The sequence below is a fragment of the Chenopodium album genome, chromosome 11 (assembly GCF_948465745.1).
Source record: "Chenopodium album chromosome 11, dcCheAlbu1.1, whole genome shotgun sequence".
NCBI lineage: Eukaryota > Viridiplantae > Streptophyta > Magnoliopsida > Caryophyllales > Amaranthaceae > Chenopodium > Chenopodium album.
This window is the reverse complement of record NC_137844.1, coordinates 47,407,501-47,479,589: the sequence shown is the minus strand read 5'-3', so window position 1 is coordinate 47,479,589 and position 72,089 is coordinate 47,407,501. Positions and strand designations below refer to the sequence as shown.

Sequence of the window (72,089 nt, the reverse complement as noted above, 5' to 3'; positions counted from 1 at the left end):
AAATGAAATGAGGCTTTATATTAAAGGACGGAGAGAGTATTAAACTAGGTTAGTTATGCCAATGGGTCAGTTTTGAGTCGGGTTCGTGATTACTTGTTGGCTTATCTTTGTTAATGCAATTATGTGGTTCAATATGGGCTACCAAATTGAACCTATTATTATACTTGTGGATAGAATGTTAGAAATGAATCAAAAATTGCAACAAGCAACACAAAAATGCCTAGAAATTTTGGTTGAAGTGCAAGAGTGTGAAAGAACAAAAGCACATAAAATGGAGGTGGTTGACTCTAATTCTATGAACAAGGTTGATAATATTTCAAATCTGGTTGTGCAAGATGAAGAAGAAATCAAGGTTCTAGGTGATGAATTAGATTTAGCTTTGTCTTATCCATTAATTGATGCAACCTAGGCAATAAATTAAGATGAAAAGAAGATTTGAGCTATACAACATATTCTTGTGAGAAAATTAGACTTGGTTGTTCATTATATATCTTTTCCTAATTATTTCAATTGTTTGCATATGGAAGCAACCACATTGAAAAGAGGTGGTAAAATTAGAAGAAGTGGAAACAATGATCTTCTAGAGAATATATTTTCCTATTTTGTTCGTTTGATTTGGATGATTTCTTGGTTTGCGAATCGCGAAAATTTGGGACAAGTTTTTTTCAAGAGGGGGAAAATGATGCAGATCAAGCATCAAGAAGTCTAGATTTATTTTCTTTAGGATTTATTTTATCGTATTTATATAATTTATTTAGGATAAAGATTAGGAAAAATTATCTTTTTATAAGATATTATTATAGTTTTTAGGATTTAATTATCTTTTAGGTGTGTTTATCTTATCAAGTATGGGATTGTATGCCTATAAACATTTGTTTTCATCAATGAGAATATAAAATGTCTTTGAGTTTATGAAAACATGAAAATTGTGAGTTAGTTCGAGTAAATCGAATTGATTTCAAAACGTTGTTTTTCTTTCAAAAAGATCAAAATTTACATTGCTTTTCTTTTTATTTGAGTCAAAAAGATCAAAACTTATTGAATTAGGTTTAACCCTAATTGCTAGTATCCCATTCCGTGGTTTAATCCACATCAATTGTAACGCATTTGAGTTTATATGATGTTGCCCCAAAGTTTGGTTTCCTTGTTGTACCAGCTACAACAACTGATTTCGTCGATTTTCAAGATCAACTTCAAAATTATTAATAATTGCATCATGCACCAAATACAAAAGCAGAGAGCGTCTTTGCAATCGTATATTGAGATCGACTTCCTGTTCCATGTTTTCTGATACGAAAATCAAAATCACTCTAATTGAACAAATTTGGTAATTAGGATTCTTAAACAAATTTCAAGCACGGAATCGCGCAGTTTGATTCTTCACGCACATCGCGTGTGTTTCCTAAATTCGACAAACAAATTTTTTTGGAGAAACCCTAAAGTTTGAGGAAATTTTTTTGGAGCAGTTATTTTGGAAATTTCCCTTTGGTGGATTTTCTATCATGCGGTATAATGGTGAAGATATGTCAATATGTCTACAATTGAGTACGTATCTAATACTCGTATGACTAATATAATACTCATATAAATTACAACCTTGCCATTTTGACTACTAATTATTTATCATACTTTTGTTCTCGACAAATTAAATATTGTTACTCTGTATAAAATAAATTAATTATTATGATTATTACTCCGTATGTCTTTGTTACAATACTATATATATATATATATATATATCGGTACTTTTTTTTTATTTAGAAAACCAGCACGAAATATACTATTATTGTTCGCCATCATCACAAGACTTTGGGTAAAATGTTCCAAGCATACAAATTCATCACATGCCCTAATATCCCACCTTGCCACGTGATAGGCTTAAGTATTCCCCACCCATTTTACACGAGAACATACAAACAACATATTAAAAGACATAGAAAGAGATGGTAAATGTATATGGTTCTCCACAAAGAGAAGAAACAATCAACTTTTACATGAGAAAAAACAATCGATAATTACTTAATAATTAATTAACATACTTGAATCACATCAAGATAGTGAATGTACATGGTTCTCCATAATGAGACCACCCCCGAAAAGACAAGGAACAAAATTACTTAAAATCATAAATTTCACAAGCCAAACTAATTAGTGTATTCATAGGTTTAATGAATAGCTATCACAATTATTCACCCAAGAAAACAAAAAATTAAAAAAATAACAAAAAATGATTAGTCTATCGCTACTAGAAAAACAGGCGAATTCTGACGGAAAAATTCCGTCGGAACACCCTATTTTCCGTCGGAAACTGTCCTCGTAAAAGCATTTGTTGAAAAAACGACTTTTTTCGACGGAATTTTGGCGTCGGAATAGATATTCTGGGCCGGAAAAGTCCATCAGAATTCCGACAGAAATTTTTCCGCTGGAAAATTTCGTCGGAAAATCCAACCAAAAAATATAAAAAAATTAAATCCCCCCACCAACAGCCCCACCCCGCGCCACCAGCCCCATCCCACCTCACACCAAACAAGCACTTACCCCACCACCACCAGCCCCACCATACACCACCATTTCCCACCCCACACCAGCCACAACCACCATAAAATTCAAAAACGTCCCAAAAAATAAAACTAGTAGATCTACACTTCACAACATCATTTCCCACCCTACATTTGCCCCCACACCACCATTTCCCACCCTGTAACAGCTCCCACCAGCCTTCATCGTCCCAAAAAAAAACCCGACACTAAAAAAACAAAAATTAGCCCACTAATTCACAAAGCCACAAACTAATTTACAATTACCACAAACCAATAGATCTACATATTTATTCACAATTTCATTAAAAAAAAATATTAACCAAAGAAATTTACAATAATGATATTTATAAGCTAATATTACAATTACATAAAAAAAATTAACTATAATCATAAATATTGAAAAAAAAAAATCTACCATTTAACCTAAATTTAGACAAAAAAAACGTGGGTGGCCGAGCTTGTGTTGGTTGCGCAGTGGTGGTGGTGGTGGTGGTGGTGTTGGTCTCGCCGTTATTGTTGCGCGGCGGTGTTGATGTTCTTGACGTTTTTGGTTGATGTTGTTGACGTTGGTGGTTGTTGCTGTTGGTGTGAGATGCGGCGGTGTCAGCGGTGGCTTTTGATATTGGTGTGAGAAAGAGGGGAAAGAAGAGGAGAGAAGAAAGAGGCAAGGAGAAAAAGAAGGGGAAAGAGAAGGGGAAAGAGAAAGCATGAGAAGGTGGAAAAATAAGGGGAAAGAGGTGAAAAGAATAAGGGGAAAGGGGATCAAGTTTTAGGGTTAAAGGGGTTTAAACTTTTTTTTATTATTTATATTCTGACGGAGGTTAAATCCGTCGGAAATTTTCTTTTCCGACATTCCATCGAAATGTACATATATTCCGACGGATTAATATTACATCAGAAATTTTCGACGGATTTAAGACGGAATTTTTAAATTTTTCGAAAATATCCAACGGAATAAAAATCCGTCAAAAAATTTCCATTTTTTTACGGGTTCGTCAGAACTTGTCTGTCAGAAATCAATCTGATTCTTGTAGTGTATCCAATTATAATTGTTCAAAATAAAGATCTATGGCATCAACCGAGCTATGCATTACTTATTCTATTATTAAATAGCACGTGCATAGATTGCAAACCCTTGTTCCTTGCAGTTAAAATAGTATAGTGCACCCAAATGCATCATACATATGTTGCACTCAAAAAGAACATCAGGCATATTTTAAAGAACATTGGCGAAAAAAAGAACATATTAGTGTTTGAAAAGAACGTACTAGTGTTTGAAAAATAACATACATGTGTTTGACAAAAGAACATGTTTGTGTTTGACAAAGAATATAACATTACAAAGAACATAAAGTCTTTACAAAAAGAACATGATAATACATTTAAGAACATGTTATTTTTCATGAAACTAATGTGGTTGAATGTGATTGAAAAAGAACTCTATGTTTGACAAAAGAACATGTTTGTGTTTAATTTGACAAAGATAGAGGTGATCATTGGGCGGGCCGGGCCGAGATAAAAAAAATAGCTTGCTTCTTAGGTCGGGCCAGATTTTTTGTACCCAAACCCTCCCAAAATGGTCGGACCGTGGGGGTTTTTCAGGCCGTCCGGGTAAAAAAAATCAGCTAAAAATTGCATAAAAACAAATTCCCGAGCCTGCCTAAAAAATTTAGGCTGGGCCGGTCCCGATCCAATTTTGGGCCGAAAAATTCTGCCTAAAACCCGCCCAAAATCAAGCCAGGGCTAACTTTAATCACCTCTAGACAAAGAACATGAAGTCTTTACAAAAAGAACATGATAATACATTAACGAACATGTTCCTTTTCATGGTTACTCAGGTGGTGGTTGAATTTAACATTTTTTTTTTATGTACATACATTAATAAATATATTGTATAATGTAAGGAACATATAGTTCAAAGTTCAAACTCAAAGAACATAATAATCAAATTCAAAGAACATATTATGATCGTGTTTTTTATAAATGTCTATAATGATTTTTTTTGTAGCCCATGTTCTTTTAAATATACTTAATTGTAGGCGTCGTTTAAAGTGCACCTACGTTAAGCATGTGTGAATATGCTTGGCACTCTTAGGAAGTGGGAATTAACATATACGATTAGGGACAAGGAAAGTAGGGAGCCGCCAACAAGTTTTTAAGGAACTTGTAAACCGTTCATGGATCATAAAATATAATACCCGAATATTTTTTTTTTTTTTTGAAAGAAATCCTAAAGGACATTAAATTTCATTAATAACAGCCATACGGCATCTACAATTGACAATTAACGATAATGAAAACGAATTTAACAAAATCAAACAAGAATAAATCGGGGAAGGGCTAAGAATCCAAATACATAAATATAACAATTCGGCACATTCTCGGTTCGTTGTCTCATACAACTTTTTGAGTGGATCCGTTGCCGCTTCATAATTTTGGGAGAAAGAAAATTCTTGTGTTGATTCCGTAACCCGAATCCGAGCCATAATCAATAGTAGCCCCGCACAACTAGAGACCAAATTAAGCACAAATAAAACCTTGTCTTTCGAAGGAGTCCGAAAAACCTTGTCTTTCGAAGGAGATCGAAAATACCTTGTCTTTCGAAGGAGATAAACCCTTTCTTTCGAGGGAGACAATATTGTAACCTAAGAAACAAAATTAAAAACTTAAAAGAAAATAAAGATTGGGGCTTTCCACCGGTGAAATCCGATGGAAGCCCCTTCAAAATTGACAATAGAGGCTAAACTTTAGGAGAGAGAAGAGAGAGAGAGGAGGCTAGGGTTTTTTTTTCTACGATTAAAATTTACCCGAATATTTAATTATTTTATATAATATATTTGATAAAAAAAATTATTTATTTATTAAATAACTTTCCTAATTTAATCTCATAATTTAATTTTAAAGTATGGAAAGTTTTAAAACCCTATTTTATTTACGTAGGACTTATTCTTATTCTATATGAATTATTTGCCTATTAATTCACACGCCCATATTTCTTATTCGTCTATGCCTGAGATTTCACATGGTTGATTGAAGAATGACAATTATTTATCAATTCATTCTTCATATTTTACAAATAATAAAGATCAGTTGATTGGTCTAGTACGATCCTATTTCTTTGATTGGAAATTAAAGTGCCGCACAAGTTCATGGAAGCTACCTTGGTCGTGTTATCGTTAATACGAAGTATGTCGTTTGGTGTTGTTTATAGTTTTCTAATTAAGGTAATCACACGAACTTAATTAATTTTTTGATTTATTTGATTATAAATTTTTAGTATTAATTGTACTCCGTATTGTTATGTATAAATTTTATAATTTGTGAATTATATATGATCATGATTTTTATATATACATGATTAGTGTGTGGTATAATATGATTTTAATTGCCATATTATTTTTGTGGTATTGATTGATTGTGTTATTTTCCTAGGGTTTTAATGTTGTTGCTATAGGGAATATTGTTTTATTGAAGTTTTAGGATTACTCATATAAATTATTATATTGGGTTGAGAATTAATTATATTTGGGAACTAGTATTATTGCCCTATAAGAGTTGAGATATTTTATTAATCAAGTACGTTAAGTTATGTCATATTATTTGGGAACTTGTTGCCATTATTGAGATATTATTTACTAGTTTGTGAATGGTTATTTGATTAAAGTATGAGATCAAAAGAGTGAACATTATTATTTTGTTATTAGTTTGAGGTTCGGCATTTATAAATCTTAATCCTTGGCATGTTGGTAATGAGATAATATCATAAGTTAAGAATTAGGTACAATCTTTATTTATATTTTTCTATGGTCCCCTATAGTGGGATTTGGTCCGTATGTGGTCTGGTTCAAGGTGTTTTCTGGTTATTGAGAGTATTCAAGTTTTTATACTTGTTGGTTTGTTATTCGAATTATCCATGTCCACGGCTAGGTGTAAAACAAAGAGCATGGCACACTTATTGGTTATGAGCTAATTGAGTGAAGGATTATATTATCATTCGAGGTTGAGTCAGACAAAGGTTATTTTCAGAGTACATTGTGTAATGTAGTTTTGAACTACATTGTTTAATTGAGCTAGTAATGTTAATTATTATTTTATTCTTTATGTTCTGATATGTGGTGATTACTAAGCTTTTTGCTGACATGTGTGTGTTGTTTGTTTGTTGTGCTACTTGTGTTTGCGGTCATGTCTTTTTCTTATGGTGGCCCTACGACGATCTATTTTGGAATTTGTCCTTAATGGTGAGCAGTCAAGATTTTCTAAGCAGGTTTTACAAGTGATCGTAGCTAAAGGAGCTCAAGTGTTTCGATTAGTATGTTATAACGAGTTTGTAAAGCTGTATAAATAGCTCACCTAATTTATTGGGTTGTAATTTTTGGGTTTTGTAAGCCTTAACACTTGACAAGTTGTCGAGTGTAGCGGTAATACCTCCGATTTAGGTGTATGCTTCCGCAATTTTATAAAAAAAAAAGGTTGTTACTTTTCCTTTAATTTCTGTTTATTATCAGTTAGTAAATCGGGGGTGTTACATAAAAGGCAACCAAGATAAAGGGACAACGAAAGGCAACAACGATTGACCCGTGAAGGTTACACCCCATTCATAATCCATGAGATTACTAGATCCATATAGTTCGGAACCACGAAAGGAGGATCGGGGATGATGGTACGAAATGAGTCACAGAGTCACATTCACCCGTATTGGCCTCTACTCGATTCTTATAGTAAAAAGTGATTCCTGCGATCTCAAAGGCATGTAAACAAAGATTCAATTTGCTCCAAACTATTATTAGGCTAAATTGGTTGAATATTAATGCAACATATAATTCTAATTATTACTGATCACTTCGATTAAATAACAAGATTAAAAAGGAACCTAAGCCGGTTGTCCAAATTATCTTATTAGTCATGATTTTCAATTACATATTCTCTTTAAACATGCAATATGGTGATCATAAAATATAATAAAATTAACATTAACATTGGAAACAATTCAACAATAAATCCAACAATTAATATATGACAAACATAATAAAAATCGTTAGAAAAATAATAGAAATAAAAGGAACATGATTGCTTACTTTGATTTTGTTTGCTTGCAACTACAAAATAATAAACGCATTAGTAACTTCAAGGAAATTAATAAAACAGTAATGAAATCAAATTAAATAAAGTTGATTTGGGGCCAAACCCTCAAACAGTTCTACCTTTCACGCCTTGGTTTAAGGACGGAACCTTAGGTAAAATATGGACTCCTTGAAGTGCTTGGGGGAAGTATTGTGAGAGAATAGGTAGGCTAGTGTTTAGGCTAGAGCATAGAACAGATAATAGAGAATTATTTGATGCCCCGAACTGTAGAAATAAAGGGGGTATTTATAGAAGAAATGAGCAGGGGATCACACGAAACCCTAGAAGAGATATGCGCTGCGGAAAAACCCTAATTGGGCACCGTGACACGGTGTGTGTACCGTGACACGGTGTGTGTACCGTGACACGGTACCGGACACCGTATCACGGTATTGTCCACCGTGGCGCGATACAAGCGCCATGTCGCGGTACACAATTTTGCCCAAAATGCATATAAATTCATTCCTAACCTAATTCTTAATAATTAAGTTCGGTATTTTTAAGTGTTGTTTCATAGTTCCGGGCTTATTTAGCTTTATTATTCATTAATCGGGCTCAATTAATAAATAATACGAAATGAATTAAAAAGGTTCGGGCCAAAATATAAATTGGACTATGCATTGACTAAACATTAGGACTGATCCGTTGACTATTTTGTGAGCTGGGTTTGACTGAACAAGGATTTTAAGCACTCCCGGGATTAAATACTCGACCCGCCCAATAACGGCGGTGAAAGATTGTTCATCATCGGGTTTGGTTTCGGGGAGATATTTTTAGGTGTCTACAGTAATGTTCTTTCCGAGTGTACCATCCGCATGGTGCACTAAGGTGCACCAACCACACATTATCAGATCCTTGCACAACACTATCTTTCCAAATACAATAGAGCAAATAGCCTTAAGAGGTCGTTTGGTTATGTTAGACGATTTATGTACACACTACGGTCTACGGTTGTTCTAATTATTATAACTTTCTATCTTCTCACCATACTTTCTTAAAATTATAAACCTTACGACATACCTCAGCTTGAATGCAGATTGATTATTGATTTTTGCCAAATAACTTTGGCTTGTTTGGATTGCATGATTTTATTTCAAATTCTGAAATTGGGTCAATTATCTTGTTTGGATACTTCAAAATTTTAGAATTGTATTTGGCTCAATTCCAAGCGGCAAAGACAAGTTTATCTGCCAGATAAAAAAAAAATTGTTAATCTAGTAGCATTTCTGTAAAAAATATTGAAAAAGTGTGTTCATTTATTCAGTATTTTTGGTAAGTTATCCGATTACTGTTTATAACTTGCATTTACTGTTTGATGAGGAAATTATACATATACCCCTCAACTAATACATGAAAAAATACATGTATCCGTCCACTGATACTTAAAAAGACAATTATACCCCCAAGTAAACAAATTTTATTTATCTGGGAAATTAACTGAGCACAGCTGAATTCCAAGATACGACAGAAATCAGTTATGTTTTATGAATTTCGAATTCTAACCCAGTATATGTCATTATAAATTCTCTCTTCAAACATACACTACCCTTTTACTCCTTACTTCCTTTATCCTCTTCTGTCTAGTCTCTCTCCTCCGCTAGTTAATCATGCTCACCGCCACGATGTCATGACATATCTCCGACGGCAACCACCGGACCACCACAAATGCCGGACAGCCGGAGTGTCGAAATATTTCGCAACACTTACTTCCAAAATTAAAAGTAATAAAGCTTTAATTTCTTCTAGATTAATCTATTTTTGACAATTTATCTAAAATCATTTCGTATTCATTCACTCATTAAAAGGAGGCAAAAATTATATATATATATATATATATATATATATATATATATATATATATATATATATATATATATATATATATATATATATATATATATATATATATATATATATATATATATTGTTATGAAATATAATAATGTATGTCCATTATGTATAACATTGTAACCTCCTAGGCATTATTACTTCCCTAAGTAATATCTTGTGTAACTCCTTTCAACTTATTGTATTCCTTTTGTAACCCTTGCTTATAATGACTCTTCATTGCTCTTGGAGAGTTACTATGTCCTCATGTATATATATATATATATATATATATATATATATATATATATATATATATATATATATATATATATATATAAATAGGCATTGCCTGATAAGATATGAACAACGATTAACACTTCCATCTTCCTCTTGTATTTTACTATTTTTCTTTCTTTATTTTATAACACGTTATCAGCACCAAAGCTCTACCCGATTGAATCAAGTTATCATAGTCTAAAATCAGGTACGTCTAATATGATTATTATCTTTGCATGATAAACCATACATGCTTATCCTTAGCATTTAACATTTTGATATTGTAAAACAATTTAACGATTATCTAACATACTGTGTGTGCTTGATAGCATGTTCATGATTATATTTTCACATTACATGATTAATACTAGTATTATAATTTTTATATCTAATTAAATGGTACCCTATTTGTTTACTTTGAAAGCCTGTGTCGATGAGTCGAGGATGTATTATTTTAATAATTTGTGTTTCCATTACCACCAATAATTTGAACCAGGATGAAGATCCTACTAATACTTCTTTGGTGTTTTTTTAAGAATTCCTGCAATATCTAGTTAAATTTCAGTGTGCTACTTCTTACTTAATTTTAATTGTCATACTATGTTAATTAGATTGTTAGTATTGAAGCAGGGTTAGGCAAATATCCTAGATTACTGTTTGGTCTAATAATTATATTCTCCGTATGAATCAGTATGAACTATTAACTAATACGAATTTTTGGTTGAAATTGCATGATCTAATAACTAATACCATATAAACTTTTTAAAGAGTTTGTTGATGTATCTTTCTTTTGGTTGGATATTTTTAATAGCAAACTCTGTGTAAGATCAAATTGGCGAATGATTACTAACTAGACGCACTAGCTCATTCCCAGAAGTGAATGAGAAATTGCATGATTGAAAGAATACTAAACATGTTTGCATGACTATTATAGTTTGTGTAAAAAGTTCATAAGGAATTGCAGACATGACTACATAATATTCATTTGAGGAAGAAAATTATGAATTAAAGAAATTAAGCATAACATTATGAGATTCTTAGTTGAGAATTGTATTCATTATGCCCATACTTTAATTTTGAGAATTTTCAATACAAAGATTTATATAATTGGGCAAGAGGAAAAGAATAACTTTTCTTTGTTTGATACATGCATTGCTAAAAGAATTTATGGCTTAAAAGGAGCAAGGGATTTAAAGATTGTTGGACTATTTTTTTTACCCCCATATGCAAGAATTAAGGGGAGATAATGTTTATTCCATTGTTTTTATGTAATCCTTGCACATGAATATATAATTAAATATGTTGATGGTCAGTTTGGTACATACACTACCATAATATCAATAATTTATTTAATAGAGGTGGCCACATGATAATCAAATATTTAGAATGATACCATCCTGAAGATGGATATGAATAAATGTCATTATCTATATACTAGCTATAAATGTAAATATTAAGTTGATGTCCTATAAGGACAAGATTAGTAGCTATTGAAACTAGCACACCTGAAGTGTGGTAATCCAAGGTAATCCAAAGGGTTACAACGATAAGAATTCTTGGAAGAGGAAAGGAGCAATGATTGACAATGACAAAATTGACAAGAAAGTGACACATTTTGACAGATCTCCTGAAGAGTCATTTCTAGTACATTAAATATGTTATGATTATATAATAAAGTACTCCGGAACGAAGAGTATAAAATATTGTCCAACGAGATTAGCATGTATCAAGATTACAATCAATTGAGTATTAGTTAATTGTCTTGCCAATTGTAGAAAGAAACGCATTGGTGTACTTATATCACATCATACTCATGGTCATGCATAATGTATCTCTAATATAGTGATCACCAGTATTATAAAACTGATCATAATTGAAATACTAAAGGGGAATTCATTGGATGTGATTATTAGGATGTGATAATTAAAAATTAGGCCATCCGGGGTTTAATAAACTTCCGTTATGGAAACCTGAAGTTTAATTTGATATGATATAAATAATGTGCTGACGCTCTCTCATGTTGAATATATGAAATAAATAGAAGGGCAAGACATAACATTGAGATTGAGCTATATTTAGATTGTGATTTTTAATAGTTTGTATTAAAAGAGATGCTCAACAGATAATATAATTGGTGACCAGAAGTTCACTAGAATAATTTATATGTTGACAAAAAATTAGGGGACCAGAAGCTCACCACGTACAAGTTATATGTGAAAATTTTAAGTGACTAGTATCATATTATCAATGTTTCCAGTGATCCCTAAGATCACCACCTAGCGGAATTAAAAAAAAAAAGTTTATGTTTGTATAACAATCTCTTGATTGGGGCAATTGTATGTCAGCACATAAGAATAGAATAAGAAATTAGCAACTGCACAATTATTATTCCCTATTAATATTGATCTCTAGAAGAGAACAAAATTTCATTATTCTCCAGAAGTGATAGAACTTTGTTGAATATATATGATTATCCTACGAGATGACATTTGATGCACATGAGACTATATTCTAAGTTGGTGAAGAATTGCCCCAACATTTGAGATACTTTACCAACTTAGGGGGAAGAATTGAAGTAAGTTGGCAAAATTATAATACTATTTATAATACTATAAATAGTTGATCCTCCCTGATGATACTTTGTAAAGTTATATGCCAACTTATTATAGTGATAATGATATTATGCGCATATATTAAGAAAGATTTTGCCAAGTTTTCTTTAAATCACTACACCTGAAGTGTAGATTTTATGATCGGTTCCAATATAAATATGTGACATATGACAAGATAGTGCAGTTGATAATTTTAAAGTACAATTATATAGTATATTGACACCATGATGTGAGAAATACCCTTGATAGGTGGTATATATATCTGAATTATTATAATAGATGGCCTATTATGTAAGAAAAAATTATAATGGTACCAGTGAGAAATGTATTCAGATATCATTGTTAAAATAGCATGCAAATTAAAATTGTATCTTGAGGAATTATATGATACCGATATATGATGAAACTGATAAATAATATGCATATGTAGAAGGAATGGACTTGTGAATAAGGAGTCAGAAATATATGTCCATTTTGATGTCGACATGAAACTAAGATAATAAATCAAAAGCTTATCATGGATAAGAAGTCCAACGAAATATGAATGCTAATGATCAAAAGTTTATCATGGACTAGTAGTCCAATTAGAAAATGGATTTCTGAAATCCACACTGTACAGTGTTTGAATTTTTTAGTCTTTAATTTATTTTATGTGCATGTTCAAGTTTTAGATTTTTGCATTATTCATTGTATGTATAGGATATAGTTTGATGCATTATTCATCACATATATATTTTTATTTTATATTTTATCATGAATTCTACATTTTATATTGCATGCATTAGTTCTACACAACAATTGTGTTATATGTGAATGTTTGTGGTATGACAAATTTATAATTATGATGAAGACTTACGAGAAGAAATTTATACTTCAATGGGCTTATAATTGTGATGAAAGTTTATATGATGACGATCCAATATCATGTTATGAATCATGCATGGAAAAGTTCCCGAAGAACTTACATACAATATACTCAAATATATATAGCCCTTTAAGTTCTATATTTTGAAAAATTGTAATGTTGATATTGTTATCAAACTCATTGAGAGTATTGGTGACTAAGTTATTGAAATATCAACCTGAAGTTTAACCATGTGAGAGTTAATCGATTTTGTATTCATTTGAGAACTCTCGTATAAAATGCAAAATGTCTAAAGAAGAGTAGTAATGAGATATATTACAGCAAGAATAATCTTCTTATGGTCCAGAAGAACCATGAGTAAAGTATATAGTAATTGCTATGTTATATAATTACTAATTCATATAAGCTTAGATAATGAAGTCAAGATATCACGAGTTGCCATAAATTATAATCAATATTTGGGTTAATAGCTACTTTTACGACCTCCAGAAGCAGGCATAATTTTGATGGTAAGGCAACTTGAAACAAAAATGTCATATACAAGTAAGATAGTGGTAAACGCAACATAGGCTTGTTCTCATAAATATGGAGGAATGAAGATGCATCACAGTGGAGATTTGAAGATTCAAGTTTGATCAGGGAGGATCAACTATCAAAGAATGTTATATAGCTACAAGTGTGAAGTTACTAAAGCATTGGATTCATTACATTGGAAGATCTCAAGTTATGCTTTCATCAGGGGGAGAAAATACGCGCTGCACTCTTTTTCCCTTAACCATGGTTTTGTCCCACATTGGGTTTTCCTGGTAAGGTTTTTAACGAGGCAGCATGTCAAGGCGTATTACGAAAATGATGTACTCTTTTTCCTTCACTAGGGTTTTATCCCACAGGGTTTTTCCTAGTAAGGTTTTAACGAGGCACAATATTTGATAATGGGGGAGTGTTATGAAATATAATAATGTATGTCCATTATGTATAACATTGTAACCTCCTAGGCATTATTACTTCCCTAAGTAATATCTTGTGTAACTCCTTTCAACTTATTGTATTCCTTTTGTAACCCTTGCTTATAATGACTCTTCATTGCTCTTGGAGAGTTATATGTCCTCATGTATATATATATATATATAAATAGGCATTGCCTAATAAGATATGAACAACGATTAACACTTCCATCTTCCTCTTGTATTTTACTATTTTTCTTTCTTTATTTTATAACATATATATATATATATATATATATATATATATATATATATATATATATATATATATATATATATAATATATATATATATATATGAAAAATCAATCCAAATTTAATTTCACCCAAATTTGATTTGTAGCATCTACTTCATAATTGGCTCTTGTATGATCTGATGCTAGCTAGTGATGAAGATGATGATGGCCACTGCTGATAAAGTCTTCTAATTTGGCACCATTGATCTGATGAGTGTATATTCACGTATTCTCATTTTTTTTCCTTTCTTTTTTTCTTATTTTTAAGATTAGGTTTTTCCCCTCATTTTTATGGGTAAATTCATGGGTTATTAAGAGGCTAATACATATTATTATTTTTGTAATTTTTTTTTTTTTTTTTTTTTTTTTTGGTATCCTCCAATTTTATTAGCCACTGTTGATGAATAATATGTTGATATTTCTACCTTATAAAAAGTGTCACATAACTCTTAGAAATAGTGTGCTACCAATTACACCCTCAAAAATTGAGTATAAAAATGTGTACAAAATGTGTATTTACATTTTTACCCTCATTAATATGTTTACCCTCATTGATGTGTTTAATATTTTTTTTCGTTAAACATATCCCTACCTTATAAAAGGTGTAAGATAAGTCTTAGGAATATTGTGCTACCAACTATACCCTCAAAATTGTGTCTAAAAATGTGTACAAAAATGTATATTTACATTTTTACCCTCATTAATTTTTTTTTAAAGGGCTCATTAATATGTTTACCCTCTGATAAGTGTCATTTATGTCACTATTTTTTTGGATTTTCTAGTTAGTCTTTCATAATTTTGATATCTTTTTACTTGGTTTAAATAACGTTTTATTACATTTGTCATGTTTGCGTGTGAAATATCGTTATTGCTCAATTTTGGCTTTTCTTGCATATTTTTATTGCATTAATTAAACTTCTATTGATTTGTTCTTATGTTTAGGAACACTTGGATAAGTTCATTGTTCAAGATTAAAGAAATATAAAATATAAAAGAAAAAGTAACGAAGAAATGTGCACTTGATTTGCAAAGATCAAACTTCAAACGCCTATATCTTTTAATGTACAAAACATTTTGGAGTTATTTCAATTGGACATGAAAGCTTATCTTAAGAGCTTTCGAACGGCAGGTCATATACTCAATTCCGATGTGAATAAAACGAGGGAGTTATGTTCGTTTGAAGCTGAACTTTTTTGTCTAGCGCGTTGGAACGGGCGCGCAGTCTAAAAGGAGCGCTTGGTCCAAACTTTCTGGAATGATTATACCTCTTTTTACTGCAGCTCGGAGCGCCCGCTTCTATATGTGTTGCTCGACTTTTTGTGGAGCTTCCTTAGCAATTTAGTAAGGAGTATAAATAGATTTTTTGCTCATTTTAGAGAGAGGAATTCATTTTTTCAGTATTTATTAGGTTATGTTTAGGTTTTTAGAGAGTGAAACTCTCAATATTTGGAGAGAGAAAGTGAAAAACACAATGGTTTTCATGGATTTTGGATAATCAAAGGAGGAATTTAATGATTTGAAAATCTCCATCTTATATCAATGAGCATTCTTACTCTCTTTTCTCTTTAAGTTTTCTTTAATTGCTTTAATTTGTTAATCATGTTTGAGTAGATTTCCTTCTACTAGGTGTTGAGTGAAGCTTTGTAATGGTTAATTGAGATATTTGAGATAAATTTGATGATAATTGTGTGGTTAAATTGATTGAATTGATGATGGCATGTTATTTGGTTTAGATTGGATTGATCTCCCATGATAGCAAACTTAATTGCATATAATTGGTTCTAGTTTGACAAGTGATTGTGAATTAGAATTGATATATTTGATTATAATAATTGGGTTGATTTCTTATATGCACCTAGTAATAGAGGGATCTAGGCTAGGAATTTGAGAGATTGCTTGTGAGTGTAATTAATTCCTATTTTAATTCTTTCTTTGAATGATTGATTATCAAATGGATTCTCATTATCTTATTAATTGTTCAAAGTGAATCTTTACCTCTAGTAGACTTTATAATACCCTGTTCTTTATATGCGTGTTATTGTAGTTGTAGTGTCCTCTATCCATAAACTGACTTCGGCCTAGCTTAAGCATTAGATTAAAAATTATCTAGCATTACCGTTCTTGTGGTTCTATTCCGAACTTACCACTAGACTTGTTTAATTAGGGGTTAATTTAGGATTATAATAGATTTTTTTTTATTGTGAGGAAGTTAGTCAACGACCTAATTTCCCCGCGTTCATACAGTCATTGCATAACTCTTGTCCTAGATCTTAGTCAATGGCATGAATCTGTTGCTAAGAACCCTATTCATGTTCACCCACCAAAGATGAAAAAGGGGGGTTGGTAGACCTATCAGAAATAGGAAAAGAGGGAAGAAGGAGATGACCACCCAGGCAAGCTGTGGATGTTTTGGATACAATAAAAAAAAAACTTGCAAAGGAGGGCTGACTAGAAAAGAGTTAAGGGCTGAAGAATCACAAATGATAACCCAAGAGTGAGAGATCAGACAAATGGTGCAAAGGAAGCAAGAGCAAAAATCAAAGAGTGAAGGGTCTGGTGCAACAGAGTTCACATGCTCACAATTGTCAAGTCAGCCACAAGGATTTGTCACAATTAGGGGTGAGCACGGATCGGATATCCGATCCGAAATTATCCATATCCGAAAATCCTAATATTTGATATTTGTATCCGATCCGAATTTATTCGGATATCCGAAAATTTCGAATCGGATAGTTCGGATATCCAATACCCGACACTTTTATTAATATTTTATCAACAATTTAATTAAAATTTTATTTTAATAGCAAAATATGTTTATTTTTAAAGGGAAATTGATACTTCATACTGTATTCTAGAACAAAACTGGAAAAAATAAATTGTGAAGAAAATCAAACTCATAATTACAAGCTACAATTTATACTTTGTATTTTGAATCTAATAATCCCGCAAATTTCAGAATATAACATTCAAAGATAAACACATACCAATCGAAAATTCGGAAGAAAGAAAAAAAAAACCCAATTTACAAAAACCAAAGACTGATTTGGTATTAAATCAGAATCTAAAAAAAAACCCAGAAAACGCCTATAGTGGGGTTTGCTCTCTGAGGGAATGAAATAAGGGTTTAGAGTTTGGGCTTGGGCTTGGGCTTGGGCTTGGGCTTGAGGAATGGTTGAAACTTTGTATTACGTAGTATAATAAAATTAAGTTGTTTTTTTTTTGGGATATCGGATATCCGAAATCCAATTTTTGGATATCCGATATCCGATTTTTTTCGAATCGGATATCCGATTCAAAATTATTTTCGGATCGGTTATCCATAATTTTTGGATATCCATTTTTGGATCGGATATCCATAATTTTCGGATCGGATGCGGATCGGGTTATTGGATTTTCGGATTTTCAGATAGTTTTGCTCAGCGCAGGTCACAATCCCAAAACTGACATCTTAATGCAAATCTAAGATATCTAGATGTTTTAGCCACTTTTGAATTGTATTAAACTAAGTTCTATGAAACATTATCCATAAGGTTTAAATACTTTTGACGTAGCTCTATTAACCAGTAGCCATAAGTGAGTAATCACTTTTGATATAACACTTGCAAACAGTATGCTTGGGTTCCTTATTTTTTAGTGTAACAGTTGCTATTATACAGTTTATATATATATGGTACTGACTTTTGGATGCATTTTAATATGTGATATTGTTATTGCACTTTTAATTTCTCATACTTACATAAACAGGAAGCAGTAACATATTCATAAAGCAAAAGTATTTTATTTAGATCGATTGATATTATTACATCTCACAACTTAGTTCTCACTTCATCTCACAAACTCATTCAATTCATTTATGCATCTATTTCAAACAACAACCAATAAGACAAAATACATAACAACAGCTATTTTAACAACCATATGAACAAAATCAGCAAATTCTCCTGTCTTCTTCATGAACTCAGTGAATTCTGCCCTTAGAAGTTGAACATATGCTGCTTCTGACATGTCATCGGGTGTGCCGCCAACATCCCTTACAGGCTTACACTATGTTCATCAGTCACCCACAAGAAGAAGTCACAGAGCCTGCATTTGTAATAGGGCCTTCCAAGATTTGCTGCTGAGTTTGAGAAACTGATGTCTGCAGATCTTAGAGTATTACAGTTGTAGGTAATGCTTTTAAACTACACACCTCTTACATTTCTGTTGCTTGAAATAGATATTGTGCCAGAGGAAGTTATTGCAGATTTGAAAGTCAAAGTGAGAAAGCAAAAAAAAAAAAGGAAAAAGAAAGAAATTAGAAAAGAAAGTATATGGAGAAGAGCATGTATTTATAAGTGTTAATGTGGTGGGAATTTAATTTTTATTCAAAAATAAGGAAGGAAATGTTGGAGGGAAAGGTTGGAGGGAGATTAAATGGGAGGGCATTGAGATATTTTCTTCTTTTTTCAGTTAAAACGTTTTAGATTAACTAACTAAACGTTTGATTAACGTTTTAGTTACTGTAGTAATTAAGTGATAATTATGAGTGTGCCGCTGATAATGAAAATTTAATGAGGTGTATCAAAGATAAAAGTCAAAACCTGGAGTATACCAGTGATAATTTCCCTATAAAATAATTACAGCATCAACTACATTAATAATAATCAATTCTTATGAATGAATTAATAACTAAGACCATGGATCGCGCGTAGTCAACTCTAACTATTCATAATAAACATGATCAAAATTCTTTAAAATGCAATAATAACTTTTTCACTTTCTTTTTAGCAGATTGAAGCTAAGTAAATGGATATTGATTAAGCTATTATATATTAACTACATAATCACAATTAATTAATTAACATCATAATAAGTAGTAGACTTGAAGCAAATTAAACTTATTGTGTTCTGCAAACTTGTTCACTTCTAAATTTCTAATAACTAAACAAGATAACAAGAACACATCACCATCTAATTAACATACATGCTATGAGTTTAATTCAGTGCATGTACAAAACGGTAATAAACAAACATTATATCATACGACTATTATTTTATATTATAAAGTTGCATGTTTCTTGAGTTGAGTTGAGAAGAGGATGATGAGATTGTAGTTGCTGGTGTCCACAATTTAGCATTCTTGACTTTGGAAATGCTGGTTAAGACTCCTAATGGTGTCACATCTCCTACCACCGTTACCTTCTTTGCTGCGAAATCTATGTTGAAAGATGTCACACCTGCTCACATTAAATTTGTGGAGATTATCAATACCATCATCAAAAGGATACATTAATTATGATTATTGTACTATTTATAAGTTCATTATGCACATATGCACCATCATACCACCCTAGTAAAGAGATGGCCAATGGATTTAGTTAGTCTAAACACCTAGACTACTCGACTAGCTAGCCTGGTTAATTGTCACCCAGTGGCAAACCCGGATTTTGAAGACAGGATGTGAGTACTTCTAATGAGTATCGGTTAACACCTCATGCACCTTAGTGACTTTTCTACTGCTACCAACTAAGGCCCAAACAAGATTTGACCTAATATTGGTTGTGCCAAGTTTCCAAAATCTAATAAGGTAGGCCTTTTTAAATGAGTTTCACAAAAGAAATTAACAAAACAATAGGCTCAATCAGCCTAACTAGCCACCTTCAACTCCTGTATGTTCCTAATCCCTCGGCCATTGTCTACTACAGTACTACGTATATATCTTGTGAACTGCTGCACTCATCTACTGTCCAATTTAAAGTCATGTTCTATTCATTTTTACAAAATTAATATTTAGCATATAATATATTAACCATTAACTATTAAATATAATTCGTAGGTCTTTGTTTAAATAAATATAATATGTAAAAATGAGTAATTATATAAAATAAATACGAAGTACAACAATGATTTAGTACAAATAACTAATTAACAAAACAATCGATTTAAATACCCGGTATACTTTCTAAGCTTTAATTTAGTATTGTATTAAAATTGTGTCAACTAGTAGTAAAAAAGAACGGGAAAGTAGTATGTACGATGATATTATTTAAATCATCATGATTAGAATTTATTATATACACTCGGGTGTATTGTACACCCAACTAACTAAGGTTATTTTTTGCTATTCATTTGATAATAAAATGAAAAACAATCATCAAAATGAAAAAAAAATACTCATAAGTATACGGAACACTCGGGTGTATATAACAACCTCTGGATGCAAATAGGTTGAGAGACCAAACACAATAACTAATTTCTCATAATAGCATTTATGTGTTGGTCTTGATTGAGCTCAGAAAAACAGCAAGAGTGCTCTTAATATAGCAAGGCTATCATCAACTTTGGCCCACTGACATAGATTGCTTGACATGCATAGAAGGCCCACCTCTAGGGCCCAAACGACAAAATATGTAAAAACACCCAACTAATAGTTTAAATTTAGGCAACTAAAACATGGAGAAAAGACAATAACATCTTACTGTATATAATTGCAATTTACTTATGTAGTAATATTTATTGAGAACATTTCGTCCGCTATTAGTTGCTCGTATAAAGTTGGTTTGAACGAATGTACGATTACTAAATGAATGAGATGCATTATGATGATGAATATGGTTATTACCTGGCATTCTAGAGAGATGCTTTTTCATTTTTCTCTCACAACCTCTGCAGTGCAATGACACCCTCAGAACCACCACCTGCAAACATCAATAATCATCAATCTTTGTTTTAATGTCACCACCCACCAATTCTTATAGTACATCAAACATCATCATTACTAACCAAGTACTACTATTTTTAACCTTTTCTTTCTAATATTGGAGTTGTTACTACTCACTTACTCAGTAGTGTTCTATAACTTCCAAATTACAAAAGCTGATATACATGATTATTTTCAGTAAAACATTTGTTACTTTAATATGACTAATGTTGGTATAGTAATAAAGGTGTGTTTGTGTCTAAATCAGACTGCTTTTGACTTTAGTGGTCAAAATATGCTGAAAATTTTATTACTTCGTTCTCAAATTGGTGAAATAAATCAAAATTTACAAACTTGTAATTAATCTTTGAAAGAACACAAACCTGTTTTTGATCAATAACAAGTTGAAATATAATATATCAATCATTTTGCCTCAGAAAAAATAACAAGTTAAAATAGATCTCAAAAGTTAGATATAACGGTAGAATCACTCATACGAAGTATATATTTACTCTATCATTCTATAAATTGTTTGAACTTTTACATGCAATTTAGGCAATTTTAACTAAGGATAATATATAGACATATTTGATCATCAACATATACCTTAAGTATCACGACTCACGAGCAAAGCTACATCTACCCACTAAGTAATATTTAACCCTCTACTAATATAATATTATCAGATAATGTAAACTCCTTGCCAAAGTGATTTCTATTGATCAATATTTATAGGGTTACAATGAGAAACCTAATCATATTAGGTAACTATAAGATAGGTAAAGATATCATTATAGGATAATTTTATACAAATATATCCTAAATCTAGGAGGAGAATATTCTATATTTTCTATCAAAAATTAAAAGAATCTTGCTAACAAGCGCCGGAGGTGTTAGATAAGGAGTAATTATATTGGTTGAAATGGTATTAAGTTAGGAATGCATGACAAAATCACGCGTCGTTCGGTGTAATTAATATTAATTTTACTCTAATATTTACACTTTAATTCTCCTATCTAACGCCCCGAGAGCGCTTATTAGCTTTTGTCATATCATTAATCACATTGAGTTGGATTCCGCTATTACTATCTATCACTACTCTTTATTTAATACTGTAGTAGATAGTTTTTTCCAAATATCGGCGCTTAAACATTTAATTCAAAGATAGCTCGCATCCATATATTTGGGGCGTTAAATTAAATCTTAAGTAGAACCTTGCCTTTGAATTTAGGACCTGGAATAAAGTGGTGTTTAACTTAAAAGAGTCATTTCATTCATTCTCTTACGAGTACTATATAGACCTTGACTTTGGTACTGAAATTAATTACATAACCCCACGAGCGACAACTATAGACCAGACAAGTCAAATTGCCATCATCATCATTATATTTTCACATATTTTATATTTCTGTTTTTTTTTTAAAAAGTAATTACGTATTTATTCGTTGTGCATCAATTTTATCCTGCCATCCAAACCAATAAATTCACTATTGTAGTCTTGTACATTTTTAAACTAATGGTTGAAATTCGTGATCAATCTATATAATCTATCATTCTAAACTCAACATAATCCAATTTTTAATTTGAACAATCATGCATGTCCTAATCTTTATACAATTAAGATTATAATGTAGCACAAAGGCAAACACTAAAATTTTAGTTTAAAACCTATTTAAGTGTACAAAAGTAGTAAGAGTCAAAGTATTCAACTTATATTATACGCCACCTTTTAAAATTTTCTATACGTACTACTCCATATTAATTAACCAGTGGATCAAAAAGAAAAAAAACACATTACTAAGAAAGAAGAGTTACAAAACCTGGTCCGATGATCCGGTTGAGGAAGGTGGTTTAGGAGGCTTAGAACCGGCCTCCGGCTTAGCAACCTCAACGTCGTTGTTAGTATCATAAGGTTTAAGCTTCAAAACCGGGTCAAAATCAGATAACACTTCAAGAAAAGAAGTGTCATCCAAAAGATACCTAGATGATTCAGGAGGGCTAATGTAGTCTACACCAGGCTTAGTGTTGGCGCACGCCGCCGCCTTCATGATCAAATCAGACGGCTTAGATAAGCTCCTTCTACCACTCTTATTATGAATATCATCACCATTATCAATAATAATATTACTAGTAATGGTTGGTTTTGTAGCATTAGTAACGTTTTTTTTGCTAGTCTTTTTTTTGGTTAATGTAGGAAGTTTGTTACTACCCTTTTTTCGTGGGGTATGAGTTTGATGAGGTTTTGGGCTAATTGGTGTAGGAGGTTTTCTTTGTAGGACATGGTTTGTGCAAGGGGTTCCAATGGGAGTACTAGCACACGAACCGTTAGTACTACTTATTCCACTTCTTCTTTCGTCCGTGATGATAGGGTTGTGTCGATCAATTGCTCGGCTTCCAGGGGTGAAAGACGAGGAGGAGGAGGAGGAGGACGAGGAGGACGAGGATGGTAGTATTACTTCCATGTTGGAAGAGATTATAGCGGTTGAGTCTTGTGAAGTACAAGATGATATGTTTATGTTTAAACCCTTCATAATAATTTTGATGCTAAAAATTAAAGGTGGTATTAAAAGTGTTTAGAACAAAGGAGGTGTATTTTTTAGGGAATCAATATAATTGCATGCATGAATAACTAATAGAAGCAAAAACAAGGAAAAAGAGCTAGGGAAGAATTTTGGGTGTTGGAATTCTTGGGAAGAGGAATATAGTTGTGGGTTGTTAGAAGTTTGAGTTAAGTGTAGAGTAAGCTATGCCTTTATGTTATGGAATAATTGGGGTGGGGGTGGAAATAGATGTGGTGTATGAATTGAATTGATTGCCATCCATTATAATCACACTAATATGGACCACATAGCACCCTATCTTTCTCTCTCTTGAAGATATAGAAAATTATGGGATACTTGAATTATACTTGTATGTATCCATAATTGAAGAATATTAGAGGCTTGACACTAAAACTTACAAGTACTATTTATTTTGATAGTTATTAGTGTATAACTTAACTTTTTGTCGTTATTAAGAGTGAATAAAATGTAATTAATGTGTTACAATCTTTTCATATAGTGTTAGATATGTAGCTGAATTGAAAGATTTCTATTTTAACTCATTACTAAAATTAAAAGGAAGAAAGCTAAAAGATTATACTATCTATATTATTGTTGGAACACATGTTTTAGTTTTATGCAAAGCTAAAAGTGAGTACATGTTAGTAAAATAGCTTTACTCTAATAGAATAGAATCTACCTTCATATATGCTCTTTGATTTAGAGAGAATATATGAATTATGAAAACAATAGCTTAGAGCAATTCCAATGGTTGTAGCTAAGGAATTGCTTGCAATTTTAAATAGTCTCTAGCTACTAGCTTGACCATTGGAGCAAAAATATGTAATTAGCTTAGTCAAGCAAATTAGCTTTGCCAAGCTAATTTGCTTGAAAAAAACTTGCCAAAAAGAAAATGCTAATAGTCAATTAGTAATTAAGATAAAAATAATAAATTGATAATTTAGATAGTAAGCTAATAGCTAGCCATTGGGGATCAAACTAGCTACAAACATAATTAGTTTAAAAGCTTATGTGGCATGACAAGCTAATTTGACAATTAGCTTGTCATTGGAGTTGCTCTTAGAGACATTTAAGCCTCATCTTCATAAAGACTACTCGTAATATAATTTATAAAAGACCTTTTTTTTCAATTTTTCGACCAATCTCTTATAACTATGCCACTACTCTCATACATTGCTCCAAACCAAAATCTAATTTTCGTACTTAATAATATAACTACATGATAAGTTCGAACTATCTAACTATAGTCAAAATTGAAGAAAAGAAATGCGGAGTAACACAATAAAGATTCCTCAAGGAATTGGATGCTCTAGGCAATTAAGCCATCAAAGAACAACACAACAATAAAATTGCATTGAGAATTTTCTTCTTTATTGAGGGCCTCCACAGAATAAGACACAAAGTAACTTTGTTGTCAAAGTTTAGCAATAACACATTTATGCTCTTCTACCTATCTATTTCTCCTCAACCGCAACTTCACTAGAATCAGATGCTAACATTTTTTCCTTTGGAATTTGCCTTAGCTTTTTCCTCCCACCACTTTACATCCAACCTTTGCACCATCCAAAGCTCCTCACTACCTTAGCTTCACCACTCAATTTATTCTCTCAATTTGACCAAATTTTCTTAGACCATCGTACGTAGTTAGTGGCATCATCGAGGTGTTGTGCATAAAAATGTTACTTAAATTAAATTGGAGTTTTTCTAAGCTATACCCCTAAGGTAGTCAAGTTTCTAAGGTGTTCCCATGCTTTTTCAAGTTTCTAAGTCGTGCCCTTCAAGTGCTTATCAATACTAAAATGTACCTTTATTAGTTGTTCAAAAGTTAATTGAGAGTGTGATTTCGTGGCTTCGGTTTTCGTTATTAGGGTTGCGATGGCTAAAATTTATTTCTCCTATCATTTCCTTAGCTTTTACCATCTTTTTATTAAATTTATATTTAACTTTAGGTGACGTGGAAGTCCCAAGGACGGTACCATTCATTAATGGTAGTAAGTTGAGAGGCTCAACTTAGAAATTTGAAAAAGCATGGGTACACCTTAGAAACTCGACTACCTTAGGAGCATAGCTTAGAAAAACCCATTAAATTACCTCAACCCATCACGCAAAGTAACGCATGTTAATTAAATTACCTGAGTCATGCTTGATCATGTCAAAATGGACCAAAACTGTGTTACGTTTACGTTATACTAAATCATCTAATTAGCTCGACCATATATTGTGTTTAGTTGTGCCTAGAAGAGCAAATCTAAATTATACATACTATTGTAGCATTTTGTCATTTTGACTTTACAATGATGCAACCAATAATTAAGGTAGAGGAGCTTTCGAATTTGAGTGAAAGGTTTAGAAGCTTCGTCTTACAGTGTGTTGTGTATAAACCTAGGCTGTAAAATTGTTCTTTTTTCTTTACATTATGTAACACTTTTTTCCTTTTAAAATATATTCCTAGCTTTAAAAAATTGTTATGTTGTGTTACTTTAAATTTGGGTATTTATTCCCATTGCATGAGTTGTAACCATCACACAACCTAGATTTCTCTATCACAATCCTTTTGGTGCCCCTACTACATTTATCCACTGTACCCCTTCTTTTTCAGGCGCCCACACATTCGTCCACACTTCTATCCTACTTCCTACATCATCATTTTTCAGAAATGTGGTTATTTTTTTGGTGTATTCTCATCATTATTTTGGTAGGCTTATATACAAATCTAGGATATTAGTATAAACACTAACTCAAAGCTACTAATTCTTAACAACATACAGACAAAGTTTATGCGATAATGAATACCGTCTTCTAAAACTTTATCCATAGAACTAGTTGCATGTACAATGATGAACACCAATTATGTAAAATATGAGTATCTCGTAATAATTATAAACACAAAGAAATGAATATCAATAGTCAATTCAATTAAAAGGAAATAGAATTCATTCTCCGTCCTAGTACTCCTCGTATATGGCTGAGTATCGGCAAGATTTTTATTGTACTCTCGGGTCAATACATGCTTGTACAACAACGTGCCATTTGCATCCATATGTTATGTGTATGCCTATTGTATGTTTACTAAATATTAATAACATTGTCGCGCACTCTTGTATTATGTTGTGTATTGCATGTGTATAGAATTTTAATTTAGCCAACTAATGTCGTCACACCTTGACTATAATTATTGATAACACAATGCAATTAATCTTCAAATGTTTTTTCTTTCGAATCCAAAAAATCTACTAATTTAAAGCTCCAAACCCTGGGATAGTTTGTAGCAGTATATTGTGAAAGAGATGATCATACGCCCCTGTTTCTCATGTCATATGCAATGTCATTCCATTTTTTCCAGGATGTACAATAAAGTACTATATTCTACTCATTCTTTCAATTCTCTAGTTACTCAAAAACGAACCAGCCATCTACACTGATTACGCGCACCCTATTTTTTTTTATTATTATTTTTTTTTAAAAAAATAAGGACCCTACTGAGCCGGCACCTCTCAAAGGTTTAACCAGCCCAACTCCGCAAGTCATCGCTTGAGAGTAGAGGGGGAGGTAAGGGAATCCCCCTACTCCCAAGCATTTTGTAGTTGATGGGGCTCAAACTCGTGACCTCAAAGTCACAAGGTGAGTTCCCCACCAAGCTTTGCTCCTATATAAGTGGATGATTTTGTTCTAAACATTCTTGTTAATTCATTCTCTATACACTGACTTTACAATTCTACAGTTACTACTTCGTATATCACAATCTCTCTACATGATCATTGGTTTTTGCCGCGTTTTGCTGAATTGTACATCACCACTGAGGACCGAGCCAATGAACTTCTCAGCTTCTTCCTCATTCAGATCCCCAGTATACGCTGCGTACCTCCCTTTCCGAGGTTTGTATGCCACCAAGAAGCCATTTGACGACCTGAATCCAGATTTATCAAAAGCATCCAAGAAAGACTGCTGCTTCTTTGCATCTACCATTGCGTAGGAGATGGAATCTTTGGATTCAGATGACAGATTTCTTCTCCTTGATAATGATTTCTGTGAAACCTGAGACCACATATAAACACATTTAGCTGATTGAGTCATGCAGAGTGCAGACATTCAAATGGAACTTTTCCGGTACAGGTACAAAATGGAACAGTATAATGAAACAAGTACAAAATGGAACTTTTCTGGCCAAACCACACTAGATTCATGCAGCCAATAAAAATGAATACAGTACACATAATACACACAATCCAAATCAGGAAGGCAGATAAAATTTCAGACATCTGATTAATAAAAAAAAAAAGAACTTCCCTATTCTAAAGATAATAAGCTCAGGATCAGGTATACTCCAATTTGATTTTCAACTCAAATTTTAAACTAATTATCAGATATTAGATATCCTCCAGTTCACTGCTAACTTCAGTAATCTCTTCAAATCAAAATATGAATTGATTTAGCCATTTTGTTTTGGTCCTAAACATAAGTCATTTTACAATATAAATACAAAATTAAATACCAAAACATTTAAATAACATCATATTTCATAAATCACTGCAATATTAAAGACACATGAAAACTAAAGCGGCTTCAGCTAAGCTTAACCAAATTTTTGATATTGGTATGAATGCCTAATATGACTTGTATTTTCAATTAGAATGAATCTTTATTTGATTTACTGGGCTCATATATCGGTTAAAAAGTCCTATCATGAAAAAGATCCCACTTACCGCTGATAGAATTGATTCGAGTCTGTCTCTAGCTTTTAATGATCTAAAACCACCAATTAAGCAAACAGGACTATCTTCTCCACAAAGAGTATGAAAATTTGATGCTGTCAAGAGTGATACTTGTTTGCTAGAAGATTCACTCTCAGACTTCTTAGTCTGACTTGAAGCAATTTTGTTCTTCTTTTCAAATCCATCAAGTAAGAGACCAAGTTCCTGAACAGCAGACTCTAGATCTCTCACAGATATTCCTGCTTTCAGTATGTGTTTTTCTCCATTTGACAGCCACCCCACAATAGCTGGAAGTGCATTAACCCCTAACCTTTTGACCTCTGGATCAGAAACATCATGAACCTGTAAAATCAATCAAAAGCCAAAACTACCCTTTTAATTTGCACTCTAAATTTCTATAAAAAATTGACACCGATGATCACATATTATCAGGTTATATTACAAAAGTTCCCCAAAGCTGCACATGATGAAACCAACTTAAATCTTTTCAAACAATGGAATGAATTATTATATTAGGTCAAAACAATAAATAGGTAACAGACCTAATGTTCCACATTCTCTCACAGTTTGAAAAAACCTTTATTTGCCTGTATTATTTGTCTTCCATATATCCATTATTTTTTTATTTTTTTTCTTTTACTTAGGTTAAGAAGAGGGGGAAAGAGAGAGAGGGGGGGGGGGTAAGTGCAGGAAGTCTAGAACAAACATATGATACCTGTGCATCATAGAAGATAAATCGTTTGCGATACAAGCCGCTGAGAGTACGCCAAATCACTGGCGTATCTTTTTTGGTTGAGAGAAGTATAACTCGAGGTAATCTCTCCCCAGCACCGCTAAATGAAGGCTGAAAGTCAGCCAGGCTAACACGTCTTGAAAACCTTGGCAAGTGTTCCTGACAAAAGCTTTTCAAGCTTTTCACATCCCACTCATCATTATATTCAACAAAGGAGCCACTCTCACTAGTTATGTAGGAATAAACAAATAATCTGGGTGCTCGACGAGGATGTATTCCATGATTCTTACAGAAAGAAGATTCAGTCTCACAATTTATTTTACCAACCTGCACAAATAAATATGAGCATCAGCACTGTACTGTTATGAGAAACCAGCTAAGTTTCTAGAAGAAAGAATAGGACTGTACTTTTAAAGCTCCCTTTAATGAATTAGCAATCTCCTCCAAGATAGATTCATACTGCTGAGCTGACATCATTGAGGGCGTATAAGATAGCAGAAGCCAAGTAATACCCTTGCCATTTATTTCTTTCTCGAACACCTGTGAATTTACTGCACGAACAGTCTTGGGGGGCCTCTTAAACCCAGATTGTGATCCAGCTGAACCACCAAATGTAGATCCAGATGGTCTACCAGAACCGCCAAAGCCAGAACCGCTGCCCATGTCACCACCAAAAAAGTTTGAAAACATATCATTCAAGCCAAAACCAAAAGGACTTCCACCGCCAGATCCACCAAAGGAAAAGGAGAAAGTCCGGCCACCCCCACCCATATTTTGCCACTGCCCTCCTGATCCTCCGCTCGTGAAGTGGGTGTATCCACCATAATCTCCTGCACCCCCACTATCAAATGAAGGACCACCTTTTTCATCACCGTATAGGTCATAGTTTTTCCTCTTTTCCTCATCAGACAAAATTTCATAAGCTGCACATAATATACATGATGAAAAGATAACTCAGAAACTTTTAAAATAGGTTCTTTAGGAGACAAAGGAGCAGAATCTCAACCACACAAGAGAGCAAAAAGGCCAAAGACACACCCACTTTTATTCCCCAGGATGCCCCTCAAAAAGGGATAAGAGGGAGTTTATGATGTTGTGCAATAAAATGTCATATATGCCAGGCATATATAGCTTGTAATAAGCCAAAAAAGAACATAGAATAACATTATTTTTCACAAGTAACAAAGACTGAAGTACAGAAAAAGAGATTAAACTTCTACAAAAGATCAAATTCAACACCAACATATCAGCCCTATCACATCACTCCTTAATCGCACTTTTAATCCTATACTATAAGCATACATCAAAAGCCACCAATTCAGCAATGGCATATCCTAGTCTGATCTACATTTTTAAAACAAGAGCTCAGAAGCAGAAAAAGTTTGCGCTCCAGATTTTAGAGCCTCTGGGCCACTGATCTAAAACCTCTGCTCTCATATATGCACATTATGCAATATATTGTAGAAGCAGAAAAGATTTTAAGGGGCGGCAAGACAGGGAAATGATTTTGAGGGCAGTCTCCTCTTTCTAAATTTCCTACATCTCTCTTATATTATGATATGAGAACTGCTTAAACATGGAATCAACAGTTAAACAACTTCAAAGTAATGAATACCCTTATGAATTGAACAATCAACACCTCCAGATAAAGCAAGGCTAATTACACATTACCATTGTTGATCTCCTCGAACTTTGCTTGAGCTCCTTTATTCTTGTTTTTGTCAGGGTGATATTGTAAAGAAAGCCTAGAAACAACAAGAAAGGTAAGAGTAAGAGTAAGAAACATGCACATACCTAGAAGTCATCTTTGAGCAAGCTATAAATCCACAGTTGCACAAAGACAATTTCATTATTATTATTATCATCTCCTCAACAGATTACAAATAGCATAATACGAAGATTTTTGTTCCATCCTCCCCAGGAATGAAATGAAGTGTTAGTTTGAATACAATAGATCCCAGATAAGTCAAGAGGAAGAAAGAACCAACCTTCTATGGCTACCAGCATTGTATATCACACAAGAACATTCATAACTAAAGATAAATTTATAAAAGCAATAGGCTTGCATCAATGAAGTGTTTAAAATGATAAACTTATAAAAGCAATAAGCTTGCATCAATGAAGTGTTTATGCATATTAATTAACTCATAGCTGATTCTCAATCCTACAGAAGTTGATTGACATTTACAAAACGCAAATCCGAGTCTAATCCTCTACAGTAAAGCTAAGGCTAGCCCATTTTAACAAAGAACATCATGACAGATAAGACAAAAACATCTCATGTAATCCTCCTTCCTAAATCACAACACCAAAAGGAAAATTAACAATGCGAGAATTACAGAATTACTGAATAATCAATACAACGTTACTATTCTTCCCAATTCAAAGACAACAACCGTAGACGACATGCTTTACAAAGTGGATGAAAGAACATACTTGTGGAAAGCCTTCTTAATATCACGTTGACTGGCATTCCGATCAACACCTAGTACCTGAAGGGGGGAAAAATATATTAGGACCCCAAACATGTTAAGAGAATCTAATAGATAGATAAGGAATATTCTGATGAAAAATCATAATGCAGAGACAATGAACTGATGGAGTGGCAGAGCCACGTTAGACACAAAGGTGTCTCAAGACCGTGTACAACTGGGACTTGATAAAAATTTATAAGCTACTTTCTTTCTATGACGAAAACCTATTGCATAAAATAAGAGTATAAGCCTCACTTCTCATTCCAGAGATCTACGTTCTATAATTCCCCCTGCTAATATGATTTTGTTTCTGTAGATATACTTAAATAGTAATCCATGCCCACACCAACCCACTAATTTAGGTTAAGGCATTGTAACCTTAAGTTCAAAAGTGAGAAGAAAATAAAAAAACTAAAGTAAATTATAAACAAATGTACGAAATTTTGGTGCAACAACTGCAGAAACTACCAAATTAGCCAAAGATATTCCTGAATCAGAATATATTTTACGAAGCTTTCTATTGAAGGTGCATTATGTGCAAAAGTTCAAACAACAATACAAAATTGCAGATCATAAGATTTGTACAATATCACGGATTCCCGGCAATGTTCTAATCAACATGCATACAGAGTATACTTGCTAGAATATCTTTTTCACAATTTGATCCACGGCCATAGACTTAGGAGAGTTAAGAATAATATTTTATAGATTCCTCTCTGCCACACATTACCTCTGCAATGACTGCAAGTTCAACTCTTAGGAGTAAAGATTGTTTTGCACCCTACAGACTACTCAGATCACATCCCGCTGATCCTTTTGGTAACTTCCACCTAAGCATTACACACCACACCTCAGTTGAAAAAAGACATTCATAATGATTATATAATCAATTAGCAGAGGACAGGCTACACAAGGCTCCACCACATGGCCAAACGAAGGACAAACATCTACCCGAAGGCAGAAACTCAGCTACACCAACCTATATAATTCATGGGAAGAAGCTCTCTCTCTTTCTTTCTTACAAATTGCTGGCCCTCTAACTAAATAATAACTCCCAGACTTTTCCCACAATCCAAGCAGCATGCCTATTGTCTCAGTGATAATAAATGATATCATGAACAATGGAATAGGGATTTCGCTAATTCAATAAGACCATAACAATCCTTATCGTCATTCACAATTCAAATTCAAAATGCTAACTCGTTAAGGCCCCAGCTATTGTGCATATACAGAATACACACTCTCCCAAGCTAGCTCTTCTAGGTGCCTCCACATATTCTGTTTACTAAAATAGTCGCCAATGATCTTCAGTATCTTCTAATCTTTTGATCTTTTCAAAATTTAAAGATTTATGACTCCGAAGAGTTTGTATTTTGAGTTATACATGTACTCCCTCCGTCCCAAAAGAATGACCCTTATGGCCTAAATCTAGTCCCAAAATGATCATCCCATTTGCATTAAAATATTCTCCAATTTGCAACAATGTTTGTGCAAAGTTAGCTTCCCCGTGTAAATTTTGCTTTTCCTTGTACTTTTGTTACTTTTTCTTTCTACTTTTTTACAAACCCCATGTGAATTTCACTTTTCAATGTACTTTTACTTTCTATAATACCCGCAAAATCAGTCCAAAAGGGTTATTCTTTCGGGGACGGAGGGCATATATGATCTAATGTCATTACAACATGCTCTACCAATAAGGCCAATCAAACCACAGTAGCTATTCTAATAATTCCATTATACAACTGAGAAGACAGTCCATACACCTAAGACAACTGAGAAGACAGTCCAAAGGTGTACATTCATACACCTAGGACGTACCCAGGGTACACCCGAGTGAATAATAGATGCCTTATTCTTTAACCTCAGTTTCATAACAAACTTCAATACACCCCAAATCTTCACTCACTAATCTGCTTGAAATAATAGTCTTCCGGAACGAATAACATTATGTCAATTCCACATTTTTAAATAACGCACTCTACAATTTAACCACAATATTACAAGTAATTCAAAAAAAAAATTAAATTTTCCTTTAATCACAAAATCAAACCTATCCCCAATTTCAAAAAACCCATTAAGAATCAGCAAAACAATTCAAATTCCCAATGTTGTATCAATTCCACAATTTGTAACTTAACATCCAAAATAACTAAACAAATTAACAATTGACAAACCCAATTCAAAAGCAATACAAATTGAGCAGAAATAATATACCCAGCCAATTTCAAAAAAGAACAAAAATTAAAACAATACCCAAAATCCATCAAAAATTGAGCAGAAAATTCAAAAAAAGTTTGAAATTTTAAAAAAAAAAATCAATTAAAAAGAAGGAGTATATATACCTTATAAGGGTCTGATGCCTTCTTAGCTTCAGCAGCAAAGATGATCAAAGTTGCCAGAATTAATGGCGCAAGCTTCATACCAACACCCATTTTTAATTTTTTTTTTTTTTTCAGGAATTGTAAAGTTTTTTCGGTTTTTATATTGTTTTTGTTTTAGAGAGTGAAGAAGAAACAGAGAAAATAAAAAGGAAGAGAGAGAATATAAATAGATTACTGGTATGATTGCACAAAATCTAGAAACACCGAGATGTTTTAGAACACGTGGCCTGTTGAGGTTGGTGCACGGAAGAGGGACCAATGGCGTTGCAGTAAATTATATGTTGACGTTTCAAATTACGGAATTTGCTGACAGTTAGGATTCCACGTATTTATATTTATACTAGATGAAACCCGTGCGATACACAGTTTATTTGAATTTTTAAAAATATATTTTTTATTTATGTGCTAAAATTTGTTACATATTTAGATAAAACTAGATGAAGCCCGTGCGATGCACGGTTTGTTTGATTTTTTTTTTTTTTTTGTATTTATTAGCTAAAATTTGTTATATATATTTAGATAAAATTCCTAATATTAAAAGATAATATTTAATATTTAATTATTGTAAACTTAAAAATCTGATTCGCCAATTTTGCTTACGTGGAATTTGAATTATTTAATTCTAAAAGAAATTAATAATCTCTTATTTAATTGGCTATTACTAAGATTTATAATCCTACATGGCGCGCTAAGAAAATTAGATCCTACGTGGCTCTCTAAAAACTCGGGAAAAAACTCCCCTTTATATATATATATTAGATATTAGATTCCTAATATCAAAAGATAATATTTTATATTTAATTAATTTAAACTTAAAAATATCATTCGTCAATTTTGCTTGCGTGGCATTTGAATTAATTAATTGTAAAAGAAATTAATAATCTCTTATTTAATTGGCTACAACTAAAATTTATAATCTTACATGGCGCGCTAAGAAAATTAAATCCTACGTGGCTCTCTAAAAACATCGGGAAAAAACTCCCCTTTATATATATATATATATATATATATATATATATATATATATATATATATATATATATATATATATATATATAAAATCTCCCGCCATTGGAGAGTTTTCCGAAGAAAAACGATGAGAGAGAAAGTAGAGAGAGAAAAGGAGAGATTTCAAAGCATACAAAGAGAGCAGCTTCGAAACCCCCGAAGAAGAAGAAGGAGAGACGTGGTAGAATGACAAAAATTGAATTATAAAAGAAACAGATAAAATAAACTAAATCTCGTGCGATGCATGGTTTGTTTGAATTTTAAAAAAAAAAATTATATATATATATGTGCTAAAATTTGTTATATATTTAGATAAAATCCTAATATCAAAAGATAATATTTTATATTTAATTAATTTAAATTGAAAAATCTCATTCGTCAATTTTACTTACGTGACATTTAAATTATTTAAATCTAAAAGAAATTAATAATCTCATATTTAATTGGCTACCACTAAAATTTATTATTGTACATGGCACGCTGAAAAAATAAAATCCTACGTGGCTCTCTAAAAATTTGGGAAAAAACTCCCCTTTATATATATATGTTATGAAATATATAGAAATTAGAGGATTAAGAGAAGAAGGTAATAAGAGAAGTATTACTACTTTTATGTATTACTCTTGGTAATATTTTTGTGCCTCATACAAGTGAAATTGCATGGCTATTTATAGTAGTAAGAACCACTATTACATTGTGGGCTATAACATTAGAGGGTGGCAATTAGGGTTGGCTACTACATTAAATGCAATGAAGAAATTGGAGTGTGGACATTCACACCTTGACTAAATTAATTAACTCTTAACACTCCCCCTTGAATGTCCATACAAAATAGGGTATATGTTGTCTCGTTAAAACCTTGCTAAGTAAAACCCTTTAGGATAAAAGCCATAGCTAAGGGAAAAGAGTACAACAATATATTACTATATGCTTTAGTGTACTGCCTCATTAAAAACCTTGTCAGGAAAAATCCATTGGGATAAAAACCTGATCGAAGGGAAAAAAAGTGCAGTGCATATAATGCTCCCCCTGATTTTAACATAGTTTATGAAGACGACGCATCCCAATCTTGTGGACCAACCGCTCAACACTCTTCGAAGGTAGGGACTTTGTAAACAAGTCTGCAAGATTATCAGATGATTGGATCTGTTGGACATTTATCTTCCCTTCCTTCTGCAAATCGTGTGTAAAGAACAGTTTTGGGGATATATGTTTAGTCCTATCACCTTTAATATATCCCTCAGTTACTTGTGCGATACATGCAGTATTGTCTTCGTAAATGATGGTTGGACTTTCAGTTACTTCTTTCATCCCACATTCTTCTTGGATATTGCCGATCATTGACCTTAGCCATACACACTCACGTCCTGCTTCATAAAGGGCAATCAACTCAGCATGATTTGATGATGTCGCAGTTAAAGTTTGCTTTGTTGATTTCCCAGAAATTGCAGTTCCACCATAGCTGAACAGATATCCAGTTTGTGACTTGGCGTTTTGTGGGTCTGATAGATATCCAGCATCTGCATATCCGATGAGGGTGGCATCTTGCCTTGATTGATAAAACAAACCAAGATCTTTCGTTCCTCGTAGATATCGTAGTAAGTGTCTTACTCCTTTCCAGTGTCTCTTCGTTGGTGCGTTGCTAAACCTGGCTAACAAATTCACAGAAAAAGCTATGTCTGGTCTAGTATTGTTAGCTGGATATATTAGAGCCCCAATTGCACTTAGACTTGGTACTTCAGGACCAAGGACATCCTCGTTTTCCTCTCGAGGTCTAAATGGATCATATTTCATAGTCAAAGACCGAACAATCATCGGGGTGTTTGTTGGGGTCGCTTTGTCCATGAAAAAACGTTTTAACACTCTTTCGGTGTAGTTAGACTGATGGACAAAAATACCATTATTTAAGTGCTCAATTTGCAATCCAAGACAAAATTTAGTTTGTCCAAGGTCTTTCATCTCAAATTCTTTCATTAAGTATTTTGCAGTTCTTTCAAGTTCATTTGGGGTTCCAATGATATTCAAGTCATCAACATAAACTGCAACGATTGCAAACCCTGATTGTGATCTCTTAATGAAAACACAAGGACTGATTTGATTATTCTTGAACCCTTCTTTCATAAGGTATTCACTAAGACGATTATACCACATCCTCCCAGACTGTTTCAATCCATAAAGTGACCTTTTTAATTTTATGGAAAGTAAATGTCTAGGCTTGTGGTTTTCTGGTAATTTTAGTCCATCTGGGACTTTCATATAAATATCTGTATCGAGTGACCCATATAAATATGCGGTCACTACATCCATCAATCGCATCTTTAGTCCTTCTGAGACTGTCAAGCTTACCAGAAATCTTAACGTAGTTGCATCAACTACGGGAGAATATGTCTCCTCATAATCAATCCCTGGAATTTGAGAAAAACCTTGGGCTACAAGTCTTGCCTTGTATCTAACAATTTCATTTTTCTCATTTCGTTTTCTCACAAATACCCACTTGTATCCAACTGGCTTTACACCTTCTGGTGTAAGGGTTATTTTTCCAAACACTTCTCGTTTTTCGAGTGACTTTAACTCTGTCTGCATTGCCTCTTTCCATTTTGGCCAATCATGCCTGCAACGACATTCTTCCACTGTTCTTGGTTCACTATCATTTTCGTCAGATGCCATTTCAATTGCAATGGAATATGCAAATATTTCATCTACGATAACATCATTTCTATTCCAATAATTCCTGGTAGAAACAAAGTTTATTGAAGTTTCATTGTTATCGATGTTATGGTCATCTTGTTCATCCCCTTTCGGATTATCATCTTTTTCTCTATTCTCATCTGTACTTTGTCTTTCTTGACCTTCCGTAAGGGGAATGTTGTTGATCTCATCAGGTCTTTTTAATTTTCTTGGTTTAGAGTCTTTTGAACCAAGTGGTCTTCCACGCTTTCGGCGTGCTAGAGATTCATTTTCAATGATCTTATCACCAGATGGAATTTCAATTCGTGTAGGGGCATTTTCAGCTGGTATATGTGATTTTGTCACTTTCTTTGCATCTATAAATGCATCAGGCAGCTGATTTGCAATGCTTTGTAAATGAACAATTTTCTGAACTTCTTGTTCACACATATTTGTTCGTGGATCAAACATTGACAATTGTGTTGCATTCCAAATGATTTCTATTTCTTTCTTTCGTGGGTCCACTTTCTCTCCCCCTAAGGCTGGGAATACTGTCTCATTGAAATGACAGTCGGCAAATCTGGGCGTAAATAAATCACCGGTCATTGGTTCAAGATATTTAATTATGGAGGGTGATTCAAACCCAACATAAATTCTCAGCCTTCTTTGTGGACCCATTTTTGTTCGTTGGGGTGGAGCAATAGGAACATACACCGCACAACCAAAAATTTTTAGATGTGAGACATTAGGTTCTCGACCAAAAACTAATTGTAGTGGTGAGACCTTATGATAAGCAGTTGGTCTCAATCTAATTAGAGTTGCCGCATGTATTATGGCATGACCCCAAGCAGATGAAGGCAATTTTGATCTCATCAATAATGGCCTTGCAATCAATTGTAGTCTCTTAATTAATGACTCAGCGAGTCCATTTTGTGTATGAACATGAGCTACTGGATGTTCTACAACAATTCCAATCGACATACAATAATCATTAAATGTTTGGGATGTAAATTCCCCAGCATTGTCAAGCCTTATTCTTTTTATTGTATGGTCTGGAAATTGTGCTCTTAGTTTAATAATTTGAGCAAGGAGTTTTGCAAAAGCAACATTTCTACTGGATAAGAGACTTACATGTGACCATCGAGTTGAGGCATCAATTAATACCATAAAATATCGGAATGGTCCACATGCAGGATTAATTGGTCCACAAATGTCTCCTTGAATCCTCTCTAAAAATGTTGGAGATTCGGTAGCAATTTTGTTCATAGATGGCCTTATTATTAATTTGCCAAGTGAACATGCAGAGCATGTTAATTCATCTGATCGAGGGATTTTAACATTCCTAATTGAATGTCCTACTGAATTTGCTATAATCTTGTGCATCATTCCTGTACCAGGATGACCCAAACGATCATGCCATAAATTTAGCAGATTCTTATTATCTAACTTCTGGTTAGATATCGATTTTGTTTCAACTGGTCGTATATCTATATGATATAACCCTGAAGAATATGCTGGCAATTTCTCATACACATGTTTCTTGCCATGTTTTTCTGCCGTGAGGCATAAATATTCCTTTTGATCCACTATCATTGTTTCTAAATGAAAACCATTTTGACGCACATCTTTAAAACTTATAAGATTTCTTCGAGATTCACTCGAATATAAAGCATCATTAATGATTAATTTTGTTCCATTTGGGAGTATTATGCAAGCTTTTCCAGAACCTTCTATTAGCTTGGCTGACCCAGAAATGGTATTAACATTTGCTTGAAATAATTTTAACTTTAAAAAATATTTTCTATCCTTCTGAATAGTGTGTGTTGTTCCACTGTCCAAAAGGCATTGAAATTTGGAACCAACTTCGGGCAGATCCATATCTTCATAAAATAATAAGTACAAGATTAGTTTAAGATAATTAAACTGGACTTACTTTATTAATGATGAAAAATTAAGAGTACATAACTTGAACATGAAAAAAAAGAAAAACATATAAGAAAAGTACATAATGAAAACATAATACATATCATAGTAATTGATGAATTATCTAAACATGATTATTCTCTCCAAAGATAAATTCACCACCAGCTTCACCATTGTCTATGTGGAAATCAGACACATCAAGGCTAATTCCAGGGACATTTTCTTCATTAACATAATTTGCTTCGGCATGTTTTTCTTTCCCTTTAATGGAAGCCTGGTATAGTTTTACCAGATGTTTGGCCGTACGACAAGTACGTCCCCAATGTCCAGTCATGCCACATCTATAACATGTGTCTTTTCCTTTTGTGGTGGCTTGATTTTTGTTTCCTTGTTGATGCCCCCTTTGAGTGTTGTTTCTAGGGGGAAATTGGCCTCTACCACGGCCATAACCACGTCCACGGCCACGTCCGCGGAAATTTCCACGACCTCTGCCACGGTTATTATATTTTCCACGTCCACCTCTATGAGCAACATTTGTCTCGGGTGGATTTGAGCTTTCTACAGCATTTGTTTCATTGAATGCTTGAGACCCAGTTGGTCTTAGGTTGTGATTCTTCAACAGAAGATCATTATTCTTTTCAGCAACCAATAATGTAGAAATAAGCTCAGAATATTTTGCAAAGTCTCTTTCACGGTATTGCTGTTGCAATACAATGTTGTTAGTATGGAATGTAGAGAGTGTTTTCTCTATCATTTGCACTTCAGTGACTGGTTGATCACAATATCTCAATATTGATACGATTTTATATAGTGATGAATTATAATCACTGACAGATTTAAAGTCCTGAAATCTTAGGTTTGTCCACTCAAACTGTGCTGAAGGAAGGAGTACCCTTTTATGGTGGTCATATCTTCCTTTCAGGCTATCCCATAGTTCTTTGGGATTTTCCACCATTAAATACTCAGTTTTTAAACTGTTATGTAAATGATGCCTTAAGAGAACTATAGCTTTTGCTTTCTCTTGATCAGTTGGAACTTTAACTTGAGCAGGGGCATCTTTTTCGTTTCATGGGATGGTAATTTCTTTGATTGTATGTTCCAATCCCTGAGCCTTCAAATTCATTTGGGCATCAACTGTCCATTCAAGATAATTATGTCCGGACAAGTCTAATACGTCAAATTGTCTTTTCATCAAGTCTCCCATTTTAACTACAATCAAATAGGTAATTATTATTAAGCCAATTAAGCAAGTGATAATTAAAGTAATCAAATTATAATCATAATAATAATCCATTTAAAACATATTTGCTTCTCCCCTTTGGGTTATTATTATGATTTACATAAAGTTAAACTAAAATTAAACATGATAATTACTTTAGTTAAACAACGACAATAACAAATATAACAATAACAATGATAATAATAACAATAACAATAAATACTACTACTATTACTATATCACCGACAACAACAACAACAATAATAATAATATTAATGACATACATTAATGATAAGACAAAAGGAACATTTATTATAACAAAATGCACTTATAATCTACCTAGAAGACAAAAAAAAAACTTGAAGTACTACGGAGATTACATGCATGAATTCCCTTTGTCGAAAAACCGAGCACTACTTATGTAAAATGATGAAAATCATCATTGCCATTAATAAAACTACTAGGGCCATAATTAAAACTAAGTATAGTTTTAATTTCCTTAAATCTTCTTCAAAGGTAAAGGGGTGTGGTGGTTGTCGGTTGTCGACAGGGAACATGGTGTGTGGCCGGAGTAAATGGAGGAAGAAGAAGAGGAGATAATTTGGGTAAAGTTTAAGGAGGGGATAAGGTTTGTATGGTGAAATAAGGGGGGTGTAATCCGCCTTTTATAGGGGGTAAATTATCCGTTTCAGCTTTACACAACTGTAAAAATATCATACAATGTTCTAGTAGACTGGTAAAATAATCGTAATCAAACTATTAATATTTACAAACGTAAATAAGTATCACACTGGGATGCAAGCCGTAGTGGTCCGAGAACCCTAATCTATTCATGAGGTCAAGGGTTCGAAAACTGAAAGAAACATAAAAAGTGTGTAATCTAAAAATTAAATAAATATAAAGGCTGCATCATTTTTTTTTCATTTTAGTAATTATGCACAAGTAAGTAAGTATGAACATGATTTGTGTGACCATGAAATTTACTCTATTAACATGCATACAACAAATATTTCCACATGCAAAAGTAATTATATATTACTTTCTATAACCATGCATGAGAGTTACCAAACTAAGTATCATAAATAAGGTATGTATTGATATCCTCATTTTTATCAACATGGCTAATTATGTATAGTAATTTTGTGGAAAAATATAATGTGAGTTTCTGGTATAGAGGATCCCATATGGGCAACTATAGAGCATACTCCTCAAAATATATTTTGTGAAAGAAATTGAATTTTTGTAAAAATTGGATAATCGGTATAAGTATACCTGATTGAAGATGGTGCTGATAACGTGTTATGAAATATATAGAAATTAGAGGATTAAGAGAAGAAGGTAATAAGAGAAGTATTACTACTTTTATGTATTACTCTTGGTAATATTTTTGTGCCTCATACAAGTGAAATTGCATGGCTATTTATAGTAGTAAGAACCACTATTACATTGTGGGCTATAACATTAGAGGGTGGCAATTAGGGTTGGCTACTACATTAAATGCAATGAAGAAATTGGAGTGTGGACATTCACACCTTGACTAAATTAATTAACTCTTAACAATATATTAGATGTATCACGAAATCACAAATTCCTTATGAAGTTAGATTTTCATTAAATTATTATAAAACCGGTAAAAATTACCTTAAAATATTGAAATTGTTGAGAGTTAATTAATTTGATTATTATTTTAAAAAATAAATCTATACAGCTATATAAAAGAGAAAGGGTCTTTTGGGTGATAAATTTATCTTTCCTCAAAATGCCCTTCTCAATTTACATAATTACTTATTCATTAATTAATATTTTTTTTTAAAAAAATGAAAAAAAATTCATTCATAAAAAATTAAAAAAAATATCTATTCTTTCAAATAAAAAAAAAAACAAAACTAAAAACTAACTACCCACAAACCAGAATTATTATCACTAAAAACAAACCAACATTATCTACTTTTCATAAATAAATAAAAAATGTAACTAACCACAAACCACATTTACTTTTTTTTTTATTGAAAAAAACCACGTTAAACTTTGTTGAAAGATAACTATATCATGATTTTATTAAAAAAAAAAAAAATTAATACCAATATAGTTCCCTCAAAAAAATCTACGTTACAAAGAAAAAAAAAAACCTTAAAATTTATTAAAAAAATAAAAGGAAAAATTATACATCTATCTAATCTATATACGTACTATTACCGTAGATGTTTACTTTATAGTTTTCAATCTTTTATATAAAAACTCAACGATCAATAATATTTTTTAAGGTTAATTGAGGTACACGAAGTGGAGTAGATGTCCTATTGACAAATTTTTTTTCGTTCTTAGATTTAAAGTTTATGTAAGTATTGATTTTCGAAAAAATCCACAATAACAATATTATGAGTAAATTAATAAATTTCCTATAGTGTACACGCGTAGCGTGTGTCTCGTAGCTTGTAAATAAATAATTTGATCATCAAGTATAGTGTGAATGTCTACACTCCTAATGTCTTCATGGCATATAATATAGTAGCCAACCTTATTGCCATCATCTATGTTTGTAGCCCACAATGTAATAGTAGTTTTCACTCTCATGCAAGTTCACTTGTATGAATCACACAAATATATTACCAAGAGTAATATATTAATAGACCTGGCAATCCTGACCCAGACCCGATGACCCGACCAATAACCCGAAATTGACCCAAAAACATTGACCCGAAATTAACCCGACCCGACCCATACTCGACCCGAAATGGAGTTGACCCGATCCTGACCCGACACCCGTGACCCGACCCGAAGTTGACCCGACCCGAAATTGACCCGAATTATTCGACCCGAACAGACCCGATACCCGAAATTGACCCGAACAAACCCGATACCCGAAATTGACCCGAACAAACCCGATACCGGAAATGTCCTGAACTAAAATTACCTTATAATTGAACTTAAAATGTCTTGTACCAAAAAGAACTCAAATTGTTCATCTTTAATCGTAGATAACCTCATAAACTGAATTGGTAGTGTTTGTTATAACAATAACAAAATATATATTGCGTATAAAATTATTGATTTGAGCTTGATTCACAAATGAAACAACCCGAACATGACCCGACCAGATTTTGACCTGACCTAAATATGACCCGAACATACTTGACTCGAAATTGACCCAACCCGAAATTGACCCGACCCGAACTGGACCCGATTCCTGACCCGAAATTGATCCAAAACACGAATCGACCCGACCCGAATGTTAGCTGACCCGAAAGTGACCCAACCCAGGCCCGACCCGAACGACCCATTTGCCAGGTCTAAATATATACAAGTAGTAATTCTACCTCTCTTACCTTCTTCTCTTAATCCTCTAATCTCTATATATTTCATAATAAAAGTTATCGTTATATTGAGAAAATTTGTCTGAATATGTTCACATTAATATTTAAATAGATTATAATAATAATATAAAGATTCGAGTAAGTGAAGGATAGCTTAAATGGTTAGAGTTTTCTTCCCACTATTAAGTGATCCTAGGATCGTTTTGTCACTTGTGGCTTTCTAAAACACCAAAAATACATACTCCCTTTGTCCTATAATATAATTTTTGTAGTACATTAATTAATAAAAATGAAAAGTACAATTATAGACAAAAGTTAGAGAGAGAAAGTGGAGAAAAGTACAAGGCATGTGCAAAATTCAAGGGTAATGTAGGAAATACAATGAATAAAGTTAAAAAAAAGTGAGGGTATAATGATCTTTACATATTATCCAAAATAGAAACAAGAACAATATTTTGGCTCTCCAAAATAGGAAAACAGGGGGAACTATATAATGGGACGGAGGGAGTTTATAAAATATTGTTGTGAACCTGAAGTACGACGCATAATGTGAACCTCCTAGGAATTTTTAATTCCCACAAAATATAGGAATTTAATTACCTTGCCCTGCTAAAGTCATTCGGCAAAAGGTTAACACTCGGTTTGTTAAAAGTAAACTTCCTTTTTTTTTTTTTTATGAGGAATTTAAAGAGTTATGTAGAATGTATTGTAAAGGACATCAAATAATTCTTTATACTTAGGGTGTATTCCCTTCACTTCATTAGACCTAAACTTATACTATATAAACTGAATTTATGTGAACTTATTAGACCTTATTAAACTCATTTATATTAATCCTACTATGTAATTGAAATTAATTTGACCTTACCTTAGCGCATCCTAACAACTGATTATTTTCATTTTCGTTGTTGATAATATATGATACCCAAGTTCTACGCTTAAACATTGATGAAAGATTGAAGCATGCTTTCAAAAAATAATACTCCCTCCGTCCCTTTATTACACGCCTGTATTCCTTTTTGGGTTAACCAGACCAAAATTAAGTGCCTGTTTCTATTTATAGGTTGTACTTTTTTACAATATTATTCTCTTTTTGATGATTTGTCACTCTTTTTTTTTCTTTTTGTACTTTAACATCAATTCCCAATAATTTCTCTCTCCTAATTCCCAACCACTTTTTCTTTCTCTCTATCTCTCTCTAACCCCCACATGCATATTTATACTCCCAATTATTAGTTTTAAGGAATCTTTAACTTTCTTAATTCCCGTCCAAAATGAGAAATAGGCATGTAATAAAAGGATAGAGGGAGTACTCCGTAATAATAGTAGCTAAAGTACAATAAAATAAATAAAATTGAAGCACTCAGGTAATTTTTTCATATTTGCTTAAAGCAGAGGCAAAGTTGGGCCTATACACAAGTGTTAGTTGAAATTGTGAAGTATAGTGTTGTTGCATGTGGATAACGATTTGATCTACAAAATTCAAATACAACTTTTGAATTGATTTATTCCCTTGCATATGAGCTTTGAACAGGTTCTTTACTAATGCATATACCTTCAGATTAACAATCTGTTCATATTATGTGGCTGGTGTTCTGAAATGAAACGATGGAAAGCTTCTCTAACCCCCAGTGCAAATATTTTTCTTCTTTGAGGGATTGTACAGCAAAGAGGCGAAAGAGCTCATCTTCGTATGAGAAAGGTATTGCCTGGTAACAATGAGCTCCAGCTTTAATCAACAAATCCATAACTTTCCAGCTGCTCAACCATCATCATGTAAGACTATGGACAGGAATTCTCTATGTGAAACGCTTCTTGAAAAGATAATGCCGTTTGGATGGATCCTTGGGCTTGCTCTTCACATGTCCTCTCTTATGTCCAGTACTGCATAGTAGATGGTCAGCATATAAGTCAGGGTACGCCAACAGTATTTCTCAAAATACATGCATGCATTAACCTCTGGGGTTAAGATTTTGTTTAATCTACAGAAGAAACCAGATGCCAAATCACAATGAACATGGATGCAAAAAATAATTACTAGCAGACAGCCTGTCGGTGGGACCTAAAAGCATAGGAATGCTGGTCTTAAAGAGGAATAAGATCTCGTACATGTATTTATCAATGATAGCGGAATGGTTGACTACAAGTCTAAAAATGTTGAGCAACAAGCAAATTGCGGAGAACATATGCAAATTTCTTCAGCCTAAGATTGGTTAATAAGCATAGCCTTTAAAAGCCAGATATTCTTACTTGTACTCCATGTAAACCATCCCATTAGCACCCGACATGACACTCATAGATCCTGAGGTGCGACGTGCTTTCATAAGGGCTAACTCATCAGCATCTTCTTCCAACATCTCCAGACCAACAGCGTCATCCCCAGCAGTCAGCACCTGTCACAAGAACATGAAATCAGACACTATAAAAGATTCTCTTTTCAGCAGCATCTTGTGTGGTGTACCACCAAACTAATTAACATTAGCTTTTATTAACAAATGTGACTTCCATTACAAAGACCGACGGGACAGGTGGCCTAACCAAGAGCTGCTAAATCATGCTGTAATGGACTGAGTTCGGTCACCCAGTAAAATCAATGTATCCACAAGGATTTCTGATTTTTAACTAGCAAATTAATAAAGGTGAAAGCTTTAAATTGATTGATATTGGTGGAAGGGGTTACAAACGATAATCTTATAGCTTAAGGCTATCAATCTTCGATAGTGAGTTTAGCTCACAACTCTCCAATAATGGCTTTAGGCCATAACTTACACACTGAGTTATGGCCTAAAGCCATTATTGGAGAGTTGTGAGCTAAACTCACTATCGAAGATTGATAGCCTTAAGCTATAAGATTATCGTTTGTAACCCCTTCCACCAATATCAATCAATTTAAAGCTTTCACCTTTATTAATTTGCTAGTTAAAAATCAGAAATCCTTGCGGTTACATTGATTTTACTGGGTGACCGAACTCAGTCCATTACACATGCTCTCTTATAAATACAGAATCAAATCAAAGTAATACAGCATCAACCACCTTTTTGGCTTTTTCCGGTGGGAACTATTTTATTCTTATCAAAGGAGCATCAGTTTCATCACCAAAACTTAACGCTAATGTAATAACAGTTAAAAATAGATATTCTTGATTTGAGTCATGGAGGAATAGACAGAAAACATTTTTCTGGAGGGAAAAAAAAAAAGAATGCAGCCAGATGTTGGTAATATACCTTCCTCAGGAGATCTATCTGCTCCTGAACCGAGCTATAGCTGAGTTCTGACCCACAATCAGGAGGAGGTAAACTTGTAATTACCTGTACCAGAAATGAGCCCTCATCATACCACTGAACACATTTGTATAGAATTAAACTCATTTGGATGATAGCAAGAGGCTGCAGATTAAAAGGGTCATATTCAAGCAGAAAAAACAATTCTTCATAGTGGAAAATGGTTATTCTAGTAAAAATGTATATACGCTACATGGCATATATATCAATAACTAGCACCATGCAAACTAATTTGAGTAAAACTTGTTTCCAATCAGCCTATAAAGAACAGAAAACCAGCAAGATCCAAAAAGAACACGCAAGTATCCAAGTTGCGCCAGAAAACAAATACGACCTCAACTCCAGACTAGTTTCAATTCTCAAAGTAAATTTAGTAAAGAATAAAAAAGATAGAGAAAGAGTCTAGTCAATTGTCAAGGCTGATTTCAGACTAGATGCCAGTCAAACATTAAAATGAATTGAAGCTACACCATCATAAAACATTTCTCTACGTTATTCTGAACCACAATCACAAGCAAAATCAATAAATAAGGGCTTATTTGGCATTGTTTTTTGTTTTTTGTTTTTTGTTTTTTCGAAAACAAAAAACCAAAAACAGGAAACAAGAAAAAGGTATTTCCACTTTTCTAGTTGTCAGTTTTCAAAATTATCATGATTTTAATAAGTTTACTTAACTTTTGTTTCATTATATGACATATATCATATGAGTTTGAAAAACAAAAAACCAAAAAACAGAAAACCACAGCGATGCCAAACAAACCCTGAGATGTTAAATCCATTTATAGTAACTTGTTAAAAGAAAAAGGATAAAACAGCATAACTGCAGCCAGCAGCTGTTTGCTACTTGCTTTACTCTTTAAACATCAGACTATCTAATGAGAGTAATGACAGCTGATAAACATCAAAAACACCTTCATATGATCACTTAAGAGCACCATATGTTGACTGCAAAGATCTAGCCAGAATCCAGAAAAATACAAGATTGTACCTTAAAGCTGTAACCTTGGTCAATCAAAAACTGCTGCCTTTTAGTTGAGTAATACATCTCCTACATTTAAGAGAAAATATTGAGAAAGAATATAAAAATATCATTAAAGTGAATAGAATGTCCCAAAAAAAGTTGCTTTACCAATCACATGCACAGTACCTGTGTGTCAGTAGATACAAGTGAATAGAAAAAGGCATTATACTCTTCCTTACCCCCAGCCATCCTGTCTTCAAGCCGACCCTATCAATTAAAGAAAAAATATTAAAAAAAAAAAAAGAAGAATAAGGGGGGGGGGGGGGGGGGGAGGGGGGGAGGAGAGCTAGAGAGAGATAATGGTCAAGTGAATAGACAGCAGTTATTTAACCAAAAAAAAAAAAAAAGAATAGATAGCAGCTAACTAATTTGAAATAAAAAAAAATAAGATCCTTTAAAAGAAACCCCCATAACTGTATTAATATGAACCCAGGTAAGAAAAAGTATACAGATATGGACAAATTGCTAGCAGTCAAATTAGTCTTCATCCTTCTTTACTAGTTGTAGAGAAACCAGAATTAGAAAAAGCATTTTCCCAGTGCTAATATAATATTGAATTCTGAGACCTGGGCAACAATTTCAGTTAATTCTTTGGATGTTGAACATGACAGAAATACAAATATAAAGTATACCGTTTCATATAGGTGTCCCCGTGTTCTTAGAGATTACTGGTGATAATTCTCGGCAAGGTAACCAACTTGAGTCCCATGGGCCTATAGTCTAATATACTAACAATGACTTTGATTTTTGTTGTTCTGCTCAATATCCGGCAGGGACGGATCCATGTTTGCTAAGCGTACAGTTTCACCCCGGCCCAACTCTTACAAATAAAAATAAATTCTTCAGTGCAAGAAACAGAAACCAGTGTGTTTTCGCTAGCAGATATCACTGGCTCACTTTTGCTAAGCAAGAATCATAAGGGGATTTCGAAGCAGGTGCAAGATCAAAATAAGGTTGCTCAGACGACTATTGCTCTTAGAGCAAGTTCTTGTTCGTTGTATGCTTAGCAAAGTAAGAAATGTCCCTGTATTTCATTTCAGTAACCTCGGGCATACCTCGGATAGTTTAACAAATAACATTTTTTTTCTCTTCCCATCAATAAGGAGTAAAGCTGAGGAAAAAAAAAAAAAAAAAACTCACAAGAACAGTAACATATAATTGAAGCACCCTCTTCAGGCTGTACAACCTGAGTGTTTTCCCTTTGTATTTCTTGAACACAAGTAATACAATTCCCACACAAACAGATCTATACCATGAAAAGGAAATTTTGGTGACACAACCAGGAGAAAGCACACACCTTTGCTCTAAGAATACGACCGAGACGTTGAGCTTCTTGACGCCTTGAACCAGCATGTGATGAAATCTGAATTATCACATTTGCTTCCGGTATATCGATTGAGTTATCACCGACCTGAGCATCACAGGAACAAAATATTAGCTTCTAATGTATAAATAACGTAACAGCACAAATAAATCATTGGCAGTAAATAAAACGAATCACGAGAGAAGAGATCCAAATAGCCCTCAAAACAGCACCAATGATTTGGAGATGGTACATCATGCAGTCATAAAATACCACTTAATACAATCAGTAAATGTATCTTAGCTATTAAGATAAGAATATTGGGGGAAAAATAGCATCACAAAAAAGGTCATAAATTACCATTCTCATGCATGCACAAGGCAAAGTTACGCAACACGCTACAAGTTTTGTCAAGAAAACCAATCCAAAAAAGAAAGATAAATTTATCATGCCAGGTTAAACTCAACCAGCTAGCAAAAAAGTCTAATATAATGAATCTCTTCATCTAAATGACACAGATCTGATACTTAAAGTTAGTTACGAAATTATAAAGCCACAAAAAATTAAGCCACTCTTAAACTTTTCTCACCTACCTTTTAGCCAATTATAGTCCCATCTAAAAAATCAATTCTTAAAACAAAAGTCTCACAGATGTTCATTCGGTGGAGACAAGATGATTTAAAAGTGTGGTAGAATTTTGTTTGGGTTACAATAGAAAGGAGTTGGATGAACTACAAATTATTCTACTTCTCTAAAGCCACAAATCATAAGCCTTTCTTACACATTTCTCACCTACATTTAGTTAATTATAGTCCCATCTTTAAATCAACTCTTAAAACAGAAGTCTCACAGATTTTCACTTAAAAGAGTTGGATGAACTACAAATTCTTCTACTTCTCCAAAATATTGTTACACATCTGATATCACATAATTGAAGAATCTACTGTGTGCAAAAGAAACAGTTTCTTTAACATTCAAAGATGTATAAAAAAATCAAGCCTTCCTTTTTATAAAAATGACACAACGATGTTATTATAACTCCCCTTTTTGCAACTGGCAATCATCATTCATTATGATCTTAAAGGTTTATCAGACTATCCTTAATTACACCCAAAAAGATTCCCTAGACATCTCCATCAATGCTTTCACAATTGAGTATCAAAAATATTTGAGCATATATTTATGTAACATGATCTCATCTAATGTATTTTCTCCTGCAAAGCTACACAGAGTAGCAGAAAGACATATGAGGAATAGGGATTATCTTGAGCAATATTTCCACATTTTGGTCTATTATGATAGCAATTTAGGATTTCGCCGATAGTGAAGTTCCCAAACTAAAAACAAAAGCAAGATTTTAAGATACTTGTATTTGTTATTACTTGGTCGGATTGATGGAAGAATTTTAAAATCCACATAAATAAACCACCTCAATTTCATTGACAGGATATTTCTTTGCCAAAAATTAAGTGAAATTGGCAAACATTATTATGATGGATACACAAGAAAAGCAACATCTAATTTTGCAGAAAACTAACCAACAAGTTTTTTAACTAACATTTTCCTTTGTTTGGTACCCAAACACTTTACATTTTTTCCATCAATAAATTAAGATTTCTTTATCAGTCCCTATGTTAACTAAAGTAACTACCTCCCTCCAACTACCCTTCTCTTTATTTTTGCGACTTATTTCATTAACCCCTTCCATCCACAAAATTTTCTTTTTCATTTAATGTCATCCATGTTTATAGACATTATAGGTAAGGCTGAATTATTGTTTTCGTCTCCATAAATGATAACAATGTATATTGTTCAGAAAATTAGAATTAAATTCGAACATGAGAATGCATGCAATTGGAATAACAGCATATTAATATGATGAGGGAAAGATAACATCATAAATTATATGTACAAATGCATAACCACCTTTACAAAAGCCAAAGGTCTATACTATATGCCTTAATACAAGTATACAACAAAACAATGTATCATATAGTGTACACAGTATTTATGATCTGATGAGAATCATCTGAATAAGATTAAATAATTAGAATTTATGCTTCATACCTTAGAGAGAAATATTGTGTTCACATCTTTAGAAGTTTTGAAGGCCTCTAGAATTTTTGTCCTCTCAACATGGCTTCCAAATAAATAAATAAACATAAGCACAACTAGGAGATCACCAAAGTAGACAAAATGCATTTGTACAAGTGACCAGCAATACCTGGTAGCACCATAAATCATAGGTTTCCTAAGCTTCATTGCATACTCGGTGAGAGCAAAAAGATTATCAGCGAAAACAATTATTTTGTCACCACGCTCCCGCTCGTGAAATCGAATTAAGAATTCACATGCTCTAAACTTGTTAGGGTTCATCACGTATAATGCCTGAAATTATTCCAAATAGCAATTAAACACTGAATTTTCAAAATAATTAAAGCAGGGTAAGTAACTACAAATACATACACACAGAGGTATGTTATACAGCAGAATTTGTATCTTGCAATAATAATATTATTATTCTTTTAATTTTCTTTTCTTCAAAGAAAGCAAGTGGAGGGAGTCGAGGGACTGAAAAGGATATGATATCAAAGAGAAAGGGGGGACTGGGGAAGTAAACCAAATATTAAGTTGAAGGAGAGCAGAGCTGCCAGGAACATGCAGCATTATAATGAGTGGAGCACATACAAGACAGGAGATTTATGATTGTGAAATGTACAGCATTAGTAATATACTTTTAATTTGTTCGGGAAAAAATAGCTCTACACTTAATCTACCAATACAAGTGAAGTTTACATTAAGCTATTCATTATTTGTTAAAAAAGTATTGAACTTAAATTCCATTTTTTGTTTTTAATAACTATTAACAAGGTCTATACAAGGATAACTCGTGCAACCCAAGTCTACCCACCCCTCGAAAACCGTGAACAGAAAAAGGCGAATTTTACTAGCAAATTGGAAGTTTCTGGCCCAATTTATATGGGGGTCTTTTGCTATAGCCAGATCTAGTGCTGTAATTTTGAACCCACACCGAATATCAAACTGGTTAATCAGGTAACACTGAGAATTACTATATCCCTCCTTTAGTTTTTAAGAAATATTTATGCTTATAATTCTTGCTTACAAGAATTTGATGTTTTCAGCTATATAGTATTTACTTGTTCTTTTTGAACTCCTATATTTTAGAAGATACATTTTCCTTTGATTACATTCCTTCAAGTACTTTTGCTTCTTGTTATCAAAAATGGAATAGAGATAAGGGAAAAGTTGAGCTGCCTTTCTTATCACAAATTAAACACAAGATAGTATAACTGACTGTAAACTAAAGTTCCTCAAATTTGACTTAGGACTTATGTCAGTAAAAATTAATTTCATTTTAGGAATAATCAGTTGAAGAGAATAGGGCCTAATAGGACTTATGTTTGTATCAATGATATTTGTGTATACTGAGTTCTTGATTATTCTTTCTTTCAGGATGATAAGAAAGATGTTTTCTGAAAGCCTCCATTATTGCATCCTTAACACTGTTTTGATATCTACTGGCCCACAAGGAATTATACGTATAGTTTGTCAAGTTTGACCTATATCTATTTGTGACAGTGAACAAATTTAGTTCCTTTGATTTAGAGAGATATTTCTCATGCTGAATTTATTATGTTCCCACCTCTACAATATAGTCCAATCATATTCAAAAATTTGATTTTAAGAAATGCATTAGTCAATAAAATAGTATAAGCATGCTGTGGCTAATACTCAATCACCATTTATCAGTAGTTACCTCTGAGATAGAAATGCTATGGAGCCAATGAGAAAAAAGAACCACTACCGAAACTCAGGTTAAAGAGAACGTAAGTTAACAATAGTTTACATGATAGTGGAAAGCAATACCAGTCTCAGGAATCCAGAATCAAGTGGAAAGAACAACAGTGGGAAAAAAACGAAAAATGAATCTCTAGAAAACACCAACAGTCAATAAGTAAAACAATCTCACAGACCTGCTTTTTCTTGGAATTTTCTTTCTTCAAATATTCGGTAAAGAACTCCTTTGTCATTGGGCACCAAACTTCAGCACACTGTACATTTGCAATAAAGCCACCCTTAACCAAATCCAGCCAATTGGCTTCGTACAGTTTGGGACCGATAAGGAAGTTCAGATCAGTAATTCTCTCATCCTCTCTCACAAGTGTAGCTGTTTAAAAAAAAAAACAAGTGTCACTACTTAAACTAATATATGGTCGACAAATAGACTCAACACATAAATTGCCTGAATAAAAACGTAGCAAAAGTAAATACCAGTAAGCCCAAGTTTGCAATGTGATTTTGTAATGCTGATAACTTTCCGAAACATGTGAGCAGGAACGACATGCACCTATGCAACATCAAATTAAAAAAAGGGGAAGTTAGACATGTTTCCCTTCAACTTCAAGGACATTATCACACTAAAATGCCCAAGGTCCTTCAACAAAAATAGTTACCTCATCCATGAGAAGTAATCCCCATTCTCTATTTCTTATTTCTTCAATAATCTTCTCAGATTCTTCAGAACGTTTACCACCAAAAGCAACCATGTTGTATGTTGTCACAACTACTCCAACATTCCCACGGAACCTCTCTTTACTGTCAGAAGTGAAACGGCATATGTGCTCGTCTCTTATAGTGGACCAAAGTTTGAACTGAAATGCCCATTGGTCCACTGATACAGCATTTGTGGCCAGACAAAGGCAGCTCTTCTTTATACGGCATGCTGCTGATACACCAACTAGAGACTTTCCAGCACCACATGGCAACACAATGATACCAGATCTTGCTCTACCTGTAAATTATAGCATAAAACACAATTAATAAGTATTTGACAAACTAAAGACAAATTCTTCCTGAATAAAACAGATAAACCCCAACTGCAAGATATCGATCTAGACCTCATCATCCATCTCTATATCATAAGCACACAAACCACAAAGGCTTTACCATTCCCAAACATTTTACTGAGACTCTTTTCCTGGTAGGGTCGTGGTTGTGCGAGAGGCTTCAACTCCATGTCGAGATCAGGATTGACCTGCAATTTTCAACAGAGTATTAGATCATTGTGGTAAATTAAGTCCAAATCTTCCCTATACTGAGCACAAGGTAACTATAGGCGGACCATTCCTACTAACTATACATATGTGGCACAAAATAAGACCCAAAGGGAGGGTTACTTTGGGCTACAGTTTTGGGATTTTGCTTCCAAATTTAAAGAATTGCTAATTTTGTTATCACATTGAATAGAAAAGACTTTGTCCTACTGCTTTAAATGCTATTTTCACCTTCTTCTTTTATCATTTGAATTGCAGATAAGACCACTCGCTCCAAAGCTCTCAAGCTCACCTTCAAATCATAAATGAAGAAAGGGAATTCCTTTTTCAAGGCTGAAACTTGCACAACAACCTACCATCTACAACTTTATGTGAAATCTAAGTATCCCATTATAATTTTTAAGCCCCGAAAAACTATATGATGTTCCCATTTTCTTTAATCAAATTACAACCCTCAAACTGCATTAAGGCCAGTCATGCTCAAAGCCATGTGCAAAGCTATTAGAAAGAGCCACCTAATTGATCTCATTCACACTCAAGTCATTACCCAATGATATGAAAAGGAACCTTAATCCATTGACAGCCTAAATGAGAGAATGATGCTCCCATGTCAGCTAAACAAGTACTTTGGAGAAGGGTCTTGTGTATATATAAATAAAATAAAAATAAAAAGTCTTACTTATGTTAAAATGACTCACCGTATCATTTCTGAAATCATATTCTTCCAACATTGGATAATTAAGAGCATTTGGCAAGCATTGCTGCTTTACATTTTCAACCTATAAAAAAGTCCAGATAAGGAAAATCTACAGAATTATAACAAATCCAGACGTCGCGTATCAGTATGTAGTTATGAGTTATGACAGATTAACATAATTGCAATTCTAGCAATTCTAGTATGTACCAATGAAGTCCAATCTAATTGTTACATTAAAAGGAACAATTGGCTTTTTGGCAAAACTAGCAAATCTAGCAACAATTCTTCTACTAAATGTATAAGTTTAACTGTTTGTTACAACAAGCTTTTAAGTGCAATTTTTGAGGAAATAGTGTACAGTAAATTAAGTAGCAGAACAACCAGCTTTGAAATCCCGAACCTAATATTATCCCAACTTGCTACAATATTATCTTAATGTAGCTAAGAAGCAAATGCAAATAGGGAAATTAAGGTGTATAAGAATTGAGTTATTTGCATTAGCAAGTACACAAAGGGAAGATTCAAGGGAGGGGGCAGCAATGGAGGGTGATATACCAAAGGAGTGGGGGGCAGCTTGTTTTGCCATACAACGTAGTTTGTCTCAAAATATGAACCATGTATAGAAAGGAGATAAAAATGAAGAAACTAACAATATCAAAGGGAAGCATTATGTTATGATAAAAATCCAGATAATAAATTACTACTCCGTATTACAGTTTACCTGAGCAGGGTCAATTTCAAATGCATGAGTATCTTTCTCCTCAGCTGCAGCTGCTAACTCAGCTTCAGTAAGCAAATCATCATGACCACCTCCCATCTCACTCAATGATTTACTGACGGTAAATCCATCTGCTCCTTGAGCAACCTATAAAGGAGAACCACATAATGCACTGTTTAGTGAAGTAAGAGGTATACATCATAATAACGAATTTCATCTTCACCATTTCTAGGGAGGCAGCAAGACCATCTCAAACACTTTTGCAAAAGATTGCAACTAATTCCATATTCTTTTTCATTGATATTACAATTGGAACTACTTTAAACAACTATGTAAAGCAAGACATAAGACAAACCAGATTCAACATCTAAATGAGCAAAACACCACCACCCTCCAACATGAGCCTCCATTGAAGGACTTGAATTATAGGAAGTATTTAGGAAAGTTTTAAATGAATACCCAACAAACAAGACATCAACATGTAAAAATTAACTGACTAAATGAAGGATTCGTACCTCTGTGGAAATCCTAGCCTTGCCAATAACTTCATCCTTGAGTAATTTTTTCAATACCTACACAAGCCACAAAACTAGTATAAGATATAGGATAAGCAAACACAAAATGAATCATGCGATTTCAATAGATAGCATACCTCTGGAAATGGAGATTCGATAAAGTACCGATTCTTCTTTAGCACAAGCTTGACTTTACCATAATTTGCAGTGGACCCATGTATAAAGTCAATCATTTCTTTCGGGAGCTTAGTCTTGGACAACTTATTTAAGACTGTTATGATTGTTTCTGTTTCCAGACCAACAGAAACAGCAGCATACAATGAGTGTGGTGTCAAGTTGTACTCGTGCATTGATTCCGGCCTGAAAACAAGCAAAAATCAACAGCAAGTCATATTATGGAGGTGAATGTCACTACACCATTCAATGTAGTCAAATTTAATATGGATAATTTTTTCCATTTGGCTCCGCAGAAAGATCAATTGTTGGTTTGTTCGATACGAAATACTGTATAATTTTTATTTTGTAGTTTGTTTGGTTCGGTTGGAATTTGGAAATTATTAGGCAAAAGAATCAACTAAAAAAATCAATATCCTAAAAAGATGAATGGTATACCTGCAAACTGGTTCCGCAATTGCAATGAGGAAATCGTAAGCTTGCTTATACAAAGGCGAAAATGTTTCAAGAAAAATTCGCCCATCAGCACAAGCCCACAAGGGGCGATTCAAATGATCAGGCTTGAGTTCCAGCTTGGTGAAGTCTCTCTTCTTAGGCTCACCTTCATAAATTCAACCGATTCTAGCAATTTCAGTAACGGAGGACAAAAACCCACCTCATAAAATCATTAATATATAGATATAGTTATACTCGACAATTCACATTCATCTTAAAATTCTAACTTGCTGGAAGTTACATTTGTACATCATACCAATATTGCCGTGATAAATATTGTAATTGAAACAATATAGAAAATCAAACAAGGAAATGAAAACCCACCTTCGGGATTGTGATCATCGTCAAAATCTTCGGCGGCAAAGTAAGCATTGCCATCTTCAGTCATTCTATGATGATCATCCTATCAAAGGAATACAAAAAATAGATAAAATTCAAAAACCCCATTTAGGAAATAATATAAATTAAATCAATAAAATGAATTGGGGAAGAACCTTAGATGATTTCTGCTTTTTTCCAGGTCGACTCTTTTCCCCTAATACAACAAATTAACATTGAAATCAGTAATTGCTTGAAATCGAAAATTAGAGAGGAAAAAATGAACAACTTCGATTATACCATGAATTCCCATTTTTGGAATTGAAAAAAAAAATAATAATAATAATAATCTCAGTGCAACTGGTGCTTCCTTCTGTTGTTCGCCTTCTACAGTCTTCGGAAGGAAGTGGATAACGTGGCAGCGCAGGCGTCCTCTGTTTGAGGTGGCGTTCGGGGAAGATCTACTAGTGTTTTCTTCGGTGAGCTTTAGGTCCGTCAGTCCGTGGTTGGAGAATTGTTTGATTTTGTTTTGCTTTTGGTTTTTTTTAAGAGGGATTTGTTTTCGTTTTTAACGTCAAAATGTTGTAGGTTTTATTTTTAGGAAAAATTGTCAAAAATAAAATGACCTTTGAGCGGTCTTTCAAAAATAAAACGATTTTTTTGATTATTTCGAAATAAAACGACCTTTAACATACATCTGTTCAAAATAGAATAAAAAATCGTTAACCTATTTAAAAAGTTAATAACGAACACATGTTGTACAGTGATTGGTTAGGATTTTTTATATTATTCTAAAAAAACAAATTAAATTAAAAAAACCTCTTTCTCTCTCCTCCTCTCCCCTTAACCTCCCCGTCAACCACCAGAATCCCCTCCCCACCACCACCTTATCTCCTCTCCACCACCTCATCTCCCATTCTCCACTCCAACCTGCTTCCCAATAGCCTGACAAGCCATACGCCCCAACACCCACTCCGCAACTAGCCCTGTTGACAGCAGCAAAGATATGGCGTCGAAAATCAGTGAGTTTTGCAGTTGAATTAAACCATCCCACCCCTCCAGCTTGTTAAAAGCACCCCCAATTCCCAAAATCATCCTAAGGAGAAGTGGTCGGCGTGGGAGTTCGAAGGAGGGAGATGATCTCGTTAGCGGGGGCTAGGTTGGTGCGAATTCCAAGGAGAGAGGTAGTGGTCGACGAGGTTGTGTTCGCGAGGGGTTGGGTTCGCGAGTGGTGGTCGACGAGGGGCTAGCTTCGTGAAGGTTACGGCGACGATGGGGTGGTGGTGACGGAACACTTGAAGAGGGGTTGGGGTTGTTCGGGGAGGGAGGGGGGCTGTTAGTTGTTTTTTTGTTTTTTTTTTAAACAAAAAAAAATGATGGAAATTCTGTTAGAAACAACATTTTAAAGCTACCACTTTATAAAAAACAACCTTTTAAATTATTATTTTTGCTATTTCAGACCATATTAAAAAAAAAATTTGTCAAAGACAGCCTAATACTACTTTCTGGCATTGACTTCTTTTTTCCGGTTTGACTACAAATGTGCGAGGCACGTGACCTATTCTTTGCTTAATCCACCCATTTTCCTTCCAAATTACTCTAATTAAAACCCCTCATCTCACTCATTCCTCAATTTCGTGAAAAAAAATTCAAGGTTTATTCCTCCAAAAGCTAACTAAATCTGCTATTTCAAGTTTTCAACCAAGCAATTCATCAATTTCGAATCTGGTATTGTTCTTATCGTTCTTTAATTTTTTGTTTCTTTTTTGTTTAATGGGTGTTTTAGAAAATTAGGGCTTTTTTCCCCAAATTTTTTGAAATTGAATTAATTGACGAACGATTTGTCAATTATGCAGCAGCCGTGGTTTTTCCGAAGGATATCAAATGCACTTGTGGTATCCCTATTGCTAAGATGACGCAACATTCTTCTTTCCTTTATCTTTAACCATGGCAGAATATGTAAAAAAAAAGAAAAAAAAAAAGTGAAAAAAAACGATAACAAAACGATAACGGAAAAAAAATGAAAACAACTTTCTTACTGTATTTCAAACTCTTGATTAATGGAAGTTGCAGCAGAGAAAAATTGCAGAGGGTATTAGTGTTATTTGTCTCCAAAATTGAATGAGAGAGATGAGGGGTTTTAAATTTTTTAATTAGAGTGATTTATAGGTAAAATGGGTGTATTAAGCGAGATAAGAGGTCACGTGCCTTGCACTCTCGTGGTGAACACCGGAAAAAATAGAGTCAATGTCAGAAAGTAATATTAGGTTGTCTTTGACAAAAAAAATTTATAATGTGGTCTGAAGTAACAAATTTTTTTTAAAAGGTTGTTTTAAATAAAATGGTAACTTTAAAAGGTTGTTTTTAACAAATTTTCCTAAAATAAATTTTTCTAATAAGAAAATTGTAAAAAAAAAAAAAAAAAATCTACCAATTATAATAAGGCACGTGTCCGGTTAACCTATGAAACAGGTTACCAACCGGTCACGTTCTATTTATAGAAGATGCATGTCAAAGGTCGTTTTATTCCGGAATAATCAAAAGGTGGTTTTATTTTTAGAAGACACGCCAAAGGTCATATTATTCTTGACAATTTTTCCTTTTTTTAAATGATTTTTTTTTTTTGAAATAATCACCCTATTTTGAAATAACCATCCTTTTTTTTAATTTTTTAGACTTAGAATCTATGCAATGCACCATTTATATAAAACTTGTTTTTATAATTTGTACATTTTATATAAAAAAAAATGGATAATATAAATAAGAATTATGCACCTTTGTACAAAAATATTTGAAATTTTATAGTGTGATATTTACAATTATTTCATTTTTTAAAGATAAATTGATATGTAGAAGCTTCTAATATTCAAATTTTAAAATTGTTAAATATGGTAGCTCCTAAGAAAATTAAAAAATAAAATATATAAAATGACATCATCCTTGCATTTAGGCGGGAAAAAATTTATTATGTGAGTGACATGTGGACAGTAATGACATCAACAACGTTTTGTTTTGTTTTAGTAATAGTTAATAGAAGATTATACATATAAAGCGTAGTTTTTTTTTAAAAAAAAATAAACATTAAAAAAATGAAAAATAAATAAATTAATTACATCAAACAACAAAATGGCGGGAAAATGTTTAATGAGTTTGCGACCCATAGGATAGGGAGAGGGTGTATGATGTCAGCAACGTTTTCTTTTAATAATAGTTAATTGAATAGATAACCACCCATAAAAAAATTAAAGTTAGAATTCACCACCCATTGTCTGATTCCGGCCATTTTTCTGTCAAGTGGGCCCACCTAATGGCTATTTTTTTTTCATTTTACATACGAGCATAGTATTTTTATTGCTTATATATAGCCCTAAGGGCTATGTATAGCATTACGCATTTTTTAATATTCTAATGTGAGACGGATTAGAATTATCATAAAAGTATTTTGAATTTCACCCATTTATTTATTTTTATTTTTTTTTTGACGGAAAATCAATGTCAATAATAACACGAACTTTTACATACAGCTTGCTACGTGTCTTATTCCACTTTTTGTTTTTTTTTTTCTTTTTTTGCTTTTTATTTGATCGAAGCGTTACTATTTTTTAATATTTTTTTGGGATTTTCCATTAGGTACCATTTTAGTTTAGGCTTTTCCATTTGGTATCTAATTTTTATTTTTATTCCAAATGGTACCACTATACTTTCAATTTATTCTATACTGTAACATTCCGTCAAATAAATTATGTAATCTTCGATTTGGGTGTCAAATTAATTGATCAGTTAAGGTTTTAATAGGATGTTTCAGCCCTTAACAGCCTTAAAGTTCAAGTTAAAGGTCAAAACTAGCAAAAAACGCTTAAAAATGTCATGATTTATGTGGAAAAAAAAAAGTCTCGTTTAGTATATTTCGATTTGTAGCACAAAAAAAAAGTCTGGTTAAAGTGTTGAGGTCATTACTCATTATGATCTTAAAGGATCAAAATTTGCAGTTGAAATTAGAAAAATAAGGACCACAATCGCACAAAATTAATGTTTTATTTGACGAGATGCTATAGTAAAGAATAAGTCAAAATCACAATGGTATCATGTGGAATAAAATTAAAAATTGGGTAGAATATGGAAAAAACGGAACTACAATGGTACCAAATAAAAAAAATCCCTTTTTTTTTTTTTACTTTTTATCTTTTATTTCTATTCCACGGGCTAAAACCTTTTATATATAGTAAACTAGTTCTAAGCAACGCTCGGATATTCACAGGTAAAAAAATTATTTTATAAATTACCATAAGATTGTATATACATATTAATATCTAATTATGTTATCAAATTATTACAGATGAGATACATTAATTTAGATTATCTCTATTTTGTAGTTTGCTTACAAATTATGAATTTAAATTTGGTTTAAAATCCATTTTTTAGTAGGAAGTGAATAATGCATTTTATACATTCTTGACTAAAGATTGTAAGGAATAAACAATTTATAAATTAACAATTTAAAAATATTTTATTTATTTAAAGTTGTTGTTATTGTTAGACTTTTTAGGCTGCATATTCTCTTTTTTTTTTTTGAAACAATTATCTTATTATTTTTAAGGAAAAAAATAAAAGAAAAAAAAAATAGTTTTTGGCGGGAAATTTTTTGTTGTGGACTTGACACGTGTACTTTTGGGATAATGCTAGCGTTTACTTTAGTAGTATTGACTAGAAAAGTTACAATCTCATTTCAAAAAAAAAAAAGAGAAAAGAAAAGAAAATTTACAAATAACAAAAAAAACCCTAGATGTCTCCCCTCTTTTTTCTTTCTAGCGTTCTTCAAAAAAAAGTGTTTCATAGGCCGAAAATAGCCAAATTTTGTCTAACCCTTTCCCTCAATTTCTTTATGTTTTTTTTATTGAATTCAATAAAACTACACTCTTTGAAGGTTCTAAGTACTCCTATAATGAGTTTGAGTGTAGTAAGTGCCCCTATGGTGTGCTTTGTTTTAGTTTTGATTTTGTTTTTTGAGTTTAGTATGGTACAACAGATTTGTGCGGGGTATATGAAAATTTTCTTCACGACTACAACAGATTGATAGACCCCCTTATTGAAAAAGACTATAAATCACAGCGATATGAAAGAGGGTATGAAAAATGTACGATTTGCAACAACGATCGTAGCTCTATTGAAAGGTTGTTTTTATTTGATTAAATTGGCATGTATTTATTATATTATAATCTCTTTGTAGATGCCGCATGACTTTTTATTTAAGAATCAATCTTTATTCAAAAAAAAAAAAAAGTTACAATCTAAATCTATACTTAGTACTTCCTCCGTCCTTTTATTAGGGTCTCATTTCTCATTTTTCACGGAAATTAAGGTTTTTATAGATTCCTTAAACCATGTGATTGGAAGTATCAAAATACATTAAGTGCATTAAATAACCAGTGAGAGAAAAGAAAAAAGAGGTTAATAAATGCCAAAAAGAAGAAGAATTACCTAGAAAGAAGAAGAAGAAGAATGAGGAGAGAGAACATATGTTGGTGGATTAATAAATGCCAAAAATATTTGGCATAAAAAATCAGTAAAAGTTGAGGATAATTTGAGGATTATATTAGGAGAATGAGGTTAAAATTGTAAAAATTCACTTACTAAAAAGAGAAAGATTCTAACAATGAGACTTTAATTTTGATTTGCCAAAAAAGGAATAGTGGACTCTAATAAAAGGACGGAGGGAGTATTTAATAACTCAAACCAAAAAACACACATGTCATCATTCTATGACACTTCCCCATCTTCTTCACTTTTTCAACCAAAAAAGCCACGTGTCTAAACTTCCCTATCTTCTTAACTCCTTCATCATGCTTCCTAATTTTTTCATATTTTCTTAAAGTAAATACAATATTAATATTAATTAACCCACAAAAATCTAAACCAACAAAATAAAAATGCATCTTGAGCTTCTTCATCTCCCACACAATTCATCTTCATCTCCCCCTTTTTAATTCAACCTTTAATAATCAAGCTTAATTGTCCATTTTAGTTTTCAATTTTAGTCCCTCAATCTTCCTCACCCTTCATTAGTAGTCTTATTTTGAATTCATTACTCCAAATAATAATTCTTTAATCGTTTAGAATTGTATGAGAGGCAATATTATTCATGCTCACAAACTAACTATCAAACAATACTTAGATCAACCATGTGCTCATAATACAAAACTTTAGAAATTACTCCTATAATTAGCCCGTATGTCAGACGGGCCAAAAGCCTAGTTTTTCTAACATAGATATACCAAAACACCAATAATGTATTACGTAGTATATTAATCATATTAACTTTTTTTTAATACTTAGTCATATCAATCTTTACAACATGTAACCATTAGAATTTAGAAATTACATACGTAGTATTAATGTAACACCTCAATAATTCTCTCTTAAAACCTGTAAACACCTTTAATAAAATGCAAGAGAATTACTGACGTGCTACCGCCACGTGTTCAAACGTTAAGGCTAATTCAGAATTTAGCAGCGGAAAAACTAACTCAGTTATAAAAAAGTGTCAAAACCGACGAATAAAACCAAATTAAGTGTTACAAGTTGGAACCATTAAGGCCCTTATTCAAAACTCAATAAAAGTAGTAAATAAATAAATCCAGAGTTTAAATAAATTCAAACTTATGAAAAGAAATAAATTGCGAACAATAACCAACTCTCCACTCAAAATCCCACCACCTTGATGCAAGTCCAAACTATGTAAACACCTGTGATAAGTCTGCTCCCCAATATTACAAGTGTAAAGATTGGATCATTACAGGGTCATTGAAAGGCGAAGTCCATGACCAAAGAAAGGCACACAAAAGCACGCAAGCAACAACGCTGAGTATATACAAGCTACGAAGAAAAATAATAATAAAATTCCTAACATGCTACTAATAATCAATCATTAAATACAACTTAATTATAGACTCGGACACATGACTCAATTGTTTACATTACTGAGACCTCACTAATTAATAATAGATAAATCATTTCATTTTATTCATCGGATTAAGAAATAGACAAGGTTGTCCATCTCATGCTCAATTTGGAACATCAATAAAAGAAAAACCCCATGTCTCCTTTCGAAAACATCAATAAACATCCAATGGCCACGGGCGCGACTCCGTGACCATAGCTAGTATGAGATCACATCTAACTCCTTATAGTTTTTTAAAAAGTATTTGAAACAAGAGATTCGTAGATCAGACGACCTCTAGAAAAGTGCACGGTTAATACCCCGTGTACCCCAACCCCTGATTGTCATTACTCCAGATGTGCAAAAATCCAGAGTTTTATTGCTCATCCATCTTGCACTTTACGTGATTTACAAGTTTAGACTTGGTGATGACTCGTATGCAAAACAACACAATCAATCCAATATCAATTCAATCAAGTAAACCAAATTTCCAAATTTAATTCTTGATTTATTAGTGGCAAGCAGTATTTATTATTGATTCCTTTAACTACCTCAGTGTATAAACACCTTGAGTGCATAAAGCACCCCAAAACCTTAATCTCGTCTTATAAGACTTAAATTCTTCCTTTACTCATTTTATCTCAATAATCATGAACGAGTAAAAAATAAATCATTCCACATATTCATAGGGGTGTAAATGAGCCGAGCCGAGCCGAGTACTACCTTGTTCATGTTCAAGCTCATTTAATTTAGGCGAGCCCGAGCACGATCCCGAGCTTTTAAGCAAGCTCAAAAATTTGTTTAAGCTCGGCTCATTTAGTAAATTATATGTTCTCGAACGGTTCGTGAACGGCTCGTTTATTAAACGAGTATTTTTCGTGAACGAGCATTTTTAATAAACGAGCTTAATAATAAACAAGCTTTGTACTTTTGACATTCGAAAATCTCAAAATTAGCATTATTAATAATGAAATCCCAATTATAACCATAAAAATTAAATCAACAATTGTAACGTCAATCAATTTATATTATCAATTAAGCTATATTTCACTTAAAAACACTTTGCGTCTTTGAGATATCACATCTTATTCATTTTTGCTTGTGATTTTCTACTTCCTTGACTTCTCGTCCTCTTATGGTTTGGAGAAAAATACATGCACAGTAAGAGAAACAAAAAGGAAGTTAGTATAAAACATAATTTATTTGGTTAGAAACTAATATATAATACTCAAGCTATTAATTACCTCTTATGTAAAAATTAATCACTTTCATGGTAAATCGACAATCTTGAACTCTTCGATAATCTGCAAAAGAAATAGCATTAATTCATTTCAAGTTTTCAATCTTTTAAATTTATTCACTTAAAAGAAATTCTATACGTATAGTAATTTAGTATATAAATGCTTCCATACCTTTTGTTTCCTCTTGATTCCATAAAAGCTTCTTAGCCAATCCTCAACGCACATTATCATTTGGACAGTAGATGTTCCTAAGGATGCCCTATAAGAATCTATGACTATACCACCAGCACTAAAGGTGGATTCTGAAGCAACCGAAGTTACAGGAATAGCAAGGATGTCACATGCCATCTTTGATAAAATACGAAACTTCAAGTTGTTAGCCTTCCACCATTGAAATGTATCAAAATCATCAGACTCTTTATCACAAATGACAACACCTTCTTCTAAATAGACATCAAGCTCTGATTTTATGCTCTCAAATGTGTTGTAGCCACTCCTAATAAAGCTATCAAATCTCTTCCTACCCTTTTGGAAAATCTTGTTTTTTCCGGTATTACAAGAGCCCACATTTACAGCAGCAATATAATTCTCATCACTCTCATGAGCAGTTTTTTTAGCATTATTCAAAGAATGAGCTTCAACATACTCCAAGTAGATCTCATACAAAGTATCCCGTACATATTTTGTATGTGTTGCCATTTCATCCTCCGAGTAAAGTGTAGAAAAAGACCACTCAATTAATTTTAATTTATTTCTTGGATCTAATGCAGTTGCAACAGATATAAGCAAATTATAATTTCCCCAGCATTTATCAAATTTAACCTTCACTTGACTCTCCAAAGCTTCCTTAATGTTGGTAAGTTCTGGCAAAAATAAGTTTGAAGTTGGATACTCACTTCCTGCATTTAAATGTAATGTAAATCAATATGTTATACTCCAGCTTTGATATAATTATGTAAAAAATAAAAAATAAAAAATAAATTGTATTACTTGAAATTATTTCAGTAGCTTGGTTAAATAGTGATAAGAAAGTGCAAACAACTTCAACTTTATTCCACTCTTCATCAGATGGCAAGAGATTGTAACTTGGCTCTCTATTCTTGTACCTTGGAAACACACCCCTAAACTCAAATGCAACAGATAACATATGGTAGGTTGCATTCCACCTTATACAACAATCAAGAACTAACCTTCTACCAGGTAACTTTAGTTATTTACATATTTCACTAAAGATGTTAAGTCGAGCTATGGATGCTATGACATGCTTCACACTTTCCCTCACCTTATATATTACATCCTTGATTTCTTCTAACCCATCATGCACCAAAATGTTAAGTATATGAGCACAACAACGGACATGAAATAACTTTCCACCATAAGGTAAAATAGCTTGGCAAGATATGCTATCTTTCAATGTCCTTACAACTACATCATTGTAAGTTGCATTATCCATTGTTATGCAAGCCAATTTACTCTCAATTTCCCACTCAACTAAACATTTATGTAAAGCATCATGAACAGCAACTCCAGAGTAAGATAGTGGAATATCCACAAAATTAATGACTCTCTTGTGTAATTGAAAGTCAATGACAAAATGACAAGTTATTGCCATATACTCCATCTTTTGTGAATCTGACCTCCATATGTCAATAGTAATACAAACCCGATTTGCTTGTTTTAACAATCCCTTAGTTCTCTTCTTTTCAATGTCATAACTAGTAATACAATTATTTTTCGCAGTCACTGTAACACCCTCAAATCTCCCTCTACGGAAATACTAGTATAATACGTATAATTATACCGCAGAGATAGACTTAGGCGTATTACCGCCGCGTAATTACGCAAGGCTACTCAAACTTACTAAACAAAACCAATACTTTGCAGCGGAAAACTTCAATACTATTCTCTTATTAGTAATAGACTATAAATAGTAACCATTGTCATGAGTACTCAAAAATAAACACAAGACCAACATGTCCTAATCTAGGTGAAACCATTCCCGGGACTCCATATGCTCAATTATTGACTCCACCTGAAATTAGTCAACACTGCTTACCATTAAGGTAAATAGGGCGAACCAAAACAAAACAAGAAATACGGATTAGCAAAATATGCTAAGTACGATAAGTGCAAGATAATTAAACTCAATTTATTAGCAAACATGCTTTTGAAATCAATTTCATCCTTTCCAATGATTTAACTAATAATTCCAACTCAAAATTCCAAAACCAATTTCAATAATCAATATCAATACTCAATTCAATAAACCAATTCCTCTTTAAAATCAATTCCTTTTAATCCAATTCCTTTAAAACCAATTCCTCACCCAAGTGTGCACACCCCCCAAGCTAGTCTCCTTATATTACAAGGCTATTCTTGAGGAAAGACCCGGTCATACAAAGTCCAAGGCCTTATCAATAAACCAAATCCGCATAGTGGGATTACCAACATACTTGTAAAACATTAATAATAATAATTCAATAAATCTCTTTAAATCCAATAATTCCAACTTTTAATAATAATAATTCAAACTCCTTTTTTATTTAATTCCACATGCTTTCAAAATCAAACCTTTTAAACATGAATAATAATTTTGATTATTTAAAACATGATATAAAATCAATACTCCAATTTATTTATCAAAACCAATTTATTTAAAAAAGCTTTTATTTCATAAATCATAATTCAATTCAATTCAATTTAATTTAATTCAATTATTATAAAATCATTCAAACATGCTTATTCAAACCAATCACTTTCAAGGTATCTAGTCACCTAATGTACCTTGATCCTTGCTTAGCAAAATCACACAAAAAGAACTTCAAGAATCTTGATCGAATACACCCTACAAATAAATATAACCTTAATCAATATAAGGTTAACAAATAATCACAATAATTAAATTAAAAACCCCCAACTATATGTACATGAACCTTTTAAATTAATTTTCATAAACATCATTAAAAATCTGATTTTATATAATTAGAACTACTCATAATAATTTTTATAAATCCCCCATAATAATAATAATAATAATAATAATAATTGAATAAGAGAAGAGAAGAAGAAAAGATAAGAAACCAAGGAAAAGAGAATAATTGGATTTGCGTTGGAAAGAATAGGCAAAACTTGCAGAGGCTGTAACTCTTTCGATATAACTCCGAATTGGGTGATTCTTGAGCCTAACCTCAATGATTTTTCGAGAGGAACAATCTTCTATGAAATGTCAATACCCCAAAAACTGATGTGCCCGAAAATTGGCTTCAAAGATAAACGAGATGATTTATGTAGAAAAGAAGAGAATTGGTGTGAAGAATGTGAGAGGTAAGGAGGGGTATTTATAGGCTAGCTCATGCAAGAATTATAGCAAGAGTATGTGGAAAGAATTATGACAAGTAGGGTTTAAGGGATTACTTGGAGAAGTGAGTAAAAGAATTAAGGAAGGTTTTGATATTAAGGTGACTGTGTATAATTAAATATGGAAGGTATGTTTGTCATGAAAAATAATAAGGAAATTGGAATTACTTGGGGAATAATTAAGAAGAATAAAAGGCAAGAGAATTTGATGATCAAATATTAAAAAGATGGGAGAAGTAGAATTAAGGAAAATAAGAGATTTTGGGAGATAACTAAAAATACAATTTTACCAAAATAAATTCCCCTAAATTAATTAGAGAGGGTCGAAAATCTTGAGCTTCCCATAGCTTAGATTTTCGGATTTCTCTAGATTATTTAGGAAGATTTTGCTCGGTTTTAAGGAATAAAATAATTGTATAATAATATAGAATAAATAATTAAATAATTAATTAATTAAATACCAATTATTCACCAATAAATAACCAAGAAAAATCAAATTTTCCATACATGGAAAATCTGAAATCCCTAGCTAAATATTGGGAATTTTTGGCCATCTAAAATAATTAATAAAATATTATTTTGCTTTAATTAAAATATCCGAAATATGTAAATAATCCGGTTTTAAAAATAAGATAAATGGATAATAAATCTTATCCAAAATAATGATTAGTTTTCAAAATACTTTTGGCGCCAAAATTCAAATATTATTTTGGCTCCAAATAATAAATTTACTAAAATACCCTTTTTATAAAATAATTCCTAACTAATTAATTAGAAAATACATATGAAAATACGGGGTATTACAGTCACACGTGAAACTTTTTCATATTCTGGGGCAGAGGCTTTCATTAACAGATTAAAGACCTCATATTCTGCAAACATGAATGGTAGCTCATGAACAATAATCATGTGAGCCATAAGCTCTCTAATCTTAGCGTGGTCATATTTCCAGTTTTCAAGACCCTGATTATTTTCAGACACTACAAGAAAACAGCTTAATACCAACGGACTGCTTCCGACGGACCCATTATTCCGTCGGAAAAAACGAAATTTCCGACGGATTTTTTTTCCGTCGGATATTTCCGACGAATTCAATAATTCTGTCGGAAATCCGTCGGAAATTTCCGATGGAAAATAAATCCGTCGGAATATATGACTTTTCCGACGGAAATTCCGTCGGAAAGTACAATTTCCGACGGATTAAAAATCCGTCGGAACTTTCCGACGGAATTTTCCGTCGGAACTTTCCGACGGAATTTTCCGTCGGAATCTAATTAAAAAAAAAAGGAAATTTTTTTTTTAAAAACCCTAACACCTTACCCCTTTCTTCCGCCTCCACTCCTTTTTTCCCCCTTCTCCTTCTCTTTCCAATTCTCCTTCTCTCCCCTTCGTCTTCTCCTTCCTCTCTCCTCTTCTCTTCTCCTTCCTCTCTCCTCTTCTCTTTCCTCTTCGTTCTCCCCCTCTTCTCTCTCCTGTTCGTCTTCTCCTTCCCCCTTCTCTCTCCTCTTTTTTCCCCTCTTTACCTCCCACGGACAACACCAACAACAACACCGCGAACAACGAACAACACCAACATCAACACACCATCGCCGGCATCAACATCAACAATAATATTCCTCCAATTTCGCCCTTTCTCTCTCCTCACGAAGAAAACAAAGGTTTTTAGGCCAAATTCGACCACAAAAACTCTAGATCTAGAGTTTTTGTGGTCGAATTTGGCCTTCTAAACCCAATTTCGAGGTTTATTATGTCGAATTAAGGTATGCTTTGAGTTTTTGTGTTGATTTTGTTGTGTAAATTTTCGTTTTTTTGGTCTAATTTTCGTTTTTTGTGGGTTAATTTACGGTTTTTTTGGGTGCTTTTCGTTTTTTTGAGCTTAGTTTTCGTTGTGATGGTGTCGGTGGTTGTGGGTGGTGGTATGTGGTTGGGTCTGGGATAGGATCGGTGCTGTCGGTGGTCGGATGTGGTGGGTTTTATGGGTTATAGTTAAATAGGTTAGGGTTAAATGGGTTAAGGTGGTGGTAGATCTGGTTAATTGGGTTAGGGTCGTGGTGGTGGGTGGGTTAGGGTTGGACGTGGTGGGTGGTGGTGTGGGGTGGGTTTTTTTTTTTTTGGCTTGTGGGGTGGTAGTGGGGGTTGGAAGTGGTGGTGGGTGGTGGTGTGGGGTGGGGTGGGTTTTTTTTTTTTTTTTTGGCAGAAGTTTCCGACGGAAAATCCGTCGGAATTTTCCGACGGATTTGTTTTCCGTCGGAAATTTACGACGGACGTTTCCGGGCCCCAATTTGTCTTCCGATGCATGATTTCCGTCGGAAATTTCGTCGGAAATGTGTTTCCGACGGAAATTTCGTCGAAAAATGCCATTTTTCCTACAAAGGGTTTTCCGACGACATATTCCGACGGAATTCCGTCGGAAACCCTATTTCCGACGGAAAATAGGGTGTTTCCAAGGAATTTTTTCCGTCGGAAAACGGCACTTTTCTAGTAGTGAGATTGAGGAGTAGAATTTGGAAACCTAATTGTTGTTGCCCATTTGATTTACGCATAAAACAAGACGACAAAGGCCTCCTATATTGAGTTGTAGGACCACCCTCTGTGTACTTAAAATGAGTATTACAATGTTTGCACTTTACCTTTATAATTCCAGTTGAAAATTTCACAAATTCAAGATGTCTCCATACCCATGAAGTCTTCTTCCTTTGTCTCTTTGCAAAAGGATTTAATTCATCCTCTTTTACTTGTTCATCTTCAACCACACGCTCTGTTTCGGTAAACAAAGGATCATTCTCCATCGATCCTTCAAGG

The 72,089-nt window shown here is 33.0% G+C and overlaps 4 protein-coding genes across 5 annotated transcripts in view; all 4 read right to left on the bottom strand.

Moving 5' to 3' along the window:
- Window positions 1–19,293: 19,293 nt before the first annotated feature.
- LOC145567641 (protein SODIUM POTASSIUM ROOT DEFECTIVE 3-like) lies at window positions 19,294–24,034 on the bottom strand. The gene is made up of 3 exons (XM_081626971.1): window positions 22,983–24,034; window positions 21,085–21,160; window positions 19,294–19,699 (listed from the first exon to the last, which is right to left on the bottom strand). The coding sequence occupies exons 1-3, from the start codon at window positions 23,691–23,693 to the stop codon at window positions 19,512–19,514; spliced, it is 975 nt and encodes a 324-aa protein (XP_081483097.1). The 5' UTR covers window positions 23,694–24,034; the 3' UTR covers window positions 19,294–19,511.
- A 2,993-nt stretch (window positions 24,035–27,027) lies between these two features.
- LOC145568997 (dnaJ protein ERDJ3A-like) lies at window positions 27,028–34,159 on the bottom strand. Its single transcript, XM_081628372.1, has 7 exons — window positions 33,985–34,159; window positions 31,605–31,660; window positions 30,840–30,913; window positions 29,577–30,091; window positions 29,151–29,495; window positions 28,427–28,777; window positions 27,028–27,758 (listed from the first exon to the last, which is right to left on the bottom strand). Exons 1-7 carry the CDS (start codon window positions 34,072–34,074, stop codon window positions 27,471–27,473), a joined length of 1,719 nt encoding a protein of 572 aa, XP_081484498.1. The 5' UTR covers window positions 34,075–34,159; the 3' UTR covers window positions 27,028–27,470.
- An 11,344-nt stretch (window positions 34,160–45,503) lies between these two features.
- Window positions 45,504–58,532, bottom strand: LOC145567640 (general transcription and DNA repair factor IIH helicase/translocase subunit XPB1). 2 transcript variants are annotated; one of them, XM_081626969.1, is made up of 20 exons: window positions 58,053–58,532; window positions 57,929–57,969; window positions 57,759–57,837; window positions 57,378–57,540; window positions 56,903–57,125; window positions 56,766–56,822; window positions 56,254–56,397; window positions 55,534–55,614; window positions 54,729–54,816; window positions 54,236–54,573; window positions 54,054–54,129; window positions 53,756–53,949; window positions 51,985–52,148; window positions 51,828–51,900; window positions 49,755–49,868; window positions 48,584–48,664; window positions 48,425–48,484; window positions 47,380–47,463; window positions 46,405–46,547; window positions 45,504–46,038 (listed from the first exon to the last, which is right to left on the bottom strand). In XM_081626969.1, the coding sequence occupies exons 1-20, from the start codon at window positions 58,063–58,065 to the stop codon at window positions 45,954–45,956; spliced, it is 2,301 nt and encodes a 766-aa protein (XP_081483095.1). In that variant the 5' UTR covers window positions 58,066–58,532; the 3' UTR covers window positions 45,504–45,953. The 2 variants fall into 2 exon arrangements, with proteins under 2 accessions (XP_081483095.1, XP_081483096.1); XM_081626970.1 differs by lacking the exon at window positions 55,534–55,614 and having other exon boundaries at window positions 58,053–58,530.
- Window positions 58,533–65,957: 7,425 nt separating this feature from the next.
- The window catches only part of LOC145566716 (zinc finger BED domain-containing protein RICESLEEPER 2-like), a 9,610-nt gene continuing 3,478 nt past the window's right edge, over window positions 65,958–72,089 (bottom strand). The window contains exons 4-10 of the mRNA XM_081626046.1: window positions 71,918–72,089; window positions 70,092–70,250; window positions 67,808–67,851; window positions 67,225–67,696; window positions 66,921–67,134; window positions 66,102–66,829; window positions 65,958–65,993 (exon numbers count right to left, since the gene is read on the bottom strand). The exon at window positions 71,918–72,089 is cut by the window's right edge and continues 20 nt beyond it. Of these exons, the coding sequence (XP_081482172.1) occupies window positions 65,958–65,993; window positions 66,102–66,829; window positions 66,921–67,134; window positions 67,225–67,696; window positions 67,808–67,851; window positions 70,092–70,250; window positions 71,918–72,089 (1,825 nt within the window). The remainder of the gene's footprint in view (window positions 65,994–66,101; window positions 66,830–66,920; window positions 67,135–67,224; window positions 67,697–67,807; window positions 67,852–70,091; window positions 70,251–71,917) is intronic.

Bases quoted from the DNA above. Each gene is read 5' to 3' on its own strand.
- LOC145567641 (XM_081626971.1), bottom strand. From the start codon at position 23,693: ATGAAGGGTTTAAACATAAACATATCATCTTGTACTTCACAAGACTCA. The intron at 21,161-22,982 runs GTTTTGTAACTC...TGATGTTTGCAG, and splicing joins CAACCGGATCATCGGACCAG to GTGGTGGTTCTGAGGGTGTC. The intron at 19,700-21,084 runs GTAATAACCATA...TAATGTGAGCAG, and splicing joins GCATCTCTCTAGAATGCCAG to GTGTGACATCTTTCAACATA.
- LOC145567640 (XM_081626969.1), bottom strand. The intron at 54,130-54,235 runs GTAACTATTTTT...GATGTTGCATAG, and splicing joins GATTACTTCTCATGGATGAG to GTGCATGTCGTTCCTGCTCA. The intron at 49,869-51,827 runs GTATGAAGCATA...TGTGATGCTCAG, and splicing joins ACACAATATTTCTCTCTAAG to GTCGGTGATAACTCAATCGA.
- LOC145568997 (XM_081628372.1), bottom strand. From the start codon at position 34,074: ATGGGTGTTGGTATGAAGCTTGCGCCATTAATTCTGGCAACTTTGATC. The intron at 30,914-31,604 runs GTATGTTCTTTC...TGTTGTTTCTAG, and splicing joins ATTAAGAAGGCTTTCCACAA to GCTTTCTTTACAATATCACC. The intron at 29,496-29,576 runs GTACAGTCCTAT...TTATTTGTGCAG, and splicing joins CATTAAAGGGAGCTTTAAAA to GTTGGTAAAATAAATTGTGA.